Below are 72,089 nucleotides of genomic sequence, written 5' to 3'. Positions count from 1 at the left end.
AAAAGTGTTTCAATGTTTGTAAGAACTGTAGGGTGATTTTGCGGCATAACGTAAATTTTGAAAAGGATTGGTTAATGGAGCTATGGGTAAAATAATTGATCACATTTTGTATCCAAACACAAATGAGGTTTGAAATCTAGCTATTCAATGTGATGATCTTGAAAGAGCAAAACAGATAGCAAAATCTGTTTCGTGTTTCTTACTTATAAAAGACTTCGCAGAATTCAGTTTCCAAAATCTCTAGCATATGCTCTCACAATACATAAGTCTCAAGGTTTAAGTATCTATGGAGCATTTATTAATATTGGCAGCACTGTATTCAAGGAAGGTATGTCATATGTAGCATTGTCTCTGGTTATAACTTTGTCTGGTTTGCATCTGATGGAGTTTGAGGAGAGCAAAGCAAATGTTGATTCCACTTGTGTACTGGAGTACCACCGTTTGAGAAGCCTGTATGCTCCTCACCTAGGACAGTACACAGTTTACAAAAAGCCTACAATCTTAACAAAATGAAAGATTTCAAAGGAGTGATGATCCTGAGAATAAAGAGGAAAAAAGAGAAGAAATAAGTATTGGAGAAAAAGAATACTAGAAAATGCTGTTGAAATTGTAGGTTACCATCAAACATCTCTGGTCAACTGCTATGCCAATGTAGTTATCAATGTACTATTCTCTTTACTTACTCTGGTTAATTAAATTAGACAGAAAAAGGATAAAAGATTGTGTTCTGCACTCTTTACCTCGTTAGTTCGCTTGTGCAGTGATGGAACAAAAATATTCTGCATCTTCTATCAGAGAGCTTGCAGATCGGTGCACTTGATCAGTACACTTCACTCAAAACACTCAAGAAGATACACACAAATTTTTTATGGTCTTACTGGGTATTTTAGAAGAGAAAATAGTACATATTGAGAGACTATTTGTACTAAGATACTCATGGCAGCTTCTTCAAAACCAGAAGTAGATTCAGAATGATTTATCTACCTAACTCTCCCAAACTGTTTGAAGATGCATCACTGAATAATAGTTACACAAAATGTAAGTCTAACCTTCTATCAACTTTGAACATCAGAAAAACTGGCAAGTATATCACCTTAATGCTATAACAATGCAAAGCACATGAAACTAAATTGGAAACTCAAATTACAAATTTTAAAGCTGGACAAATCTCTGTTTCTGGAAAAACTTATACTTATACAGCCATTATTTTCCATGAAGGAGTAAGTATTACATCTGGACATTACACCATCTACATAAAAAAATACAACTGAAGGACAGAGTGTAATGATAGCAAACTTACATTTAAGAAGAGATTGCCCTGTAAATTACCAAATTCGTACCTTCTGTTCCCTAAAGCAGAGTTCTAAGAAGGATTAATGCTAGAGAAATGGAATAGTACACTTCTAGGACTTCAAAATAAAACAAATTAAGATATCATAGGCCTATCAAGGGTGATGTCTTCATAAGGGATTCCAAATCTTGAAATCTATTTACTCTTGCAAGGAAACAAGCGAGATAGCACTAAATTGCAAAGACAGATCACAATGTATAAACTAGGACAGAGATCTACTACAAAAAGGACTACTGTCTGGGATTTTCAATAAAGCAAAATAAGACATCATACGGCCTAACAGGGGTGATGTCTTTCAAAGGAATTTTAAATCTTCAAATCTTCTTACTCTTGGAAAGAAACCACATGCATACTACTTAACAGGAAATAGAGATCAGAAAGTTTGAACTAGAACAAACATCTTCAGAAGATAAAAAGAAAAACGTCTGCTTCAAGAAGAGCTGGAAAACTATCACATTAATATAACACTACTGATATACTGCACTTTTGTTGAATGGATTACCAAACTTTATGACATTATGCGGCCTATCAAGGGTGATGTCTTTATACATATTATTAACTTCTACAGTGATTCATACACATTAACTATATCGCGAAGCTATAGTATGCCATCCAGATACACACTGATTCATACACTGACACACCCAGGCACACTCTCATACATACACTGACATACCAAGGCATACACTGATACATTAACTGCCACACCTACTCTAACACTGATACATTCACTGATACATCCACGCACACCTTGATGCATACACTAACACACCCATGTACACACTGAAGTGTACACTGACACACCCATGTACACACTGATGCACACACTCTCACACCCAAGTGCAAACTCATGCATACACTGATACACCCATGCACATACTAATACATACATTGATATATACACTGACATACCCATGTACACACTGATGCATACACTGACACACCAAGGCATACACTGATACATACACTGACACACCCACTCTCACACTGGCACAAACACTGACATACCCATGCACACACTGATGCTCAGAGTAACATACCCAGGTACACACTGATGCATACACTGACACATCAAGGCACACTCTCATATATACACTGACATACCCAGGCATACACTGATACATACACTGACACACCCACTCTCGCACTGGCACAAACACTGACATACCCATGCACACACTGATGCTCACAGTAACATACCCAGGTACACACTGATGCATACACTGACACATCAAGGCACACAGTGATGCATTCAGTGACACGCCCAGGCACACACTGATGCATATAACTAACATACCCAGGTATACACCTATACATACACTGACACAACCAGGCTTACAGTGATGCACACAATAACACACCCAGGCACACTCTCATGCATACACTGACACACCCAGGCACAAACTGATGCACACAGTAAGACACCCAGGCACACACTGGTACATACAGTAACATACCTGGGCAAATAGCCATGCATACACTGACACACCCAGGCATGCTCTCATGCATACACTGAGATATCCAGGCACACACTGATACACACGCTGACACACCCAGGCACACACTGATACACATGCTGACACACCTAGTCACACACTGATGCATACACTGACACACCTAGGCATACACTGATACGTACACTGACACACCCAGGCGCACACTAATGCTTACACTGACACACCCAGACACAATGATATATACACTCACACACCTAGGCTCACTCTGATGTATACATCCTCACACCTAGGCACACACTGATGCATACACTGATACATCCAAGCGCACACTAATGCATACACTAACACACCCATGCACATACTGATGCATACACTGATATATACACTGACATACCCAGGGTCACACTGATGCATTCACTGACATATCCAAGCACACACTGATGCATACACTAACCCACCCATGTACACACTGATGTATACACTGACACACCCAGGTACACTCTAATGCATACACTGACACAAACAGACACACACTGATGCGTTCACTTACTTACTCACACAGTCACTCAAATATACACTAACACACCCTGGTACAAATTAATACATACACTAACACACATACAGACAGAGGTCTTTATATAACAAACACCATATACACAAAACAATAAAAGAATATTAAAGACTCAAACACAGCTCTTTGTTAAATTCAATAGTGGTTCTAACAAGAACCATTTGTTAAGATTTTTTCGACAAACATTTACACTTTTTAGAAAACATATTGGGGGTTATTCCAACTTTGGAGGAGGTGGTAATCCGTCCCAAAAGTGACGGTAAAGTGACGGATTTACCACCAGCCGTATTACGAGTCCATTATATCCTATGGAACTTGTAATACGCTGGTGGTATAACCGTCACTTTACCGTCACTTTTGGGACGAATTACCACCTCCTCCAAAGTTGGAATAACCCCCCATTATTTTCAAAAAACGTATCAAAAACTTTGGAAAAACCTAAATGCAAAAGTTTAGCTTTTTCAAAGCACAATGGTGTTGTAACAGGGAGTTCAAGCAATAAAATTGTGAATTTTTTTTTAGCAATGGTGTTTCTTTACCTGTGAAAAATATTACTCACATTTTTTACTTTTGCGACAACAAGATTATGGCAGATGGCACAGTTCGACCTAATTCAGTGCATGTGGCTTCAGTGATGGTTGCAGGAGGGACATGGCCAGATGAAGATGAGCCAGACTCAGCAGTCAAATTTCTTCCTTCTCTCTCTCTCTCTCATCATTCAGAGATTTGCAAGTTCTTGCATTGTGTACACATGCTTCCACATACTAGATGTCCCGTGATTGTACTTTTTTGATGTGCAACAAGACCATTCTTAGCCACACAAGTTGCACTTTACAATTTTAGCTGTAACTTTTTTTTCTCCACTAGGTATTGTGAAGAACTGCCCTACCTCGCTCTCTTTTCATTAAGAAGAAGGCAGGTCTGCATTTTCTTCTTCAAGAGGAACAGCTTCTACTCTGCAGGTGGTGATGAAGCACTCCCTTCACTCATACTGAAAAGCACTTCAGCAGGATCTCAAAAAAGATGCTTCTCCCACAACAGCTAGAGAAATAACTGCTTTAGGGAGTGGTTCTACTCAAAATTAGGTGTGGGTCAAAACTAACCAATGAAATAGCAGAATAATCTTTTGACATCAATCCGATCCGCGGATCCTGAGTCGCAGATTTGTCGCTCTACAAAAATAATAAAATGATAGGCCTGATTATGAGTTCGACAGACGGTTAACATCGTCCGCCGAAGTTCCAACAGGGAGGTTGCCGCCATACTGGCCCATTATGAGTTTCCCGCAAGGTCAGCAGGTGGAAAACTGAGTTTGTAATCAAGCCAGCGCCAATGCTGTAGGCTGGCGGGTGCACCAGGCTCTCTTAATGTTCACTGTCTGCAATGCAGACAGTGAACATTGTGAGGGTGCTGGCCAGGGGGGCTCCTGCACTGCCCATTGCCCTGGGAGATTAGGGCCATCACCTACTGCCAGACTGCTGGGATCCCTGATCCTGGCGGAGCTGGCGGTCCCCTCGCGGCCTGACCGCCAGGGTTGAAATATGGCACTCAGACCACCACATTGACAGCCCTAAACATACAGCATGTGTTTGCACCTTGGAAATAGGTGCATGATTATAGCAATTTCATAAACAATGGGTCCTATATACATAATTTTTTTTTTGTTTTTTTACAACAATCACGTGATAGGGACAGAAACCATAGAGCTTCGCCCGTCTATGTTTGCGTTACTGTGGAGGCTTGGCGGATCTAAAAAATGATTATAAAAAAATTGCTCTCCCCACTGCACAAGTATTTCAGTACTGGATATACTATGGAGCAGCATCACCACTAACATCTCAAAAAGCAGGGTCCTGCCCCATCCAACTTAGAACTATGCAAAGTATTAAAGTCTTCCTGCCTTTTCATAATGGTAAACAGCTTACCAAAGGGACCTGTGGTGCTTTTCTTGCAGGTTTTGGTGGTGCATTGTTTAATGGTCAGGAATATGAGATCACTACCTAAGAAAGAAACACTTACAACATATAGCTAAGGAGAACAACCCTAGTTTAGTTCTTATTTATATATTTGTATTGTTGTTGGCCTCTCTATAGGATAATTTATATAAACACAGGACACTGCAAAAAGAGACATGAGGCGCAATCACATTGCTATACGCAGACAAGGTTGCTGAACACATTTCCTCGTGGTCCATTAAACAGCTGTAGTGTAGAAAATTCACTGGACATTTATTCAAAGAAGTAGCTGTTACTTACTAACCAGTAGAAAGTATTTCAGTTGCACAGAGATGTTGTGCAAAACAGTGGACTCTTGTTGAATAATTGGGCAGGTGTAGTTTTTTTATGGCCAAGTCTCTCATGCACCTACCGATACACCCACACTGACAATCACACGAACACTCTCAGATGCACTCAGACACTCACTCAGACACTCATACAGCTAGTCACAGACTCTTTTACTCAAACTCAGACCCACTTACACAATCACGCTCCCACTCATACACCCACTGAGACACTCATTTAAGCACTCAGAGACCCACTCAGACATTCACACATCTATTCACAAAACCTCTCGGACATTCATACGCCCACTGACAAACCCACACAAGCTCACACAACCACTGGCAGACCCACTCAGAGAGTGAGGCACTCACTCACAGACCCACGGAGAAACTCATGCACTCACTCATAGACCTACTCCGACACTCATGCACTCACTCATAGACCCACTCAGACACGCATGCACTCACTCACAAGCTCAATATGGCATTCATGCACCCACTCACAGACCCTCTGAGGTACTGATCCACCAACTCACACACCCACTCACACACCCACTCACAGACCCACTCACACACCCACACAGCCACTCATACACCTTCTCGCCTACCTATACGACCACTCACACATCTAATCTGAAAGGTTACATTTAGGAAATAACTTTGTAAAAAACGTTGACAATAACTGAAAAAAACAAATGTTACAGGGACATTATAGTTAGGAAATAGAATTTAAAAAACGAAATTTACAGGGACGTAATAGTTAGAAAATAGATTTTAAAAAACCTTACAAATTCACTGGAAAAAACAAAGGTTACAGCGATGTTATATTTAGGCTCAGATTTCACTCGTACAAAATCATTAAAATTCAGAAGTTATACTTATCTGAGCTAATTATAACTTATGCCCCGGCAATGCACTGGTTATGACTTCACATATTACAACATTCATGACATGGTCAGTGACATCACTGATGACATCTCAAATGACATCACTGAAGACATCATCCAGTGAGTGTAAGTGATTCGTAAAATATTCTGAGAGTTAAAGATATATACTAAGCTACTGCATGAGTTAAATACTATTCTTTTTTTACTACTGAGTGATACTGTTTCTAGTACATGTTATCTGAGTGGCTCTGTGACTGTATCAGTGTGGGAGTGGGTGTGTGAGTAGCTATATGGGTGAGTGAGTGACTGTGTGAGTGGCTGTATTAGTGGGTTAGAGTGTGTGAGAGTGGCTGTATCGGTGACTGTGGTGTATTGTGGAATATTTACAATTATAATGTATATTTATTTAACATGTGCAAAAAGGTAATGAGTGGGGAACTGTATTACTACTCAGGAGTTCTTTTTAACAAACGTGCAAATGTATTTATTTAATGAATTAAAATTATAAATCTATTGAAAATTCATTGAAAAAAACAAAGGTTTAAATGACATAATAAATAGGTGAAAATGTCAGTTAAAACATATCATTTTGAAAAAATAAAACAGCATGCGGCCGATGGCAATAATATATTATATTAATTTTAAAAAAAACTCAAAACTTAAAGGAAAAACAAAGGTTAAAGTGACAGTATGGTTAGGTATGGTAATAATATCTTCGCATACAAAAAAAAACTTAGAAATATTAATTGAAAATTCTAAAATTTAAAGGAATGGTGTAGTTAGGTAAAAATGTCAATTAAAACCTACAAACAAAACCACCACAATTCACCAGCTATAATTATCTCAAATAGCTGTAACTTGTGCCCTAAAGTAATTATAACTTTTGCCCCCACCATGCACAGTGTTGTCATCAATGATATTGTTTCAAATGTTGCTGTGATGTTACCAATTATGTAATAGAACATATTATGAGTGATGTATGGGAGGTAATTAGCAGTGCATGGCAAGATGTGTGAGTAATAATTACTTCAGCCACATGTCCTCCTCCTCTTGAAAATCACAGCACTTTTCCCCGGGCCTTGAGTCCTGAGATGGCTGCCGCCACAGCATTGTTGATATGGTGGCAGCCAATCAGATCTCGTCTCAGGATATGTCGGGTTTGCAGACCCCCTGTACACAAGTTGCTTGAGGCCTAATGTTCCAAAAACCTCTAAATGGATTTACACAGAATCATAAAAAGCATGCTTTCTGGGCCCAGATTAGTTTTTTTGCCAAATTTTGTGTAATTCTATTCAGCAGTTCTTGTAGTATCACTGTTCAGTTTTCCTATGGAACAATAATTAATGTAGAAAAGACATTTTGGGGACCCTCCTTTTTCTTAGGCCCAGCTTAAAGGATCACTTTGAAACTTTTCAGGAAGGAGCTGAGGTGGATGACACTTTTCTTGGAAAGTTTTGTGAAGATTTGTCAAATGATGCAAAAGTTACAAGCAAACCAAACCAAGATTTTCCTATGGGAACACAATCCTAACTATAACTGCCCACTGGGTAATTCTCTAGATAAAAGGAGCCAGATTGAAGGAATCTTGTGGTATGAGTGGGGAAGTGTTTTAAAACTCAGGTATTTTTAAAATACGTGTGTATTAATATATCAAATAATTTAAAGTATTTTAATTGCCACAAATCTTAATTACAAATATAAAAGGAAACACTCACCGGAGGCACACACAACACGCCGAAGCAGACATGGAGAGAGTGGAAATCATGCAAGCCCTGCTCCTTGCCATATACCTCCACGACCGTGACCGCCGACCAAGACGACGACAGTAAGTACCGCAACTTACTAAACAAGGGAAGAAAGGGCACAGTTACATATCTACCCACTCCACCCACCCCGCAACGCACCCCCAACTCCTCACAACATCACAAGCCATACACACCTGAGCAAGAGGTACTTACCCAAAACAAGGCCTGGAAAACCTGCCCAAAATACACAAATGTGCACAAACCCCACCCCCCACAATGAAATGATGAACCACGTATCCAGAGTCTGCCGACACCAACACTGGGCACACAAACTTTATTGAAAATGTAACATCTGAGTGTCCAAATAAAGCCATTGGCCAGTCCAACACAAAGGCTGTAGGGCGCAAATTACCTGAACTTGACTCCCACGTGTACACGTGGTACTCCACCATAAAGGGGCATCAATTTGGCAGGCAGGGACCTCAGGGAACAGGGGCAGGGGGTGGCGGGGTGGATACTTATGACTGAGGGTGGTGGTTTGGGTTTACTTTTGGGAGGTGGAGGGGGTTTGAGTTTAGCCTTGGAAGGTGAGGGAACGGGCGTGGACCATGGGGTGGCAGATGGACCAGGGCCAGCACGTGGCTTCTTGCTCACTGGTGAAGGGGCACGGGAATGGGAAGAGCGGACAGGGGCGGACTTAGACGTGGAAGGAGTGGACAGGGCAAGGAGGTGGGCACGTTTAGGTATGAGACAGGGTGGGCCAGTGGGTTCAAAAAGGTCAACACAGGACAGTAAAAGTTTTTTAGGGGCAGTCGGGGTGAATATGGAGGAAGGTGTGGGAGTGGAGGTAGAGGGAGTGCTTGTAAAGGGTGTTGTCTGCATGACGTGGATGCAGGTGCCTGTACAGTATGCTGAGGTGTGGTGGATGTGTGTTGGGTGAGTGTCTGGGAACGTTTGAATGTCCTGGGAAGATGGGGGGTGAACACAGTGGGACAAGACAGGCTGCCAGTGTAAATGGATGTTGTCTGGGTGTCTGGAAGTCTGGTGAGTGTGCTGCAAGTATCACTCAAAGTCGTTGTGGTGAGTGCAGGGGTGGCGTCTGGGGTGCATGACTGGATATCTGATGTTGTGGTGACTGCAAGAATGGGACCAGCAACAGTGACTGATGGTGCAGTGCTTGTGGGTGTGCATGTAGAGGTGACAGACAGGGAGGCGGGAGAGGTGGACACACTGGGGGAAGTGGATGTTGTCATGGGTGCCTTTGTATGTTGGCTGTGTGTATGCCTGTGGTGGGAAGTGTGATGCTTGTGTTTCTGTGTATGTTTTTTGTGTTGAGGTGTGTGCATGGCTGTCTGAACGTGTGCTTGGGTTGGGTGAAGGGAGTGGGGTGCTGGAAGGGGTAGGGGTGCTGGGAGGGGAGACGGAAAGGCCAGGGACACTGGCTGCCATCAAAGAGGAGGCCAGAGCCTGAAAAGATCTCTGAAGGCCAGACATGGCACCGTGAAGGCCTTCCAGATATGCAAACAATATAGGGGTAGTAAGGGTGAGAGCAGCCGCACTTCCGTGAATAACAATACAGGTAAGTAAGATAGTCAGTGAAAATTGAACATTGGTGCTCGATGGGTCGGGTGCCTAACTCCCCTAATAGGCACAGATATGCGTAACAGGTACACAATGATAATAACAGCAGAATGACCCCGGCACACAGAGCAATACAGTCACAGTTCAAAATAGAGGACAAGTGTCCCTGGTATTCAGCTTGTAGACGTGAATAATAGATCTGAAGAATCCTCAGTTGGTGATATGAGTGTCTTTATTTGTAGGCCCGATTCGCCACAAGTTGCCGTAGTCATCCACAAAACAGCCAACACGTGTTTCGTCACAAAAGTGACTTTTTCAAGGCTGTAAAACAGTAAAATGGTGTACACAATATGTGGGAGTAAACACGGGTAAGTAGGCTTGGTCTAAGTCCAAAGGGACAGATGCCCGTGTGCTAGTTTACCCATGTGATTTTATACACGTATTCATATTCGTGACATCAGATTGGGTAGGCATGGCAAACCATAGTGATAATTGTGAGCAAGCTTCCCATGTGTAGATGAAAGGACACCTAGAAAAAGGAAGAGGTGAAGAAGAAGAAAGCAACTTGTTCTTCGAAGCCGTGCGTAGAGATGTGATAATAAACACCCAGTATTCTCCACAAGAGAAGTGATATCTAAGTGAAGCCCAAATGGTGGAGTAGTAGGAGAAAGAAGGTAAGTATATAAAGAAGTTGGGTACGGAGGTAAACAGTCATACCTGGGCCAGTTGGCCAGGAAGGTAAATAATGGGTGGGGCCGATGTAAGGAGTCGGATGGTTGGCAGTAGGTGAAAGCCGATCCAGTAAATGGCGATTAGCACGAAAGGCCCTGATAAGCCTCCGTTAGGGACCCTACGTAAGTAACAAGATAAGGAGAAAAGGTAAATGTAATGATTCACTGTATTCATTAAGTGAAACCATGAGAAACCCAGAAAGAAGACAGGAAATGCTGGTAAATTAATAATAAGCGATGTATGTAGTACAGTAAGCAATCCAGTTGGTGTTAAAGGAAATCCAACAATGAGTTCAACCTTACATTTACACATAAGGTTGACTGTGCCCAGATCGAATTCCTGGATCTTCTGCTATATATCACTGACAATAAAATTACGTCCAGACTGTACAGAAAACCGACAGCCTGCAACTCCATTTTACATGCACGGAGTGCTCATCCCTTTACACAAATCAGAGCAATACCATATGGTGAAATGGTAAGGGTTCGACGTAATTGTACCAATACTGACATTTTCAACCAGGAACTCGAGAACCTGAAACAACGATTTCGGGCACGAGGCTACACTAACAAAATCATCTCGACAGCCATGAATCGCATCTCCTCTAAGGACCAACACTCTCTACTCATCAGAAGGGCCAGAAAGTCTCCTACAACCGACTCTACTAAACGTCCTGTCTCCTTTATCACACAGTACAGTCCTGCCAGCAACAAGGTACATCGCATTCTTAAGAAACATTGGCACCTATTAATGTTAGACTCATGTCTCAAGGACTATATCAACGATTCACCCACAATGACACATAGCAGAGGACGTGCACTTAGGAATATTCTGTGTCCCAGTTTTCTCGCCTCCCACACGCAAACATTCCCCCCTACCTGGATTCCAGACAAGCCCAAAGGCTTTTACAAATGTGGGTGCTGCATATCGTGCCCCCCGGCTCTTAATAAGATCACATCCTTTTCCTACAACACTAGGACCACCTATCACATCAATGACTTCATCAACTGCAATACGAGATTCATTGTGTACTGTATAGTCTGTGTATGTGGGCTCATTTACATAGGCAGTACGATACGCCCACTCAAGGAACGCATACAGGAACATGTGAGAGCCATTAGAAACCTCAACGCCACTTACCCACTGGCTGTACACTTCAATACTCTACACGGTGAGAGGGATCTCACCAAGATCAGATTTCATGGAGTGGCTCATGTTGCCAACTCACTCAGAGGCGGTGACAGGAACAAGGATTTACGTAAATGCGAGGCTAAATGGATTTTAAAACTCCGCGCAGTGGAACAAGGGCTCAACACTGATCGCGAACTGCACTTTTTCCTGTCTTGAAATGTGATTGGGTCGGGGGGCTCCCGGGTCATCACTTACTAATGTACATTTGTTCCTGTGTATGTAAACGTATCAAATGTAGAACGATGCATTAATACACACTGGCTCTAACCAAGGATGTATATAACCATATCTTACCTGAATTGTGATCACATGATAGGAGCCTTGTGGCTTCTGCACCACTAACCTTGTGTTGTTACCATTGTATCTTCTTGTTTATGTAAGATCATACCTACAATCTCATTCAATATATTAATTCTGTAGTACTACTTACTTTTCTGAGATTGTTTAATACTTGTTTACTTCTTTTTTTTCCCCCCAATGGACAGCATTGAGAATGATTATGCCAACAACAGTTTGTACACATTCATATTGTCGTACTGAATATCCGCCATAATTAGCTTTGGCACCGGCATGCCCACCACTATAGGTGCCTTTCCTTTCTCTTTTCTCTTTATATACACAATTTAATACCTACTACCTATTCACATTCCACCAATACTCACCAGACTTCTTTATATCCTTAAACCATCTTAAGATGGCCGCCATATTCCACCTTTATTCTTCTGCTGTGACTCGGGTAGTCCGTTTTCAATTTCACTGCCCATCAAACCTACGTAAATTGCACGAGCGCGACTACATCGGTTACACCGAAACGCGCTTCTAGGACAGACTTCGACCAGCTCAACACCCCACCAGGTTAGCTTTAACTCGCTTCAACGCGTTTGTCACGCTTACTCGCGCATCTTCTTCTTTTTTGTGTATACGAAGTACAATACGCCTTTATACCATCTCGACTACTCAACACACGCTTATGACCGGCTTTCTTCAGCCGTGTTATACGCTACCGAACCTTTTAATTCCCGCTCCCAGCAGCCTATACTTACCACTTTCTCCGGTCACAGAGTAGGGGCAGCCTTCCACTACACGCCCTCATTAATCATTTTAACTCACTTTCCAGGATATTTCAACCGTTTAATTTAACACCCCACCAGGTTAGCTTTGACTCGCTTCAACGCGTTTTTTTACGCTTTCTCGCGCATCTTCTTTTTTGTGTATACGAAGTACAATACGCCTTTATACCATCTCGACTACTCAACATACTCTTATGACCGGCTTTCTTCAGCCGTGTTATACGCTACCGAACCTCTTAAATTCCCGTTCCCAGCAGCCTATACTTACCACTCTCTCCGGTCACAGAGTAGGGGCAGCCTTCCACTGCGCGCCCTCATTAATCTTTTTAATTCACTTTCCAGGATAGTTCAACCGGTTAATTTAACTGGCCACTTTTGCTTTTAACCTCTGGCCTTCCCATGCACCCGTTACTTACGGGTTTACCATCCAATCCCCCAGCCTAGACGTCCATTGCTCAAAATACTATTTTGTACTACTTTATCTTACCTCCCACGTTTTCATGTTTCTTTATTATCTAACCCACTTTTATGCCCTGTTTGATACTCCCTCTCACCAATATCGACTTACTCATTTTGGTGTGCTCACCTTACCTTATTGTTGGATTTCCTTTAACACCAACTGGATTGCTTACTGTACTACGTACATCGCTTATTATTAATTTACCAGCATTTCCTGTCTTTTCTTTCTGGGTTTCTCGTGGTTTCACTTAATGAATACAGTGAATCATTACATTTACCTTTTCTCCTTATCTTTATCTTGTTACTTATGTAGGGTCCCTAACGGAGGCTTATCAGGGCCTTTCGTGCTAATCGCCATTTACTGGATCGGCTTTCACCTACTGCCAACCATCCGACTCCTTACATCGGCCCCACCCATTATTTACCTTCCTGGCCAACTTGCCCAGGTATGACTGTTTACCTCCGTACCCAACTTCTTTATATACTTACCTTCTTTCTCCTACTACTCCACCATTTGGGCTTCACTTAGATATCACTTCTCTTGTGGAGAATACTGGGTGTTTATTATCACATCTCTACGCACGGCTTCGAAGAACAAGTTGCTTTCTTCTTCTTCACCTCTTCCTTTTTCTAGGTGTCCTTTCATCTACACATGGGAAGCTTGCTCACAATTATCACTATGGTTTGCCATGCCTACCCAATCTGACGTCACGAATATGAATACGTGTATAAAATCACATGGGTAAACTATCACACGGGCATCTGTCCCTTTGGACTTAGACCAAGCCTACTTACCCGTGTTTACTCCCACATATTGTGTACACCATTTTACTGTTTTACAGCCTTGAAAAAGTCACTTGTGTGACGAAACACGTGTTGGCTGTTTTGTGGATGACTACGGCAACTTGTGGCGAATCGGGCCTACAAATAAAGACACTCATATCACCAACTGAGGATTCTTCAGATCTATTATTCACGTCTACAAACTGAATACCAGGGACACTTGTCCTCTATTTTGAACTGTGACTGTATTGCTCTGTGTGCCGGGGTCATTCTGCTGTTATTATCATTGTGTACCTGTTACGCATATCTGTGCCTATTAGGGGAGTTAGGCACCCGACCCATCGAGCACCAATGTTCAATTTTCACTGACTATCTTACTTACCTGTATTGTTATTCAACTGAAGTGCGGCTGCTCTCACCCTTACTACCCCTATATTGTTTGCCTTTGGTTGCTTTCTGACCATATGCGGTGAGCTGCACACCGTCCACACAGACATCTAGCCATACTTTCTCATTTGTACTCTATTGTTTCTGGCCTATTTCAAGATACTTAGGCATGGCTTCCTTCAACGATAATCGAGATCTCTTAGCTGCGGAACTCTTTTCCAAAAAACCCCGTGCTACACACACAACTAACTCCAAACCGCCCAAGGAAGGACTTAGGCAGAAATTTATTAAGTTGGAAAGATTAAGGAAACAAGAACTTGCAAGATGGTGGGACATCACCACCCTTAAACGCTACTTAGAATTGAAACAAATTCCCAGGGGATTACGGGTCATCATTTTTCCCTCATTTGAAGATCTCGACCCCGACTTACTTGGGGAATGGGAACACCTTATTTCCTCCACCTCCTTCGGTATGATCGATCTACTAATCAAACACGCAGACAGAAAACATAGCAAATTGCTTCTTGACATTGCTTCACTAGAAGAGGAGATCAAGGGTCTCAACTTAACCGAGGAAACTGACAAAAACTATGCTATTATGAAAGAGATTCTTAATGGTTACCAACTCTATATAAAAGACAAAAAGATGAGAAAACTCATAAGGGATGAGAATGACTACAGCAAAGGGAGAATTTATACCTTTGCGCGCAAATTTGATCAGGTCAATAGGGACACGCACAACACACAGACTAGTCTTGGAAACCCAACTGGGTCAGCCTCAGGCAGCTTGTCCGATATATCTAACCTGTCTAGTGATTGTGCAGATGTACCCATGGCAAGGCCCTCTGACAATGCAACCATCTCCAATACCACTCCTCACTCGAGTTCTTTTTTAGAGGAGCTAGGTCGTTACAGAAAGGGTATTCGACAAAATTACAACAGAGCAGGCCCAAACCTAAACCAATCCGGCGTGGGGGGAGGAAACGCAACAACGATCACAAGAGAGGGCGTGGCTACTCGCTCCATTACGAAAACTCAAAGACCTTGATGGGTACCTCCCACCAAGACCAACTCACTGTATCAGAGGATTCTGTACAGGTCATGAACCTTTCTGATGTTGACTTGTCCATTCATGAAATAAACATCCTTAAAAGAGGTTTGGGTTTCTGTCCTACTTCTACACCAAATTACACCAACCTACATATTGATCTCTTCAAGTTTGTACGTAATTTGAAACAAAAAAAGTTCTTTCACAATAGACCCTTGCCCTACAGTGGCACCCGCAGTCCCACACCGGCATGTAATCAATCCATCAGGGATCTCCAGGACATCCACACGATCCTTTCACTTGACAATAGTTCCATATTACCCCCCGACTTGGACACCTTACAGATCCAGCTAGACATTCTATCCAATTTAGATCTCAATAGTGGACTCAAACCCAAATCCACTTTTGTCCCGGTACTACCTCCTGACAACTACATAGATGTTTTTCATAAAGCAGTAAGTACTGAACTTTTCCACCTCGAGGACAAACCCACTGCTCACATACGCAGACAGAACAACAACCTTAGCCACAATGAGATTCTAGCCCTACAGAAACTTTCCAAGCAGACTGACTTAGTAATTAAGGAGGCTGACAAAGGGGGCAACGTTGTGGTCATGAATAGATCTGACTATTTGAGGGAAATCGATAGACAATTGGCTGACACACAAGCCTATACTCCCATGCGATCCAACCCCCTCTCTGCCATTTCAAATCTCATTTCAGACAGATTAACTTACTGGAAAAATCTCTGTCTTCTCTCTGACTTAGAACACAGATATCTTTTTGTCTCGGCACCCCGGGCTCCGTGCATATACATTCTCCCTAAGGTACATAAAACGACCAGCTTCCCACCGGGTAGACCCATCATTTCTGGCATCGGCTCTCCAACAGAACCAATCTCGGAATACATTGATTCCTTTCTCCAGCCCTTGGTACGCAACCTTCCCTCCTACATTCAAGACACTAGGGACCTACTATGCCAACTTGAAGATGTTGAATGGACGGAGGAGTGTCTGTTTGTTAGCCTTGACGTTAGCTCACTATACACGTCCATCCCCCTTGAAATGGGTCTCAGGATGCTCTCAGATACTCTTAGTGTGCGAGATGCCACACTATATTAGCACACACTTATGCTCCTCGATCTCACATGCATGGTACTTGAAAACAATGTCTTCATACATAATGGGAACTGGTACCGACAATGCCAGGGAGTTGCCATGGGAGCCAAATTTTCACCCTCCTATGCGAACCTATACATGGGCCAATTTGAGAAGGTACATCTTTGGACCAAATGCCCGACACACATTACTCAACATATCTTGTACTGGGGAAGATACATCGACGACATTCTGGCAATCTGGACAGGCAGTATTTCCGACCTCAACTCACTTATATGCCACCTTAACAACAATGAGTTCAACCTTACATTTACACATAAGGTTGACTGTGCCCAGATCGAATTCCTGGATCTTCTGCTATATATCACTGACAATAAAATTACGTCCAGACTGTACAGAAAACCGACAGCCTGCAACTCCATTTTACATGCACGGAGTGCTCATCCCTTTACACAAATCAGAGCAATACCATATGGTGAAATGGTAAGGGTTCGACGTAACTGTAACAATACTGACATTTTCAACCAGGAACTCGAGAACCTGAAACAACGATTTCGGGCACGAGGCTACACTAACAAACTCATCTCGACAGCCATGAATCGCATCTCCTCTAAGGACCAACACTCTCTACTCATCAGAAGGGCCAGAAAGTCTCCTACAACTGACTTTACTAAACGTCTTGTCTCCTTTATCACACAGTACAGTCCTGCCAGCAACAAGGTACATCGCATTCTTAAGAAACATTGGCACCTATTAATGTTAGACTCATGTCTCAAGGACTATATCAACGATTCACCCACAATGACACATAGCAGAGGACGTACACTTAGGAATATTCTGTGTCCCAGTTTTCTCGCCTCCCACACGCAAACATTCCCCCCTACCTGGATTCCAGACAAGCCCAAAGGCTTTTACAAATGTGGGTGCTGCATATCGTGCCCCCTGGCTCTTAATAAGATCACATCCTTTTCCTACAACACTAGGACCACCTATCACATCAATGACTTCATCAACTGCAATACGAGATTCATTGTGTACAGTATAGTCTGTGTATGTGGGCTCATTTACATAGGCAGTACGATACGCCCACTCAAGGAACGCATACAGGAACATGTGAGAGCCATTAGAAACCTCAACACCACTTACCCACTGGCTGTACACTTCAATACTCTACACGGTGAGAGGGATCTCACCAAGACCAGATTTCATGGAGTGGCTCATGTTGCCAAATCACTCAGAGGCGGTGACAGGACCAAGGATTTACGTAAATGCGAGGCTAAATGGATTTTAAAACTCCGCGCAGTGGAACAAGGGCTCAACACTGATCGCGAACTGCACTTTTTCCTGTCTTGAAATGTGATTGGGTCGGGGGGCTCCCGGGTCATCACTTACTAATGTACATTTGTTCCTGTGTATGTAAACGTATCAAATGTAGAACAATGCATTAATACAAACTGGCTCTAACCAAGGATGTATATGACCATATCTTACCTGAATTGTGATCACATGATAGGAGCCTTGTGGCTTCTGCACCACTAACCTTGTGTTGTTACCATTGTATCTTCTTGTTTATGTAAGATCATACCTACAATCTCATTCAATATATTAATTCTGTAGTACTACTTACTTTTCTGAGATTGTTTAATACTTGTTTACTTCTTTTTTTTTTCCCCCAATGGACAGCATTGAGAATGATTATGCCAACAACAGTTTTTACACATTCATATTGTCGTACTGAATATCCGCCATAATTAGCTTTGGCACCGGCATGCCCACCACTATAGGTGCCTTTCCTTTCTCTTTTCTCTTTATATACACAATTTAATACCTACTACCTATTCACATTCCACCAATACTCACCAGACTTCATTATATCCTTACACCATCTTAAGATGGCCGCCATATTCCACCTTTATTCTTCTGCTGTGACTCGGGTAGTCCGTTTTCAATTTCACTGCCCATCAAACCTACGTAAATTGCACGAGCGCGACTACATCGGTTACACCGAAACGCGCTTCTAGGACAGACTTCGACCAGCTCAACACCCCACCAGGTTAGCTTTAACTCGCTTCAACGCATTTGTCACGCTTACTCGCACATCTTCTTCTTTTTTGTGTATACGAAGTACAATACGCCTTTATACCATCTCGACTACTCAACACACGCTTATGACCGGCTTTCTTCAGCCGTGTTATACGCTACCGAACCTTTTAATTCCCGCTCCCAGCAGCCTATACTTACCACTTTCTCCGGTCACAGAGTAGGGGCAGCCTTCCACTACGCGCCCTCATTAATCATTTTAACTCACTTTCCAGGATATTTCAACCGTTTAATTTAACACCCCACCAGGTTAGCTTTGACTCGCTTCAACACGTTTTTTTACGCTTTCTCGCGCATCTTCTTTTTTGTGTATACGAAGTACAATACGCCTTTATACCATCTCGACTACTCAACATACTCTTATGACCGGCTTTCTTCAGCCGTGTTATACGCTACCGAACCTCTTAAATTCCCGTTCCCAGCAGCCTATACTTACCACTCTCTCCGGTCACAGAGTAGGGGCAGCCTTCCACTGCGCGCCCTCATTAATCTTTTTAATTCACTTTCCAGGATAGTTCAACCGGTTAATTTAACTGGCCACTTTTGCTTTTAACCTCTGGCCTTCCCATGCACCCGTTACTTACGGGTTTACCATCCAATCCCCCAGCCTAGACGTCCATTGCTCATAATACTATTTTGTACTACTTTATCTTACCTCCCACGTTTTCATGTTTCTTTATTATCTAACCCACTTTTATGCCCTGTTTGATACTCCCTCTCACCAATATCGACTTACTCATTTTGGTGTGCTCACCTTACCTTATTGTTGGATTTCCTTTAACACCAACTGGATTGCTTACTGTACTACATACATCGCTTATTATTAATTTACCAGCATTTCCTGTCTTTTCTTTCTGGGTTTTTCGTGGTTTCACTTAATGAATACAGTGAATCATTACATTTACCTTTTCTCCTTATCTTTATCTTGTTACTTACGTAGGGTCCCTAACGGAGGCTTATCAGGGCCTTTCGTGCTAATCGCCATTTACTGGATTGGCTTTCACCTACTGCCAACCATCCGACTCCTTACATCGGCCCCACCCATTATTTACCTTCCTGGCCAACTGGCCCAGGTATGACTGTTTACCTCCGTACCCAACTTCTTTATATACTTACCTTCTTTCTCCTACTACTCCACCATTTGGGCTTCACTTAGATATCACTTCTCTTGTGGAGAATACTGGGTGTTTATTATCACATCTCTACGCACGGCTTCGAAGAACAAGTTGCTTTCTTCTTCTTCCCCTCTTCCTTTTTCTAGGTGTCCTTTCATCTACACATGGGAAGCTTGCTCACAATTATCACTATGGTTTGCCATGCCTACCCAATCTGACGTCACGAATATGAATACGTGTATAAAATCACATGGGTAAACTATCACACGGGCATCTGTCCCTTTGGACTTAGACCAAGCCTACTTACCCGTGTTTACTCCCACATATTGTGTACACCATTTTACTGTTTTACAGCCTTGAAAAAGTCACTTGTGTGACGAAACACGTGTTGGCTGTTTTGTGGATGACTACGGCAACTTGTGGCGAATCGGGCCTACAAATAAAGACACTCATATCACCAACTGAGGATTCTTCAGATCTATTATTCACGTCTACAAACTGAATACCAGGGACACTTGTCCTCTATTTTGAACTGTGACTGTATTGCTCTGTGTGCCGGGGTCATTCTGCTGTTATTATCATTGTGTACCTGTTACGCATATCTGTGCCTATTAGGGGAGTTAGGCACCCGACCCATCGAGCACCAATGTTCAATTTTCACTGACTATCTTACTTACCTGTATTGTTATTCAACGGAAGTGCGGCTGCTCTCACCCTTACTACCCCTATATTGTTTGCCTTTGGTTTCTTTCTGACCATATGCGGTGAGCTGCACACCGTCCACACAGACATCTAGCCATACTTTCTCATTTGTACTCTATTGTTTCTGGCCTATTTCAAGATACTTAGGCATGGCTTCCTTCAACGATAATCGAGATCTCTTAACTGCGGAACTCTTTTCCAAAAAACCCCATGCTACACACACAACTAACTCCAAACCGCCCAAGGAAGGACTTAGGCAGAAATTTATTAAGTTGGAAAGATTAAGGAAACAAGAACTTGCAAGATGGTGGGACATCACCACCCTTAAACGCTACTTAGAATTGAAACAAATTCCCAGGGGATTACGGGTCATCATTTTTCTCTCATTTGAAGATCTCGACCCCGACTTACTTGGGGAATGGGAACACCTTATTTCCTCCACCTCCTTCGGTATGATCGATCTACTAATCAAACACGCAGACAGAAAACATAGCAAATTGCTTCTTGACATTGCTTCACTAGAAGAGGAGATCAAGGGTCTCAACTTAACCGAGGCAACTGACAAAAACTATGCTATTATGAAAGAGATTCTTAATGGTTACCAACTCTATATAAAAGACAAAAAGATGAGAAAACTCATAAGGGATGAGAATGACTACAGCAAAGGGAGAATTTATACTTTCGCGCGCAAATTTGATCAGGTCAATAGGGACACGCACAACACACAGACTAGTCTTGGAAACCCAACTGGGTCAGCCTCAGGCAGCTTGTCCGATATATCTAACCTGTCTAGTGATTGTGCAGATGTACCCATGGCAAGGCCCTCTGACAATGCAACCATCTCCAATACCACTCCTCACTCAAGTTCTTTTTTAGAGGAGCTAGGTCGTTACAGAAAGGGTATTCGACAAAATTACAACAGAGCAGGCCCAAACCTAAACCCATCCGGCGGGGGGGGAGGAAACGCAACAACGATCACAAGAGAGGGCGTGGCAACTCGCTCCATTACGAAAACTCAAAGACCTTGATGGGTACCTCCCACCAAGACCAACTCACTGTATCAGAGGATTCTGTACAGGTCATGAACCTTTCTGATGTTGACTTGTCCATTCATGAAATAAACATCCTTAAAAGAGGTTTGGGTTTCTGTCCTACTTCTACACCAAATTACACCAACCTACATATTGATCTCTTCAAGTTTGTACGTAATTTGAAACTAAAAAAGTTCTTTCACAATAGACCCTTGCCCTACAGTGGGATCCGCAGTCCCACACCGGCATGTAATCAATCCATCAGGGATCTCCAGGACATCCACACGATCCTTTCACTTGACAATAGTTCCATATTACCCCCCGACTTGGACACCTTACAGATCCAGCTAGACATTCCATCCAATTTAGATCTCAATAGTGGACTCAAACCCAAATCCACTTTTGTCCCGGTACTACCTCCTGACAACTACATAGATGTTTTTCATAAAGCAGTAAGTACTGAACTTTTCCACCTCGAGGACAAACCCACTGCTCACATACGCAGACAGAACAACAACCTTAGCCACAATGAGATTCTAGCCCTACAGAAACTTTCCAAGCAGACTGACTTAGTAATTAAGGAGGCTGACAAAGGGGGCAACGTTGTGGTCATGAATAGATCTGACTATTTGAGGGAAATCGATAGACAATTGGCTGACACACAAGCCTATACTCCCATGCGATCCAACCCCCTCTCTGCCATTTCAAATCTCATTTCAGACAGATTAACTTACTGGAAAAATCTCTGTCTTCTCTCTGACTTAGAACACAGATATCTTTTTGTCTCGGCACCCCGGGCTCCGTGCATATACATTCTCCCTAAGGTACATAAAACGACCAGCTTCCCACCGGGTAGACCCATCATTTCTGGCATCGGCTCTCCAACAGAACCAATCTCGGAATACATTGATTCCTTTCTCCAGCCCTTGGTACGCAACCTTCCCTCCTACATTCAAGACACTAGGGACCTACTATGCCAACTTGAAGATGTTGAATGGACGGAGGAGTGTCTGTTTGTTAGCCTTGACGTTAGCTCACTATACACGTCCATCCCCCTTGAAATGGGTCTCAGGATGCTATCAGATACTCTTAGTGTGCGAGATGCCACACTATATGAGCACACACTTATGCTCCTCGATCTCACACGCATGGTACTTGAAAACAATGTCTTCATACATAATGGGAACTGGTACCGACAATGCCAGGGAGTTGCCATGGGAGCCAAATTTTCACCCTCCTATGCGAACCTATACATGGGCCAATTTGAGAAGGTACATCTTTGGACCAAATGCCCGACAGACATTACTCAACATATCTTGTACTGGGGAAGATACATCGACGACATTCTGGCAATCTGGACAGGCAGTATTTCCGACCTCAACTCACTTATATGCCACCTTAACAACAATGAGTTCAACCTTACATTTACACATAAGGTTGACTGTGCCCAGATCGAATTTCTGGATCTTCTGCTATATATCACTGACAATAAAATTACGTCCAGACTGTACAGAAAACCGACAGCCTGCAACTCCATTTTACATGCACGGAGTGCTCATCCCTTTACACAAATCAGAGCAATACCATATGGTGAAATGGTAAGGGTTCGACGTAACTGTGACAATACTGACATTTTCAACCAGGAACTCGAGAACCTGAAACAACGATTTCGGGCACGAGGCTACACTAACAAACTCATCTCGACAGCCATGAATCGCATCTCCTCTAAGGACTAACACTCTCTACTCATCAGAAGGGCCAGAAAGTCTCCTACAACTGACTTTACTAAACGTCCTGTCTCCTTTATCACACAGTACAGTCCTGCCAGCAACAAGGTACATCGCATTCTTAAGAAACATTGGCACCTATTAATGTTAGACTCATGTCTCAAGGACTATATTAACGATTCACCCACAATGACACATAGCAGAGGACGTACACTTAGGAATATTCTGTGTCCCAGTTTTCTCGCCTCCCACACGCAAACATTCCCCCCTACCTGGATTCCAGACAAGCCCAAAGGCTTTTACAAATGTGGGTGCTGCATATCGTGCCCCCTGGCTCTTAATAAGATCACATCCTTTTCCTACAACACTAGGACCACCTATCACATCAATGACTTCATCAACTGCAATACGAGATTCATTGTTTACTGTATAGTCTGTGTATGTGGGCTCATTTACATAGGCAGTACGATACGCCCACTCAAGGAACGCATACAGGAACATGTGAGAGCCATTAGAAACCTCAACACCACTTACCCACTGGCTGTACACTTCAATACTCTACACGGTGAGAGGGATCTCACCAAGACCAGATTTCATGGAGTGGCTCAAGTTGCCAAATCACTCAGAGGCGGTGACAGGACCAAGGATTTACGTAAATGCGAGGCTAAATGGATTTTAAAACTCCGCGCAGTGGAACAAGGGCTCAACACTGATCGCGAACTGCACTTTTTCCTGTCTTGAAATGTGATTGGGTCGGGGGGCTCCCGGGTCATCCCTTACTAATGTACATTTGTTCCTGTGTATGTAAACGTATCAAATGTAGAACGATGCATTAATACAAACTGGCTCTAACCAAGGATGTATATGACCATATCTTACCTGAATTGTGATCACATGATAGGAGCCTTGTGGCTTCTGCACCACTAACCTTGTGTTGTTACCATTGTATCTTCTTGTTTATGTAAGATCATACCTACAATCTCATTCAATATATTAATTCTGTAGTACTACTTACTTTTCTGAGATTGTTTAATACCTGTTTACTTCTTTTTTTTTTCCCCAATGGACAGCATTGAGAATGATTATGCCAACAACAGTTTGTACACATTCATATTGTCGTACTGAATATCCGCCATAATTAGCTTTGGCACCGGCATGCCCACCACTATAGGTGCCTTTCCTTTCTCTTTTCTCTTTATATACACAATTTAATACCTACTACCTATTCACATTCCACCAATACTCACCAGACTTCATTATATCCTTACACCATCTTAAGATGGCCGCCATATTCCACCTTTATTCTTCTGCTGTGACTCGGGTAGTCCGTTTTCAATTTCACTGCCCATCAAACCTACGTAAATTGCACGAGCGCGACTACATCGGTTACACCGAAACGCGCTTCTAGGACAGACTTCGACCATCTCAACACCCCACCAGGTTAGCTTTAACTCGCTTCAACGCGTTTGTCACGCTTACTCGCGCATCTTCTTCTTTTTTGTGTATACGAAGTACAATACGCCTTTATACCATCTCGACTACTCAACACACGCTTATGACCGGCTTTCTTCAGCCGTGTTATACGCTACCGAACCTTTTAATTCCCGCTCCCAGCAGCCTATACTTACCACTTTCTCCGGTCACAGAGTAGGGGCAGCCTTCCACTGCACGCCCTCATTAATCTTTTTAATTCACTTTCCAGGATAGTTCAACCGGTTAATTTAACTGGCCACTTTTTCTTTTAACCTCTGGCCTTCCCATGCACCCGTTACTTACGGGTTTACCATCCAATCCCCCAGCCTAGACGTCCATTGCTCATAATACTATTTTGTACTACTTTATCTTACCTCCCACGTTTTCACGTTTCTTTATTATCTAACCCACTTTTACGCCCTGTTTGATACTCCCTCTCACCAATATCGACTTACTCATTTTGGTGTGCTCACCTTACCTTATTGTTGGATTTCCTTTAACACCAACTGGATTGCTTACTGTACTACGTACATCGCTTATTATTAATTTACCAGCATTTCCTGTCTTTTCTTTCTGGGTTTCTCGTGGTTTCACTTAATGAATACAGTGAATCATTACATTTACCTTTTCTCCTTATCTTTATCTTGTTACTTACGTAGGGTCCCTAACGGAGGCTTATCAGGGCCTTTCGTGCTAATCGCCATTTACTGGATCGGCTTTCACCTACTGCCAACCATCCGACTCCTTACATCGGCCCCACCCATTATTTACCTTCCTGGCCAACTGGCCCAGGTATGACTGTTTACCTCCGTACCCAACTTCTTTATATACTTACCTTCTTTCTCCTACTACTCCACCATTTGGGCTTCACTTAGATATCACTTCTCTTGTGGAGAATACTGGGTGTTTATTATCACATCTCTACGCACGGCTTCGAAGAACAAGTTGCTTTCTTCTTCTTCACCTCTTCCTTTTTCTAGGTGTCCTTTCATCTACACATGGGAAGCTTGCTCACAATTATCACTATGGTTTGCCATGCCTACCCAATCTGACGTCACGAATATGAATACATGTATAAAATCACATGGGTAAACTATCACACGGGCATCTGTCCCTTTGGACTTAGACCAAGCCTACTTACCCGTGTTTACTCCCACATATTGTGTACACCACTTTACTGTTTTACAGCCTTGAAAAAGTCACTTGTGTGACGAAACACGTGTTGGCTGTTTTGTGGATGACTACGTCAACTTGTGGCGAATCGGGCCTACAAATAAAGACACTCATATCACCAACTGAGGATTCTTCAGATCTACTATTCACGTCTACAAACTGAATACCAGGGACACTTGTCCTCTATTTTGAACTGTGACTGTATTGCTCTGTGTGCCGGGGTCATTCTGCTGTTTTCCTTCCAGATATGCATTGCACTGCTGCATCTGGGATGCTAGCCCCTGGATGGCATTCACAATGGTTGTCTGCCCTACAGGGATGGTCCTCTGGAGGTCAATAGCCTCCTCAGTGAGGGCAGCAGGGCTGACTGGGGTAGGGGATGAGGTGCCTGGGGCAAAGGAGACTCCCACCCTTCTGTGTGAGCGGGCCCGGGCAACTGGGTGGGAACAACTGGGAGGGCGATGATGGTATGGGGGGTGGCGGAAGATGACACAGAAAGGGTGGGCCCATTAGGGTCCGCCACCACCAGGGAGCTCCCATCGGAGGAGGTATCAGAGTCACTAACTCCAGTAGTAATAGCCTCCCCCCGTGGTACTTTCCTTGCCCTCCAACCCACTGGTCCTCTTGGCGTTGCTCGACTCTGCCTCCTTGGAACCGTGGGCCCCTGCATCCCCACTCGCCGGTGCCACTGCTCCCTCGCCAGATGATGCTGATGTACACAGACAACACAGGAGTACAGGGGTGGGGTGACAAAACAGGAGAGATATATGTTAACACCTGAATGGATGTCCATATTTGATTCACTCATACTCCCATCCAGCTAATACATCAACACGCAGCACCTACAGCTACAGTCATGCACAAGCCCCTGATTAGTGACCACAACCCTAGCATACAACCATCTCCCACATGACAAAAGTACCTGAGGAACTGCAGACTTGCCCCTAATCATCTCAGTGCCAATGGGGCCCCTATTGCTGTAAGACACCAGTCAGAGTGACTGCCACTAGACAGCATACATACTACAGCACCCGTAGACATCCATCAAGGAGGCATGAAATGGTCTTGGTACTCACCCCCTTGTGTCTGCTGTGCAGCCTTCAAGCACCCATCCAAGTCTGGACATGCAACCACCAGAATGTGGCGCATTATGGGGGTCAGGGCCCGACAGACACCCTTTCCTCGTTGGGAGGACTTCCCTAGCTGGGCCACGCAGGTCCTCCTGGCCCAGCGCCGCAGGTCCTCCCACCACTTCCTGCAGTGGGTGCTCCGCCGGTTGTAGACCGCCAGGGTCCGCACCTCCCTGGCGATGGCCTGCCAGAGTCCCCTCTTCTGATGGGCACTGACCTGTATGGGACACACAGAAAAGTAACACAGAGGTCAGACAATGCCCATTTGATACCTCTGGCTATACGTCCCCTATGGGGCGGACACTTCACAACATCATTTCACCACCTCACTCACAGAACTTGCCAAACATTCAAAACCTGTGCAGTTGCAAATTGTGCACACATGCATACAGGCATCCACCTCCATCACATACATCCATGCACATCATCCGCCTACTCACCTGCAGCTCTGGTAGCCCATATAACATATACAGGGGTAGGACCCCATCCACCAGCTTCTCCAGCTCCTTAGGTATGCATTGATGCGCATTACAGTGATAGAGAGTGGGCTAATGGTGGATGTCCATACTGGGTACATGGGCTCAGCGATTGGTGGCAATGGGTTAAGGTCAATCTGTACCATGCAAGTTGTTGAGTCGCTATTAGCTGGTGAGGATGGTAGCTCAGTGGCTCACTTGGGAGACAGTTCATGTGAAAGTCACTTATTTGAGAGTGCCTTGGTCTTGGCAGGTGTTCCTGTGCCATATGTGGGTCTGGGGGACTGCTTGAGTGTCTGGTGCTGGGCTGCACCGGTAGAGGTGGTGGTCTCCTGTGTGTCTTTTGCCAGTAACACCAGTCCAGTTGCTGCTGCTGAGGTTGATGGATGGTCTGTGTCCTGGGCAGTGGCAGGGGCTTCCTGGTTTGTGGGGGTCTCAGGCTGGGTTGGGTGATGATGTTGCAGCACCCCTGCAATAGTGGCCATGGTGGCATTGAGTTGTTTCCACTGCTCAATGGTCTCCTGATGTTGGGCTATCTGCTGCCTTTGACTCTGCTTCAGGGTAGCCAGGATATGGCCCATCCTGTCTTGTGTATGGTGGTATGCTCTCAGGACCTCTGAGATCACCTCCTGGGCTGCACCATCTATCCTTTGGCCTCCCCCTGGGCAACTGATACCCTCCCACTGGGCATAGCCCCATATGCCTGAGTCTCCTGCACTGGTCTGGCGGTACCACTTGTACTGGGGCCATCGTCACCCTGCCTGTTGGTAGGTGAAGACTCTGGCCTCTGTACTTGTGTTCCACCACTCTGTGTCCTGGACACACTGGTGTGGGGTCGTTTGGCATGTGCTGATGTTGGTGTCTGGGAGGTAGGGGTGTCAGTTGTGTCCTGGGTGGGGCTGCTGGAGGGTGACATTCCAGCATTGTGTGAGGGGCTAGGGTATTCCTCACTGTCCACACTTCCCTCTCCAGTGTCCTGAGTGGTGCCTTTATCTCCATGTGGGGCGCTGGCACTCCTTGGCCTTTCCATCAGGGTGGCATGGGTGGTGGTGCCTGTGGTGGGAACGGACATGTGTGTTACATTTACCAATTCGGATGAGGATGCACAGCTCTGGGCCTATTTTGTGCAGTTTTTCCCCCTGCTGGGCCATGCCGGGACCTTTTGTGGGGTTGACATTGCATTTTGCATGGGATGCGGTGGTGCATTGTGGGCGGTGTAGTGCCATTGTGATACCTTGCAGGGATGGGTGGCTGTGCACAGGGGGAGGAATGTGAGCCTGTTGGTGGTTTTGTGGGCATGCAAGGTGCCTGGATGTTGTGATTGAGGCCAGGCTGGGGTGTGGTCCTGGTGGTAGTTGGAGGGGTGGGTGGTGCATGCATTACAGGTGTGGTGGATATGGGGTAATTGTAGATGACTTACCAGAGTCCATTCCTCCAGTGAGTACAGTGAGGCCCTCAGGGTGCAGGATGGCCAGTACCTTTTCTTCCCAGTCAGTGTATTCAGGGGTGGAGGTGGGGGTGTTCCCCCAGTCTTCTGGACTGCAATGTGGTGCCTCGATGCCATGGACCTCACCTTCCCACGCAGGTCGTTCCATCTCTTGCGGTTGTCGTCCCTCGCACGTGGATGGTTTCCAACTGCATTGACTTTGCTCACTAAGGTCTGCCATAATTCCATCTTCCTGGCGATGGGTGTGTGCTGGACCTGTGCCCCGAAGATTTGTGGTTCGACCTTGAGTATCTCAACCTCTCTGTGAAGCGTTGGTGCTTAGTGGGTGCCATGGTGTGTGTTGTGGGTGGTGTGTTGTGTTGTGTGGAAATTGGTGTGGGTGCCATTGTGTGGTTGGGTGTGTGAGTCGTGTGATATTGCCTTCAGTGTCTGCATGCTGTGTTGATCAGTCTGAGTTTTCCTATTGGCAATGCAAAGGATTGTGGGGTGTGAATGTGTGTCAGGTGTGTGGGTTTCAAACTTGCCAATGTGTGCATTTCTTGCTTTTGGGTCCCATTGCTGGCCGTGGTAGTCTGTACCTCCAATGGTCGTTCGACATCCACTAACCTCTGTGGTGATTTGTGCATCATTATTTGGAGGGTGGGGGATTTGTGTGCTTGGCGGTGACGGGGTGGAATGTGCAGCCTTTCCACCGACAATGCCCTGGCGTTGGCTGGTGGTACCCGAAATTTTGGTGGTTTATGTTTTTGCCATCTTTGTATGACGGGTTTCTGTTCACCGCCAATGGTGGTCTTCTGTTCACCACCATGTTCATAATGACCCCCCTCGTTTAGAATATTATAATAATGAAATAGATTGAAAAAGTAAAATACCACATTTATACATTTTATTTATAAAACCAAAAGGCACTTTATTTATATAAAATAAACAGGAAATATCAAACAAAAACATTGAATACTGAATAAACATACAACTTTAAATTATTGTACTTTTTTGTTTAAGAATTATAATTTTTTTAAAGAAATATATGAATTTTAAAGATTAAAATATTGTTATAAAAATATGCTCACTACACAATGTATTAATAATAAAATAACAATTCTTTGCCATTTTTCAACTTCACGTTCTTGGCTGTGTGTCTGTTTCTACAGAGCATTGTTGTCAAGATCGGAAGCAGGGAGGAGCTGCAGTCAGTTAAGAACAATCTAATTTTCCTAAAGAAACATGATATTAAGGTAATTTATTGTAGGGAGCACAGTAGCGAAGTAGTTAGATGTTGAGTACGTGTCTATTATATGCGTAGTATGTTGTAACAGTTTTACATCCTCAAACAGGGTGGTTTCGTACGAGCACATTATGCCGAATGTTAAGTTCTTTTTAAAATATTTTCTAATTGGATTTTATTTTTATTTTTTAAAAGTTAGATATAACAACCTTATTTTTTCTGTCTGGTTTTTAACAGGTTTTAAATTCTAAAGAAGGCAACAATCTTGAAGATGAAAGAGGAAAGAGTCATTGGATAATATTACTCTTATTTTAGATAAGTCCATTTTATAAAACATATTACCTTTTCAGGTTGTTGAGAACTTGGAAGTCATTTTGTGTAGCAAAATGTCAGATGAAGAAGATAGCATCATGGATTTATTTATTTATTTAAAAGAGAGCAGTTTTTGGGTTGAATGGATTGAAGAATGGAGATGATCAGAAGGCCAAGCATAGAGTGTATACATTTCTAATCAATTGAAGAAGCCCATTTTTTTTGTCTTTTAAATGGTGATAGTTTGTGATTTAGATTTATGGATTACCTGTGACACCTGGTGAGTAAATGATTAATTAATCATCAAGATTTGAAGAAAGAAGACAGGTGGAGCAATCAAAATGCCTAAACCTTTTGAAAACGGACAATTGCATTTAGTAGAGAACGCAAAACAGGTGAGCAATGTTTGTGATTTCTCCTACTAGCAAAGTTGGATTTTATGGGGATTCTATTATTGTAGGAGGCTGGCTTGGTGTATGGTACTTACACCTTATACCCGGTCCAGTTATCCCTTATTAGTGTAGTGTAGTCAGTGTCTAGAAGCCAGGCTCTCTAGAAGTAGCTGTTGGCTGAGCAGCCAAGGCTTATCTAGGAGACAGGAAAACAGGAGTAAATCACAGTAAGTTTCCCAGAACACACACAAAGAAGAACAGAAGAATATTGCAAAACACAGAAGAGATTGCAAGACACCATCAGTGTATTCCTGGAACAGTGCAATTAGTGAAAATCACAATAGTTAGAAATGGGCCTAGGCAGAGCACAAACCATATACTAAGAAAGTGGAATGCAAAAGTCAGTCCCCCACCTAGGCAAGTGTAGTGTGTAAAGGGGAGCTGGGAGTACAAAGAAAGCCCAAAGGTAAGTATCACAACCCACCCCAGCGACCAGGAAAACAGGAGTAAATCACAGTAAATTTCCCTGAACACACACAGAGAAGTAAAGAAGAATATTCCAGAAGTGACTGCAAGACAACAACAGTGGATTCCTGGACAAGAAGACCAGTGGAAGAAAGGGACCAAGTCCAAGAAGCACAGAAGAGTCCAAAAAGGGCAGGAGCCCGAAACCACCAGGAAGAAGGTGCAAGAAGTGAACCACTGGTGCGGAAGAAGAGGCAGCACTGCACTCAAGAAGACAGTTGGGTTCCTGGAGAGTGCAGGTGATGTCCCACGCCGGATGGAGAATTGCAGTTGGGTTTGTGTCATCAGAGTCCGCCCACAAGCCTTGGCACATGCAAAGCTTGCGGTTAGCCAAAAAATGTCGCTGCCGGGACCAGGAAGGACCAAGTGGACTCTACCTAGGAGGGGGAGGCAGAGGGGGCTCTGAGCGACACAGAGAGCCCACAGAAGACCAGGCAGTGCACACAGGAGTCCCACAGGAGGGGGACACAAAGGTTGCAGAAGAGGCCCATGCAGCACTCTACGAGAAAGGCTCCCATGCTGCCGGAGAACCACTTGTGCATCACAGGATGGAGAGCTAGGGGCTGGAGCTTCAAGATGCATGACGATCTTGAAGGAAGGATGCCAACAAGCCTTGGCAACTGCAAAAAATGTGGTTCACAGTGGTAATGTCTTGCGTGGGGACGCAAGGTCTTACCTCCACCAAACTTGGACAGCTGGAAAAGAGGACCATCCAGACCGCTACAGTCTGCCACCCATGATGCAGGATCCGCGCAGCTCAGGAGGAGAGGGGATCAACACAGCTGGTCGTCGTTGCAGTTGGTGCCTGCAGAAGCAGGGGAGTGACTCCTTCACTCAAAGGGAGATTCCTTCTTTCTTCTGATGCAGGCTGGAGACGGGCTGTCCTCAGAGGATGCATGACCGGGAAATATTGCAGTTGCTGGAAGGAGCCCGAGCTACAATGTTGCAGAGGCATCTTGCTTCTTTGTTGCAGCTAGTAGGGTCCTGAAGAGTCCAGATGCAGTTTTTTCGATCAGAAGCAGAGGGTGCAGATGATTCCTGCTGGAGTCTTGCAATCCGAATCTGACGAACCACCAAAAAGAGAGACCCTAAATAGCCCTGAAAGGGGGACTGCTCACCTAGCTGGGGGACCACCTATCAGAAGGGGGCTCTGACCTCACCTGCTGGCACTGGCCACTCAGATGCTCCCAGAGTTCCCTGCCAACCTGGAATCTAAGATGGTGACCTATGTCTAGCACACACATAATATGGCATCCCCGCACTCACGTAGTCCGGGAAAATGGTCCTGGAGTTTGTGGGGGCACCTCTGTTAGTGCAGGGGTGCCCTCAAACACAGGTACTTTGCACCCTGCCCTCTGGGCTAGAAGGCCTATCATAGGGGTGACTTATAAGTGACCTGGTGTAGTGAAAAATGGCAGTAAAAGGGTGCTTGTACCTTTTCATGCAGGCTGCAATGGCAGTCCTGCAGAAGCGTTTGCATGGGCTCCCTATGGGTGGCAAAATATATGCTGCAGCCCATAGGGATCCCCTGGAGCCCCAATGCCCTTGGTACCTAGGTACCATGTACTACAGACTTATAATGGGGCACCAGTGTGCCAATTGTGGGTGAAATACAGAGTTTCAGGCGAGACAGCATAATCACTGGGGTCCTGGTTAGCAGGATCCCAGTGAACACAGTCAAGCACACTGACATCATGCAGAAAAAGGGGGTAACCATGCCAAGAAAGAGGGTACTTTCCACAGTTATCGAATGTGATTCATTAATAACTTGCAAACACAAATACATCACAACAATTGTATTCATAAAATTGTTCACAATACAAGACCTGGTATCAGTTGGTGCCATTACAATACCTGCAATACGAAGAGGTTAGGCAACAATGGATATGAATATGGTATTGCTTTATTGGATGATGATGTAAAATGTGTCAGGGAGAGATTTTGTATAGGTGATTCAGAAGTTAGAAAATATTTTTGCAATTAAATATTTGTATTTACAGACAAATTATTTTGCTGACAGGACAAGGGTTTATAGATCCATGTTTGGAATGCGTTAATTTGATATATGAAGGTTCATGCATGCTTCAGACTGCTATAAGACTATGGCGATTCAAATTTATGTTCTACAATAATATCCGATAAGGTACAGGGCAATTAATATTGTGTTTATCTCTGATTTTGTATAACATTGGCTTTATATGTGATGGGCAAGATTAGGTCAAATTATGCAAAGCGTGTTATTCACTGTTTTACGAGTTGTGGAAACTTGAATTTTATATGTGTAATTCTTTATATGTACTTTTAATACATTCACAACAGATCAGAAGAAGTACAAGGAGCGTGAAACGTGTGTGGACTATTGCTGTTTGAAAGATAATGTTTAAAAATAAAGGAGGTTGTGACAAGAATTTATCTTGGGGTCATTATCTTTTCTTCATCTAAGAAAATAACTTTTTAGTTTTAATATTTATCAACACTGGGTGGATACTAGTGGACTGAGATACGCTTTGGGCATCATTCCTGATAACCAAATCCATGTATTTTGTGGATATTTGTAATTTCTTTACATTGTTAGTACTGTAAGATGTATGCAATATTGACACGGTAGTCTGCAGCGCCAAACATTGAAAATTGTTGGATTTGAGCAAATAATCTGACTGACATTTCTTCACTTTTTTTGGAAATTTCAGGGTGCAGACCACCTGTCAATGAATGATTACACTTGTCTCATTTTCTGAAAACGTTGTTCCTTTTTTAAAAGTTTCAGGAAATTATCCAGGTTAGGGTGACATTTACCATTTGAACTGTTTAAAGAGTTATGCCAACCCTCAACAGCATTATTTGCTTTTCACCTCTTAAGCAGCTCCACCACTCATTTAGAAAGTGTGGTTTCCTCCTGCAACCCGACCTGTTTAAATGGCCAATCCAAGTTTATTCAAAGCAATTTAAGAGTAGTGCCAATTTTTCTTCCTTTCCTGGAAAAAAATCATATTGTATAATTGATGTATAGAATTAATCTACACATTCCAGAAGAACAAAACACAAAGCAGTTAGTTTTTTGAGTTCATGTTGTAATTTGCTTCTTGTAAGTAATCTGCAGCTAGGTGTGTTTTTCTGTACTTTTTCCAATATCTCTGGGGAAAATGGAAAAGCAAGTTTAAATTTGGGTGTTTGGATAAATATTAATAATGGCATTTATCAGAGATAGAAATTGAGTATCTGTTGATGGTTATGAGGCAGCAGACAATCAATTAAAGGTTTAGTAGTGCTACTTATGTTAGCATGAATGGTATGAATTTGGGAAAATCTGTGAGACTCATTTGATTTAAACGTAGAATCCATCATCCAAATATTACCAGGGTTACTGTGGTTTGTAGAGTTCCAAATGTTAGTATACTTTTCTGAGAGTGTGTGTTATCATGTATTAGGACTTGGAATGCTGAGAGCGCATTGAAGACAATGGAGTGCTCTGGGCTTTTACTGGCCGGTATACGTCCTGTGTTCTAACTTTCCAATATTCGTCTTTCTGCTTTGCCATTTTTAATTCAGAACATTCAACCCGCAGTGGGTGTAATGTTCTGATAGCCTTATAGCCCTTCTGCCTCAGGCTATACCTCTTGTTAAAGGCCCTCCCCTCATTACAGGCCCTCACCTGTGGCTTGGGTCTAAATCTCAGGTTCAAGGTCTTTAACAACTGACATAGCCCTTGGCAGGGTAGGCTATATTAGGAAAGGTTTGTGGTTAAAGTATTCTGTTACTTCAGGGAGAGATTTAATTTCAGAATAGTTTTGAGTTTTTTTCCTAGTTGTGGATTCCTCTCTTGTATTCGTTGATGCACAGTTCTCCTAAAAGTTGGAATAGTGGGCCTACTTCTTGCAATATATATGAGGATCTTCTGGGCTACCCCCCTTAATACTAGGGTTTCATTGGAGATAGCACCAAGTGAGTTAATGTGCTGAACTTTTTCTCTGACTTCTATCTCGGTTGCAGAAGCAGAGTGGTTAAGCTTAGTAGTCCTTTCAACAACATCGCCAAGAGTATCCACTCTGCCTTTGCAACGGGTCGAGAAATAATCAGCGCACCTCCAATGGCATGTGGACTCGGTAAGTCTCCTCTTAAAAAAATTTGCTCATTACATTTCAGCGGACTTGTTGTCCCTCTTGGCATAGGGTCAGCCTGCTGGGAATTCTCAGTGTTTTGGTATTCTAAAAAGAAAAAAAGAAGTTCAGTATTTAATGTTTATGTAATAATGTTTATAAAATGTTTTGATCTAATATTTAATCCTGTTGAAAGTCACGAAATGTTGCTAATTCTTTAAACCTGTTCTTTAAAAAATGTAAAACTGCTATTGCGTCAAATTCTGTTGCGAGAAAGGGAAAATAGAAGTTATTTTCCTTTCAGGGAGTTTGAGGAATAAGTAACAATTTGTTTCGTAGGATTTGTTTAAAAACGTGTATTTTTGGTGTTTGGTGTGATTTCTGTTCTCTGTAGGGCAGATTTCACTTTGGTTTCCTTGATGTCAAGTTGATTGCTTTAAAAATTAGAAAATCAATTGAAATATAGCTTCATAATTTTGATGGTTGACCTGTATTTCTTTGAAGAGAAATTCCATTGCTACTTGTTTATTCTTTCAATATCTTTCTTTTTAAAAAGAAAATGAAGTTGCCTCTAAATAAGTCTCAACAAGGGACTCAGCAAAATTGTAGTTTGTCTGGACAGCTGTTTCTCTACCTAATGATAGTTTAAAGAAATATTGGTTCTAATTTACCTTTGTGATTGTCCATAGCTGATTTACTTCTCTGATTTTAGACTGTTCCACTGGATTATCGTTGTCTGATGGTTGTAAGAAATTATCCCAGTGTAGCGAAAAAATTAAAAGAAAAAAACATTTAAAAGTTTTACCTAATTAAAGATTAATATACCTGCTGAGATATAAAATGTTACTATATGTGGGATTAAGACAAAACAAAATGTTCAGGGTTACAAATTGATTAAAGTGTTCATCCTTATGAATTTATGGCTTAGACTGTAGAGGAAATAGTAAAATTCACCCTTTTTATTGTCCATAATCTTCCTCGACATGACTTAGGGCCTCATTATGAGTTTGGCAGTCCCTGGACTGCCGTGGTGGCATTGGCAGTCCGACCGCCGTGGAGTTGGCGGCCAGACCGCCGCATTACGAGTCATGCAGGCCTATAGAGCAAAGACCACCGTGGTCCCAGTGGCACCGCCAAGCAGCACAGACCGCCACGGTCATGAGTCAACAAAAGCAGGCCGGCGGAGCCTGTGTTTTCACCGGACACAATATGAGGTTGCACAACGCCAATGTGACAATGGTGTTCCAACCATCACATCTCAGCAGGCAGAAATAGGGGTATAAAGGGAGACCCTCACCTGCAGGCAGCATTACACGTCCGGTGCCACCATGAAGCCCATCACACATGTCCTGCTGCTGCTGGTCATCAAAGGATCCCAAAATCCACTCGCCGTGGATGCAACCGACCATAAGAACACACACACCCCTGTGGCATTAACCTTAACAACAGATCATCGCGCTTTCAGCCATATTATATTGGGGTCACACTACGGCACCAAGTACACTTGTCAAATACACAAAGAAGGACACATTCACAGTCACCAAATGTCCCCTTTGGGCAGGTCACTCACCCTACACTGCAACACTACACTAAAACACATTTGCTCATCTCAGGCACAGGGACAGTGAAGTGTATACAACATTGTGTCACACAACACCGACAACACAGCAACATCACATCTACAAATACAACTCACACACTAAAATTGCACACATGCCAAGGACTGTCGTCTTATTCAACACACATATGTATGGATGTACCAAAGAGCTCAAACACCACTCCCATTAAACAGCTCCGCAATGTACCCACACATCACCCACATTGCAACACAGTGGAAGGACAATGGGATGCACAATAGAAAAAGAGACAAATATACAAAGCTCACTATGCAAACAATAGCTGCACAATAGGGATGGGGTCATCAGGAGCACTTAGGGAAGGAGGGATGGGGTCATCAGGAGCACACATAGAAGTATTCTGAGTGCTCCTGGAGACTGCACTGGAACACAAATCACTTTGCACATGCCTCCTAAACAACATTTGCACAGGAACTGGTCCTTCAAGTATCTCAGGGACAAACAATACTAGACTCAAGGGAGATGTCATTTAAAGCAAATACAACTCGAACTGCATGGGACATACCTCTACTTGAAGCAGCTGCAAGGTACACACTGCTAAATGGACACATGCACAGTCAAATGCAAACCAAGGTAGCACAACTGAACACACTCCGTGTCTGCAAAACGTACCATACCAAACAGAACACAATTGAATGATAACACATTGCATTAACCCCCACATACCCATAAAGTCAGCATATACCTTTGTCTTGGGGGACACCAGCACTGCCCACAAAATCAGATACTGCAAACAATAGCAAGAGGATCAGCAAGCAGGCTGAAACACACACACAGCTGTAAACAGACAACACAAAGTACTCAGGAGCAATATAAAGGTAGAAAAGGAATTGCAGGACAAAGGTGTTTCCATAAAAACAACTGTTTGGGTTAATTTATAACCAAGCGTAAACATTTCAAGACCATTGACCAGTCCATGTAGAAATATCCAGGCACATCATTGTGCTGTTACTTGACTCCTAACTGCCTGAGAACCTCGACAGGAAAGAGCATCAAGTGGGCAGGCAGGCACCTCGGGGATCATCCTTGGGAGGTGGGGAGTGGATTTGCCATGGGTGGGTTTTGGGTGTAGGGGGTGGACTGTTTCTTAGAAGGGGCTTCTTCTTGGTGGGGGAGGGGTATGGGTGCTTGCAGGGGGGACAGGTCTGACAGGGGAGGACTTGGAGGTGGAAGGGATGGGTTGGGAGGCGGGTGGGGGTCTCTTGGGTTTGGGACAGGGTGAAGGGAACAGGGGAAAGGGTAAGGTCAAACAAAAAAACGTTCTTAGGAACACAGGGACGATAAGCAGAAGGGGTGGGGATTTGGAGGTACAGGGAGTGCTTGTATGCCTTGTCGGCATGGATGTCTTGGGTGTGTGTATGTGTGAGGTATGCTTATGTGTGGATGGTGTCTGTGGGCGTTTGCATGTCTTGGGGGATGGGAGGTGGAGATGCTGGGTGATGTGGGAGTCATGGATGTGTGTGTGTCTGTTGGGTTGGTGCTTGCAGGTATGCTTGTAGTGATGGATGTCTGTGTTGCTGTTGGTGTGGTGTCTCAGGTATGCTGGATGTGGTGGATGTCTGTATGTTTGTTGGGGTGGTGTCTGTGGGTATGGTGGGTGTGGTGGGCATGTGGAGGTCAGAGCTTGAAAAGATCTCTGTAAACCAGGCATTGCACTATGAATGCCTTCTAGGAATGCATTTGTCTGCTGCAGCTGGGTGGATAACCCCTGGAAGGCATTCGCAATGGCTGTCTGACCCACAGAGATACTCCTCATGAGGTCAATAGCCTCCTCACTGAGGGCAGCAGGAGTAACAGGGGCTAGGGCAGAGGTGCCTTCAGCAAAGGAGATGCCCACCCTCTTGGGTGAGGAGACATGGCCAACTGGATGGGGAGCACAGGGAGGGTGGTGATAGAACCGAGAGTGGGTGACAAAGATGGTACAGGGCTACGTTGCAATGGGTCTGCCACCTCTTTGGAGTGGCCACTGGAGGAAGAATCCAATGATGATGAGGATGAAGAACCAGTCTCTCCTGTAGCTTTCCTCTCACTCTCCAGGCCACTGGGTCCCCCTTTGTCAGTGGTGTCTTGACCCGAGGTCCCAGGGGCAGATGCTTCCCCACTCGGTTATGACCCGTCTCCTTCACTTCCTTGGGCTGATGCTGCAAAGACAAAGAGTGATAGGGTAATTACATGTCCATGATCACACTTGAATAACAGTTGTGATTAGCAAATATTACCATGATGTCAAGTAGGCCCTAGCAACAAAATCCACCTAAGTGTCTCATACATGTGCCATACTATATGCATGCATTATATTTGAACTGTCAACAATTGCCCACAAGAAATTCAGGATCTCACACAACTACAATTGCATGGTTGAGGTTGTGCAATCACAGCAAACATTGAACAAGTAGGAAACCTCATCACCTTCAATGCTTTGACTCATAGTGCATACATCACTTACCTGTCATCATAGAATAGTAGGCCAATGCCAACTCCATTCCCACAGATCCCACACAAGGTCATGCACACATCTATTTGTCACATACACACTGACCCAACAATGCAAACTGATGCTCCTAGAACATGCCATGTTGCTGACACAGGACAATAGTCTGGAGAAGGTGGCATGGAAATACTCATGTCCCACTGGAAGCAGTTCCACACTGCACACTTCACCAAGTAATATTTGTCCCAGTGGAGTCATGGAGGTAGTACTAATGTTGCTCAGATATGCAACACATTTGGCATGGAAATGTACACTGTAGACAATATTACCAAAAATGGCAGGGAGCTATGTCTCTAAAATCCACAACACAATGAATCAGTAAGTCCCAGGGAAATCACGACTAATGTCTGGCACCCCTTACAATGGCATACTCTGAGTGCATCAGTAGATGCCATTATTCACTTGGATGTTAGAGAGGCTCAGAGATTTGCAAGTACTTGTTGAAGGCCCTCAACACGTTGCCCAATTGAAAGCTACATCATTGTCTGCATTTTGGTCATGCAAACCCAGATGTCTGTGGATGAATGGCTGTACCCAATCACATGCGATTCCAATATAACTGGAAGTCTCTCCATGATGCGTGCCAATAGTCAGGTTACAAACCTTCCCTATTTCACATGTGCAAAGCACTTTGATACATGATTCTACATCAATGGAATGGAAATGCACATAGGTGGTCATTCTGACCTCGGCGGTAAAAGGTGCTTACCGCCAGTCAGAAATCCGCCATAATCCCGCCGCGGTCGCGGTAATCCGCCACGGTCATTCTGACCCGCAGCAGCCAAACCGCCGAAAATCCGACATCCACAACAGACCGCCAGACCAGCGGTCGGCGGAAAAGTGGAGATGACCAAACCTCCACCGTCACGCCAACAGAAATACGCCCATGCCATTCCGACCCACGAATCCACGCGGCGGTCTTTCAAACGCGGTAATCCATTGGCGGTACACACCGCCGCGGTCAGAATACCCACAAACGAACAACACACAGCAACATTGGACGATTTGAATTTCACACACCTGATACACATACACACACCACTCCCACACACACAATACAATATAAAACACACACCTACATCACCCACAAACCCCTACGACCACAATTCAAAAAGAAGCACAGAGAGAGACACCACCGATTAGAGAACACCATCACACAGAGGCACACTACACCATCACCCACACAATCACCAAGCACAAAACAACACACACCACCACACTCAACACACTTAACTACACATACTCCACCCCACACATCATACACACCACTCCATGGCACCCCAAAGACACCCCCGCTTCTCTGACGAAGAACTCAGGGTCATGGTGGAGGAAATCGTTCGGGTAGAGCCCCAGCTCTTCGGCACACAGGTCCAACACACCAGCATTGCCCGGAGGACGGAGCTATGGCAAAGGATTGTCGACAGGGTCAACGCTGTGGGACAGCACCCCAGAAATCGGGAAGACATCAGGAAGCGATGGAACGACCTACGGGGGAAGGTGCGTTCCATGGTATCCAGGCACAACATCGCCGTGCAGAAGACTGGCGGCGGACCCCCACCTCCTCCCCCACAATTTACAACATGGGAGGAGGAAGTCTTGAACATCCTGCATCCTGACGGCCTCGGAGGAGTCGGCGGAGGAATGGACTCTGGTAAGTTGAATCTTCAATACTGCTTCCCCCCCACCTGCATGCCAATTCATACCCCAACCCTCACCCCCATCCCCATCCTCACCCCCACCCCCATCCTCACCCGCACCCTCACCCCCACCACCATCCTCACCCCCACCCTCACCCCCACCACCATCCTCACCCCCACCACCATCCTCACCCCCACCCCCAGCACACCTATTACCTGCCAATGTCTCACCATCACAACCCACACATCCCAAAACCTAGGCCTGCATGCGTCCACTAAGCATGGACACCCATCACCAAAGCATGCCCAATGCATATACACATCCCCCCCACAAGCCACCCTCACCAAAGCCCCCACACACGAATGCCAGCACTTGGGGACACGGGAACCCACACATTCACCCATATGGCACACATTGAAACTATAACCATACCTCTATACCCCTGCAGGACCCGACCGCCGCCACACCGCCACGGAGGGCCCAGATTTCTCCACAACCCCCACCCAAGAGGCCGTCAGCGATGACAGCAGCTCTGTCGACCTGGAGCCTGATGTCCAGCCCGGCCCGTCGGGGACCTCGGGACAGTCGGTTCCCCTCAGACAGCCACAGGCCACTCCAGACCCAACCCCCTCTGGGAACACCAGCACAGCTCCCACCCAGCGGGCCCATGCCTCTGTCTCCAGGACGCGTCAATCAGCGGTGTGTCTACCACTACAGGGCACCCAGGATAACCCACCACCCCAACAACAACAGGGACCTGGGGGCAGTGGTAGTGGGCACACCGTCCAGGGGACAGAGGCCCAGGGAAACACGGGAACTGGGAGGGCAGCTGTGCGACAGGGAGGGGAAGGGGCCCAGGGAACCCACTCTCCATGAGGCCCTCACCACCATCATGGGAGCATACAACCGCTCCCAGGAGACGATGGCGACGGTACTGGCCAGGTTCCAGGAGATCCAGGTACTGCAGGAGGAACACTATCGGGGGTACAGGGAGGACATCAGAGCCCTCAACTCCACCCTGGTCACCATGGTAGGGCTGCTGCAGGAACTCATCACCACCAGGACGGACACTCACCAACAACAAAGGTCCCCTGCCACTAGCCTCGAACAAGAACTGCCAACCACCTCCGCCGGCGCTAGTGGACAGGAGGCCCCCGCACAACAGCAGCCCACCAGACCCCCACCTCCTGCAGGAGAAGAACCACCCCGCAAGAGGGCCCTGAGATCACGCAAGAAGACAGAGTAGGATGTCAAGACCCCCGCCAGCAAAGGATACCACCTGATGTCATCCCACTGTCCCACATTGTCACCCTGTCCATCCTTGAACTGCCCCTGCTCCATCTCTCCACAGGCCTATGAACAATGCACCTGTGTGACTGTTACTCTGGACTCTGCCATGGACATTCCTTCACCATAGCCCCCACCCACTTGAAACTACCCATCCCATTTTGAGCACTTCAATAAACACCAGTTTTGCACAAAACTATCAGGAGTCTGGCTGTGATTTCAAAATATTGTATTTGACATGACAGTGCAAATATGTCCTTGTACATAGTGAAGTCAACAAACCGCTGCCACACAGCTGTAGTCCATGGGCAAACGAAGCACAGGACACGTAGTGGGGACCACAGATCTGAAATAGGGCGGGAAAAGCCACAACTCAGTCATCATACACTGGGGCAAATAGACAGGCAGCAGAGATGCAGTAGAGTAGTTTACATATACTAAATAATGTTTGATTTGTTACCTGTGTCCTATTGGAAGTACTGTGCAATGACTCTGTCCCTGTTGTCTGTTTCAGCCCCGTCGTCTTCCTCCTCGTCACTCTCCACAGGTTCCACAGCTGCCACTACACCACCATCTCGACCATCCTCCTGCAGGAAAGGCACCTGGCGTCGCAAAGCCAGGTTGTGAAGCATGCAGCAGGCCACGATGATGTGACACACCTTCTTTGGTGAGTACATTAGGGATCCACCTGTCATATGCAGGCACCTAAACCTGGCCTTTAGGAGGCCAAAGGTGCGTTCGATCACCCTCCTAGTACGCCCATGGGCCTCATTGTACCGTTCCTCTGCCCTGGTCCGGGGATTCCTTACTGGGGTCAGTAGCCACGACAGGTTGGGGTAACCAGAGTCCCCCAAGAGCCATACACGGTGTCTCTCTAGCTGTTCCATCATGTAAGGGATGCTGCTATTTCTTAGGATGTAGGCGTCATGCACTGACCCAGGGAACTTGGCATTTACATGCGAGATGTACTGGTCAGCCAAACACACCACCTGGATGTTCATTGAATGGTAACTTTTCCTGTTCCTGTACACCTGCTCACTTTCTCGGGGGGGAACCAAAGCCACATGGGTCCCATCAATGGCACCAATGATGTTGGGAATATGTCCAAGGGCATAGAAATCACCCTTCACTGTAGCCAATTCGCCCACCTCTGGGAAAAGGATGTAGCTCCTCATGTATTTCATCAGGGCAGACAACACTCTGGATAACACCTTGGAAAACATAGGCTGAGACATCCCAGAAGCAATTCCCACTGTTGTCTGAAATGACCCACTTGCCAAGAAATGGAGTACTGACAGGACCTGCACCAGAGGGGGAATCCCTGTGGGTTGGCGGATGGGGGACATCAGGTCTGGCTCCAGTTGGGCACACAGTTCATGTATAGTGGCACGGTCAAGCCGGTAGGTCAGGATAATGTGGCGTTCTTCCATTGTCGACAGGTCCACCAGCGGTCTGTACACGGGAGGATTCCTCCTTCTCCTCGCCAAACCCAGCGGATGGTGCCTAAGAAGGACAACATGGAGCACACAGTCAAGCAACCCACAGGTACGTACTCACAGCTTGCACAGTAAACGATTGTGTATGCAGTGAATGGCGTGTATGAGTGGCTATGCAAGGCCTAGGCCTGTGTGACGCACTAGAAATTGAGCCATGTGGGCCCTCGAAATGGCGGCTGCCTGACCTGTGAAGTGTGACAATGGGATGTGAGGTCAATGCGCTGGCGTGGCACACCGCGGCGGTCGGCGGTCGAAGACCACAGCGCGAAGCCGCATTGGTTACCATTGAAGCCTATGGGTTTCAGGAGCCAATGGCGAAGGGCGCCGGCGGTACGCACCGCCGCGGTACGTCCCGCCGCGGGCGTGACCGCCATTTTCTATCTACTTAATCACTCGAGACTTGAACTTTCACAGGAGAGGACCTATACTGCAAGTGCTGCTGTGACCTCGGTCTGGAAGGGACAATGGCTGCTGCGACTGGGGAAAGGGCCCCTGCCTTCACTGGAGAAGAGTTGGAGAAACTTGTGGATGGGGTCCTCCCCCAGTATGCGCTACTCTACGGTCCTCCAGACCAACAAGTGAGTTTAATTCAATATGGATTTGTGGCCACTGGCTGGCTTGGGGGGCACATCTTGGGCCTGGCGGGGGGCATGTTGGGCCTGGCGGGGGGCATCTTGGGCCTGGCGGGGGGCATGTTGGGCCTGGCGGGGGGCATGTTGGGCCTGGCGGGGGGCATCTTGGGCCTGGCGGGGGGCATCTTGGGCCTGGCGGGGCACATGTTGGGCCTGGCGGGGGCATGTTGGGCCTGGCGGGGGGCCTGGCGGGCCTGGCGGGGGGCATGGCGGGGATGGGGGGCGGTGGGCCACTGGCAACGAAAATGCAGACAAACTTGAACGTGGTATTTCTCCCTCCCTGTACGTGTCACATAGGTCTGCGCCCAAGAGAAGATCGGGATTTGGCGTGCCATCGCTAAGGACGTCCGGACCCTGGGGGTCCACCATCGACGGGGCACCAACTGCCGCAAGAGGTGGGAGGACATCCGCCGCGGGACGAAGAAGACCGCCGAGTCTCTGCTGGGGATGGCCTCCCAACGTAGGCGGGGTGCCTGCCGTCAACTGACCCCCCTGATGTTCCGGATCCTGGCGGTGGCCTACTCTGATTTGGTTGGGCGCGTGAGGGCAGCACAGCAGACACAAGGGGGTGAGTACATGCACAATCTACTCTGTTGTCGTGCAGTGGAGGTGTCTGGGTGGGGGAGGAGGGCTGTGGGTCCCCCTAGGCCAGGGCGAAATCTGTAGGCTAGGCACCCCCGTAAGCCCTTGTGTCCCCATCCACCACCCTCAGTAGTGTGCCAGTACAGCCATCCCTGGGCCTGTGTCATCCATGGGTGCAGTTGTCAACTCGAGGCGTGTAGGGCATGTTCCACGGAATGCGTAGCGGACCCCAAGTGCGCGACTTAGTGCAGGGGGCATCTGTGTCTGTCATGTCCGCTAACTGTACCGGTGATCCATGTACTCAAAATCTCTTTATTTCTCTCTCCCCCCCCCCTTTTATTTGTCTTTCTGTGCTTGTGTGCATCAGCATCATCTGGCGGAGGAGATCTGGCATCGGGGCAGGAGGGAGCTGCATCTCACATGGCCCAGGAGGGCCATGCCACAGAGTCAGACTGGACCAGTGAGACGGAGGGCGAGGGGAGCTCCACAACGGGGACGACTGGAGCCTGCAGCGACACGGACACGTCCTCGGAAGGGAGCTCCCTTGCGGTGGCGGCAACATCCGTGCCCCCCGCAATTACAGGTACAGCCGCCACCCAGCGCACCATCTCTGCCCTCCCAGCAGCCCCTCAGCGTAAGCCCCGTGCCCGCTCGCACACCAAGGCGGGCATCTCCTTCGCCCCAGGCACCTCAGGCCCTGCCCCTGTTACCCCTGCTGCCCTCAGTGAGGAGGTCATTGACCTCCTCCGAACACTCATTGTTGGGCAGTCTACCCTTTTGAATGCCATCCAGGGGGTGGAGAGGGAGGTTCAACGCAGCAATGCGTACCTGGAGGGCATTCATTCGGGTCAGGCTGCCCATCAGCGATCGTTCCAGGCTCTGGCCTCTGCACTGACGGCAGCCATTGTCCCTGTCTCCTGCCTCCCTCTACTAACTCCCTCCTCCCAGTCTCCTGTTTCTCTGCCTGTCCCACCCACACCATCAGACCAGCCTGCACACACCTCAACACCCAAGAGCAGCTCATCCAAACATAAGCACCACAGATCACGCAGACATTCACACAAGCAACATCCAGATGCAGACATGCCAACAGTCACTACCACCTCTGTGACCACCACCTCCTCGTCTCCCTCCTCCCTCCCTGTGACGTCTACACTCACACCTTCACGCACCTCACCATCAGCCAGTGTTTCCATCACCAGCACACCCTCCAGTACAGGCCGCACAAATGCAGTCACCACCCCCACTGCCATATACACGTCCCCTTTGTCCTCTCCCAATGTGTCTGTCACCCCCTCTTCCACACCACACAAACGCAGCCACCCACCCACCCAACAGCCATCCACCTCACGACAGCCTACCGCTCCTGCACCTGCACCCAAAGACAGCAAACTTGACTCACCTACAACCACATCCTCTCCCTCCACTCCCATTCCCACTGTACCTACCACTATCCATTGTCCCAAGAAACTCTTTCTCTCTACTGCTAACTTCTTTCCTGACCCTGAGCCCCCCCCCTCCATCTCGTCGGGGTAAAAAGAGCACCTCAGCCACCACCAGCCCTGCAGCACCCTTGACAAAGGTGCAGGGGTATTGGAGTCCACCAGCCCGCATGTCTGGATCTTCGCCCAGCAGCAAGGGGACAGGAAGCCCACCCCCTGGGAAGAGGAGCAGGAGGCGGAAGGGCCGGCGCAGGAGCCCTGGTTCTACATCCCCCAAGGACACTACCCAGCCACCGTCACCAGCCACAGCTCCAAAGGGAGGAAAGGGCTACAGACTCTCATGCAAGGAGGGCAAGGGCAGCAAGGCGGAGAAGTCAGGCAGCAGGCCCGCTGCCCAGGAGGAGCCCACCACCCCCATAGCCGCTGCCCAGGGAGGACCCGTCACAGCTGCCCAGGAGGAGCCCACCACCCCCATAGCCGCTGCCCAGGGAGGACACAGCCCAGCTGGCCAGGAGGGCCCCACCACCCACAGCCCAGGTGGGCATTGAAGGAGCCCCATCCCCGCTGCCCAGGAGGGCACCACCAGGCAATGGGCAGTTGGCCATACAACGGCCGCCGTCTCAGGCACCGCTGAACTGGGCCCGCCGTCTCATGCACCGCTGAACTGGGCCCCGCCGTCTCAATCACCGCTGAACTGGGCCCCGCCGTCTCAAGCACCGCTGAACTGGGCCCTTCAAATCAAGCACCGCTGAACTGGGCCCCGCCGTCTCAAGCACCGCTGAACTGGGCCCGCCGTCTCAAGCACCGCTGAACTGGGCCCCGCCGTCTCAAGCACCGCTGAACTGGGCCCTTCAAATCAAGCACCGCTGAACTGGGCCCCGCCGTCTCAAGCACCGCTGAACTGGGCCCTTCAAATCAAGCACCGCTGAACTGGGCCCCGCCGTCTCATGCACCGCTGAACTGGGCCCCGCCGTCTCAAGCACCGCTGAACTGGGCCCCGCCGTCTCAAGCACCGCTGAACTGGGCCCTTCAAATCAAGCACCGCTGAACTGGGCCCGCCGTCTCAAGCACCGCTGAACTGGGCCCCGCCGTCTCAAGCACCGCTGAACTGGGCCCCGCCGTCTCAAGCACCGCTGAACTGGGCCCCGCCGTCTCAAGCACCGCTGAACTGGGCCCTTCAAATCAAGCACCGCTGAACTGGGCCCCGCCGTCTCAAGCACCGCTGAACTGGGCCCCGCCGTCTCAAGCACCGCTGAACTGGGCCCTTCAAATCAAGCACCGCTGAACTGGGCCCCGCCGTCTCATGCACCGCTGAACTGGGCCCCGCCGTCTCAAGCACCACTGAACTGGGCCCCGCCGTCTCAAGCACCGCTGAACTGGGCCCTTCAAATCAAGCACCGCTGAACTGGGCCTCGCCGTCTCAAGCACCGCTGAACTGGGCCCCGCCGTCTCAAGCACCGCTGAACTGGGCCCCGCCGTCTCAAGCACCGCTGAACTGGGCCCTTCAAATCAAGCACCGCTGAACTGGGCCCCGCCGTCTCAAGCACCGCTGAACTGGGCCCCGCCGTCTCAAGCACCGCTGAACTGGGCCCCGCTGTCTCAAGCACCGCTGAACTGGGCCCCGCCGTCTCAAGCACCGCTGAACTGGGCCCCGCCGTCTCAAGCACCGCTGAACTGGGCCCCGCCGTCTCAAGCACCGCTGAACTGGGCCCTTCAAATCAAGCACCGCTGAACTGGGCCCGCCGTCTCAAGCACCGCTGAACTGGGCCCCGCCGTCTCAAGCACCGCTGAACTGGGCCCCGCCGTCTCAAGCACCGCTGAACTGGGCCCCGCCGTCTCAAGCACCGCTGAACTGGGCCCCGCCGTCACAAGCACTGCTGAACTGGGCCCCGCCGTCTCAAGCACCGCTGAACTGGGCCCTTCAAGTCAAGCACTGCTGATCTGGGCCCTTCAAATCAAGCACCGCTGAACTGGGCCCCGCCGTCTAAAGCACCGCTGAACTGGGCCCCGCCGTCTCAAGCACCGCTGAACTGGGCCCCGCCGTCTCAAGCACCGCTGAACTGGGCCCTTCAAATCAAGCACCGCTGAACTGGGCCCCGCCGTCTCATGCACCGCTGAACTGGGCCCCGCCGTCTCAAGCACCGCTGAACTGGGCCCCGCCGTCTCAAGCACCGCTGAACTGGGCCCCGCCGTCTCAAGCACCGCTGAACTGGGCCCTTCAAATCAAGCACCGCTGAACTGGGCCCTTCAAATCAAGCACCGCTGAACTGGGCCCTTCAAATCAAGCACCGCTGAACTGGGCCCTTCCGTCTCAAGCACCGCTGGCCCTTTCGCAGACGTGGCAGGGCAGGATCTGTCTTGGGCAGGGCTGCAGGATGTCCTCTGGGCAACATGCCTCCTCCAGTGGCAGTGGAGTCTGTTATGGACTGTATGGACTGTGGCTTTGCTCTCCCCAGGATGGCCCAGTGGGCAGGCCACCCACTGTATGGACTGTATGGACTGTGGCTTTGCTCTCCCCAGGATGGCCCAGTGGGCAGGCCACCCACTGTATGGACTGTTGAGACTGTGGCTTTGCTCTTCCCAGGATGGCCCAGTGGGCAGGCCACCCACTGTATGGACTGTATGGACTGTGGCTTTGCTCTCCCCAGGATGGCCCAGTGGGCAGGCCACCCACTGTATGGACTGTATGGACTGTGGCTTTGCTCTCCCCAGGATGGCCCAGTGGGCAGGCCACCCACTGTATGGACTGTTGAGACTGTGGCTTTGCACTCCCCAGGATGGGCCAGTGGTCGTGGAGTCCCCTCGTGGATCTGGCGTCGTGTACTCAAGTGGCTGAGGTGCCCCCCCTTCCCTTCCCCCTGAGGTGCCTGTCCTTTTTTCTATCTGATGCCCCTGCAGTGTTCTCTCCGTGGAGTTCTTGTATTCGGACTGGGCCTTGCCCATTTGCTCAGGACCCCTGTGGTCCACGGACAGTCGTTGTACTACAGATAGTAGCTGTATATATTTTGTACATAGTTTATTTATTCATTTAGATTTTTGCTGTCCATTTTTCAATATATCTGCCTGTTTAAGATCTCTTCCTTTGGTCTTTGCATTATTTCGGAGGGGGGGGTTTGTGGGTTGTGACAGTGATCTGTGGGAATGCATTGATGTGTGTGTTGTAGTGGGTGTGGGTGGGTGGGTGTGTGCCGGTAATTTTTTCCCTCCCCTGTGTCGTAGGTGCTGTACTCACCGATGTCTTCCGCGCCGCCGGGCATGCTCCTGGTACAGGAGCAGGTATAGGAGTGCGGGGATGACCTGTAACTCGGGTTCCATTCTGTCGGGATCACACGTGGAGTATGTGGAGGTGAGCGTTTTCCCGTTTGAAGTCTGTTTCCGCCGTGTTTTTATCGGCGGTGCTCCCGCCCCGGAAAAGGTGGCGGATTGGTGGGTCGTTATCGGATAGGTGGTACATTATCTCCCGCCGGGCTGTTGGCGGTGACCGCCAGACTGTTTGTTTGTACCTCCGTGGCGGTCGGAGTGTTGCAGCGGCGGTCTCTGTTGGCGGTAACCGCCAGGGTCAGAATTCCGTTTTTTGGACCGCCAGCCTGTCGGCGGTATGGCCGCGGCTTTAACACCGACCGCCAAGGTTGTAATGAGGGCCATAGTTTGTAAAAATCTCTAGGCCTATTTATCATTTCCCTCATTGCTACTGCAGTTGTACATGCCAAATGACATGCTATGAGGGGTGAGGGTATGTGTCAGCCAAGAATAAATGGTGATATACTGCTGTCTGTGGCATAACATGAAATATACCCCCATTGTAAATGTCCTATTCGACACACAGGTTGGCGTGGACATATATGTGAGGAAATATAGAAATTATCCCCTCAACACAGGTAGACATTACCCACTTACCAAGGGAAAGTAGTGATCTATAGCTGCACACCAGAAATGTATGCACTGTCACATGTATGATGGCCATCTTCACATTATAGGCAGTAGTGAGATACCAACACCCGTCATACGCTGAAGACAAGCAGTCTCTGGGTGGCAGTGGCCAATATACTCATTTTACCAGACATATGGCTGAGGACAGTGATCCATCACTTACTGTCTTTTGGCCTGTAACACTGAGGAGTAGTGGTCTGTTTCATAGATTTTACACCCACTACAACAAGCATTACGTAATTGATCACTGTACACAGCTATATGTTATCCAATGAGAGAGCAACATGTTTGTGGATTGAACACAGTTGTGTCTTAGGTCCCTGGGCCAATGGGCAAGGCACATCAGTATGCACCAGATGACATGTCTACTCAAACAATCACTCATCTACTGTGTTACACAGGGTTTATCCCTAATCCTCAGGGGGAGCTGTTAGAACCTATCACATTAGCTTGGCAATGTGACAGGCAGGGATAAGCCATGTACTCACCCTCTTGTGACTGCTGTGCTGTTCTCAAACACCCATCAAGGTCTGGGCAGGCCAACCCCAGAATGCGGGCCTTTAGGGGGGGTCATGGTCTGACGAGCACCCTGCCCACACTGGGAGGACATCCCCAGCTGGACATCAGTGATCTTGCAGGCCCAGCGTCTCAGGTCCTTCTACCTCTTGTGACAGTGGGCACTCCGCTGGCTGTGGACCACCAGGGTCCACACCTTCTTGGCGATGGCTCTCCATAGCTGCTTTTTTGATGGACTTTGACCTGCATGGATGAAAAAGACAAATCAAAAGATTACAGTCACAATGTTTTGTCACAAATGGTTGAGTCACATACATGTCAGAAACACCAAGCTAGAACTTTTGAATTTGTTGACACGTCACAAGTGTGAAACACACAAGCCCATAAGTACAGGGACAAGACTACAGATATATGTATTTGCATCTGCAGACTAACCCACTACCCTGCTCATGCCCTACAATAACTAAGCAAGCTTACTTACATGAGGAGGTCCCTTCTGCAGCAACCTGTACCTTGATGTGAGCTACAATGAAACATGTGAGAAATTTGATCTTGGATTGACAGTCAGTTTGCACTCTGTCCAAGCAGGGACCCTCACTGCAGTCATGGTAATGGAGATGCACTTAGGATAACCCCTGCTCACCCCCTTGGTGGCTTGCCACAAGCAATCAGGCTTATTTCAAAGGCACGTGTAAAGTATTTGTACCCTCACACACAGTAATACAGTGAAAATGCTACAAGATGGACACATCACCAGTTTAGAAAAATAGCCAATATTTATCTAAATCAAACAAGACCAAAGCGACAAAAGTCCAACATACACAAGTAAAGTTATGAATTGTTAAATTAAAAAGAGTCTTACTCCATGGAAAACAATGCATGCGTTGATGGTAGACAAAGTATGTGGTTTGCATTAAAAATAAAGCCACACAGGTGAGTTTGTGTCAGAAAAGTCAGTGATGCGTTGATTCCTTACTGGCAAGTGAGGCCATGCGTTGTTTCTTCTCCAGTCGTGTAGGCAAAACATTTTTTTCTTTACCGCAAGAGAGCGATCTGTTGATTTCCAGATGGGCAAAATCTGGTCTGCGCAGGTTCACTGTGGTTTTGACACCCAGTGATGATGCGTGCAAAATCTTGCCGTAGAGTGATGAAGAGTCGCACTGTGTGGGAAATGCATTGATTTTAGCAGCCGCGAGCAGGTGTTGCATTGTTTCTCCAGCCGCGATGCAGGTGGTGCATTCATTTCCCAGCTGAGATGTAGGTGGTGTGTTGATTTTCCAGCCACGATGCAGGTGGTGCATCATTTTTACAGCCGTGTTGCAGGTGGTATTTTTCTCCCGCACAGCTCCTGTGCATGGATTTCAGCCTTGGTTCCACCAGCTTCACCTTTCAAGAGCCCAGTACTGGAGTGGGAACCACTTGGCAGGCTAGGAGCCTCAGCAAGAGAGTATAGGTGCTGGCAGAGGAAGTCCTTGATGACCCTGAGGCTTCAAAACAGGGGGCAAGCTCAGTCCAAGCCCTTGGAGACACTTCACAAGTCGGGAAATAACACAAAGTCCAGTCTTTGTCCTCTGTCAGACAGAAGCAGCTACTGCATGCCAACCCAGCAAAGCACACTCTCAGGCAAAGGGGCAGTACTCCTCCTCCAGCTATTCAGCTCTTCTCCTTGGCAGAGGTTCCTCTTGATTCCAGAAGTAATCTAAAAATCTGGAGTTTTGGGTCCATTACTTAAACCCCTTTCTGCCTTTGAAGTCTGCAAACTTCAAAGGAAAGTCTATGTTTTTCACAAGATCCTGCCTTGCCCAGGCCTGGCCCCAGACACACACCAGGGGGTTGGGACTGCATTGTGTGTGGACAGACACAGCATTTTCAGGAGTGTCAGCTCCTCCCTCCCCACTCTAGCCCAGAAGACTCATTGATATGAAGGCTACACCCCAGCTCCCTTTGTGTCACTGTCTAGAGGAAATTCACAAACAGCCCAACTGTCAGTCTGACCCGGACACAAGCAGGCAGAGGCACAACATGGTTGAGCAAGACAATGCCCACTTTTTAAAAGTGGCATTTTCAAACTGACAATCTAAAAACTAACTTTACCAAAATATGTATTTTTAAATTGTGAGTTCCGAGACTCCCAAACTCTAGATCTCTATCTGCTCCTAATCAGAAACTGCTCTTAAAAGATATTTAAAGACTGTTCCCATGTTAACCTATGAGAGGAATAAGCCTTGCAGCAGTGAAAATCGCATTTAGCAGTATTTCACTGTCAGGACATGTAAAACACATCAGTACATGTCCCACTTTGTACATACACTGCACCCTGCCTATGGGGCTACCTAGGGCCTACCTTAGGGGTGCCTTACATGTATAAAAATGGAAGGTTTGGGCCTGGCAAGTGGGTACACACTGCAGTGGCAGGTCTGAGCCATGTTTACAGGGCTACTCATGTGGGTGGTACAATTAGTGCTGCAGGCCCACTTGTAGCATTTGATTTACAGGCCCTGGGAACCTCTTGTGCACTGTAGTAGGGACCTACTAGTAAATCAAATATGCCAATCATGGAAAAGCCAATTACCCATACAGTTTACACAAAGCACGCTTGCACTTTAGCACTGTTCAGCAGTAGTAAAGTGCCCAGAGTACCAGCAAAAACAAAGTCCAGCGCACAACCAAAAACACAGGAAGAAGAGGCAAAAAGACAGGGGAAACTACGCCAAGGATGCCAGGCCTAACAAAACACTACACACCTATGTGGCTCCTGAAGGGTGAAGTACTTAGGCATGAATGGACCAACACGTTCACATTCTGTAAAAATGACTCAGTACATACAGTCCCTACAGGCAACAGCCATATTACAAACTTCACCATTACACTGGAGGGACAATCAAGGGGCTGGCATGGTGAGTACAGAAAGTGTATTCCTTATGCATGTGTGGACATGTGGCCTACCAAATGACACTTCGGGGGGTGGGTTCTGTGGTATGTACCTGTACCACAAAACAGTCCTTTGGACATATGTGTCTATACCATCTAATATACAAAGACATGCATTGTTCAGTTTCTGCTATGTGACTAAGCTACTGAGTCACATGTCATTGCCTCCCAGGAATCAATACAGGGCCTGCACAGTGGGACTGCCATTTATACGCCTGTACAGGACAAATATGACCTGTGTGATAGTTGGGAGTAAGGTGCCTGTCTTGAGTCCAAGATACACATTGACAATGAGGCAAAATGCACATATAGACTAGCTTAGTGATTTACCTCTGCAACCATTCCTAATCTAGTCAAAGGGCAGAGGAATTCAGGGCAAGTTTTACCACTATATCATCATATTGGCCACATGCCAGGATCTGCTGGGGTACAGGGAGTGGGCACAGTGCCACAGCTGCATAGCCATAGTGACTCTCTCACAGGCTGGACTAGGTCCCATACTGGGTGATACTTCTGACAGGCGCTGGTCTCTGTAGGATGAGCAGACAGAACCTACATGACACTCCATTCACATTACTTCCATGCATGACAGTAAATCATGTGCCCCTCAGCAATTTGACATGTGGTGTGTGTGGCAACCTGACGGGCACAGTGAGTCATGATATGCCTTCCACAAAACAGTTTAGCAAGGCCAGATATGGTTTGATAGATCAGTGGCACTATACACATTGTTCACATGATTCTCAAATGACTCAGACAAGATGCATACACCGCTCATGCTGTCAGGCACATACATATTGTCCTACATGTACAACAATCATGGAGAAAGAGCTGTCATTGGATTGCAGTAATGTCTCCTCACCTGGTTATGTGCATCCAACACAAGGAGGATCTAGAACCTCAAAAACCACACAAAACAGAATGTGACTGAGCTTAACATATGGTACTGACCACCAATACCTGCACCTTCTACATCCCATTGATGTCACACAGACTACAACAATAGGTACACAACAAGTCTAACTGGCACACAGGGGCACATTGTAGCCTGTGAGAAGGAAAAGGATGGTGAAGTACAGAGAAAATTGTGCACATGACGTACAGGACTGCTCCTCTAGTGAGCCAAAAAGCTGTTCATACAGGGGTAGGACCTCATCAACCAGCCTCTCGAGTTACTCTGAAGAGAAGCCAGGGGCCCTATCACCTGCTGTATGTGGCATGGTTGCTCCTAGAGGTGGCACACAGCAGCTCAGGGCATGGAGGTGTTGCTGGTAGCAGTGTCAGGAGTCAAGTGAGTGAATCTGCAGAACATGGCAGTCACGTCTGCCATGTAAGCGCTCGTCACCGCCGACGGACACAGCCATTGGTCCGCGACTGCCACTGGCAACAATGATAGCCTATTGCTGGGTCCACCGAGGTTGCAACCGCCTACCAACGGCAGTTGCAGGCACTTCATAATGTCCACTGGAGTACGGTAGTGACTTGGTTGGGGTAGCCATCCTAGGGTAGATGACCCATTGGTCACTACCAGATTCCCCCTAAAATGCCCACTAAATACAGTATTTAGTGGGCATTCCTAAACCAAGAACCCAGATTCGATGGACAGAAGAAGTCCAGCAACAAGGTGCCAAACCCTGCCTGCTGCACCAGGACCCGATGATCGCCGTTGAGGAGCTGCTGGGCAACTGGACAACTCTAAAGAAACGCAGAGGACCTTCAGGGTTTTGAAAATTGCCAGAGAACTCCCTTCGGGGTGGAGGTACGACTCTAAAACCAACAAGGACCAACAAGCTAGTGAGGTCCACCTCACTGACTGCATGCTAACTCCAGAACCAGATGCTGCAGCTAGACCAAACTTCACACCAATGACTGTGAAGACAAACCCTGCCAGTGTACCAGGTTTGGTGACACTGCACCCTTTAGCGGCTGAACCATACCAATACCCTGGGTAGTGATCACCTAGCTTCGGGCATCCTGAAAAACAGTCCACCTGTTACTGAAAAAGGGCCGGGGGAAGCCCCAGTTGAGGGACTTTAGAAACAACCTGAACCTGCTGCCAGAGTGCCCCCATTGTCCTGCAAACAACCCTTGAACCAACTTACCACCTGCTTCTGAGGGCATCCTTGTGCACAGCTACTGGATAGCCGATTCGCTCTGCACCTGGCCGCCCTGTGCCCTGCACCAAAGAACCTGCTGTGCTGTAAGGGTCTCCCACCCCTTGGACCTTCACACTCCAAGGGAAAACTCAGGATTCACCTTTAAACTTACCTGTGCAGTGCTTTTCCAAGTGGTCCCTCGCAGTGATCCTGCACCAGCTCCAGAGAAATTTTACTGCAGCTCCTGCCAGAACCAGGTGCCTCCCAAACTTCTCCAGCTGGCATGGTGTGCCCCCTAATGACCCCCACCAGCCTGAAAAAGAAGAAGTTGGTAAACCTACTGTGTGATTTTATATGTATTTTTAAAGGTTGTCCTCTATTGACTCCTATGTGCATAATTACTATTTTTATTAAACTCCAAAAATTCATATCTCAAAAGAGTACTTAACCAATTCTGATGATCTTAATCTTAAAATTTATGTAAAAATCTGAAGTATTTTTATAAATCAGTCTAGAATTATTCCTTTGAGTGTGTGAGTTGCAAGATTGATGCTGTGAGTACAACAAATACTTTGCACTTCTCTAAGACTGGCCTAACTGCTCAACCAAGCTACCATACAAATTAGAGCATTAGTTGGTCTAGTTTTTACCCCTGTAAACCTATATGTGGCTGCCTTGACTCCCTGCACAGTGTGACTAGCACACTACATAGAGGGCCAGCCTCCTACACAATGGACTTGTGCTGTGGTGGGCCAACTGTATCATGTGTGACATCATGTGGGCATGAAATGTATAGTCATAGATTGCAACCAAGTCATTTTCCCTTCACATTGGCTAAACGCTATTCTTGTGTGACTTGTATGTAGCTGTAGATGTGTTTCATCTTTGCAGGCCACAGTGCCTGTGCCACAACACGGACATATGTTTGTGCCATAGCACCAGATGCATGGTCATTGGATTAACATGGACCTGTGATCAGGGACTGTTGTACTGCCACCTGTCTGTACCTTAGTTTATGTGATATTGGATTACTTTGGCGTGGTATGCGATAAGGCTCAAGCTGCTGACATCACAATCACCACTTTCATTTTTGCCTATTCTACAAGACAATGTCCAATAAATCTCTTCCTCCCTTGGTCCGGGGACTGTTCCTTGAAATATGTACTTTGACTCAGTATGAGTCACACGTTTGTGTTTAAAGAAGTCCAGACATAGAGGAAGCCTATGTGCTGTGCACTGGAATAAAATGCTTGGTGTGACCAGACACGTGAACCAGTTGTAGGAGGCTGGCCTGGCTTGTAGTGGGTACCAAGGGGTACTTACACTCTGTACCAGGTCCAGTTATCCCTTATTAGTGTAGAAGAGGTGTTTCTAGCAGCTTAGGCTGATAGAAGGTAGCTATAGCAGAGCAGCTTAGGCTGAACTAGGAGACTTGCAAAGCTCCTACTATACCACTGGTGTCATATGCACAATATCATAAGAAAACACAATACACAGATATACTAAAAATAAAGGTACTTTATTTTTATGACAATATGCCAAAAGTATCTCAGTGAGTACCCTCAGTATGAGGATGCCAAATATACACAAGATATATGTACACAATACCAAAAATATGCAGTAATAGCAAAAGGAAGTAATGCAAGCAGTGTAAAGTTACAATAGATTGCAATAGGAGCACATAGGTATAGGGACAACACAAACCACATACTCCAAAAGTGGAATGTGAACTACGAATGGACCCCAAACCTATGTGAGCTTGTAGAGGGTCGCTGGGACTGTAAGAAAACAGTGAGGGTTATAAAATTAGCCCACCCCAAGACCCTGAAAAGTAGGTGTAAAGTGCACCATTAACCCCCAGAGAGCACAGAAGTCGTGATAGGGGGTTTCTGCAAGGCAGACCAACACCAGCAAAGCAACAACAGTGGATTTCCGGACCTGAGTACCTGTGAAACAAGGGGACCAAGTCCAAGAGTCGTGACAATGTCGAGAGTGGGCAGATGCCTAGGAAATGCCAGCTGAGGGTGCAAAGAAGCTGCCACCGGATAGAAGAAGCTTTGGTTTCTGCAAGAACGAAGAGGGCTAGAAACTTCCCCTTTGAAGGATGGATGTCCCACGTCGGGAAGAAGCTTGCAAAGGTGTTCCCACGCAGAAAGACCTCAAACAAGCCTTGGTAGCTGCAAGGGTTGCGGTTAGGGTTTTTGGATGCTGCTGTGGCCCAGGAGGGAAGAGGATGTCGCCACTTCGATGAGGAGACAGAGGGGGCGCCCAGCAAGTCAGGGAGCCCTCACAGAAGCAGGCAGCACCCACAGAAGTACCGGAACAGGCACATGGAAGAGGAGTGAATCGGAGTCCACCCGAAGAAACAAAAGGGAGTCCCACGACGCCGGAGGACAACTCAGAAGGTTGTGCACTGCAGGTTAGAGTGTTGGGGACCCAGGCTTGGCTGTGCACAAAGGAAATCCTGGAAGAGTGCACAGGAGCCGGAGCAGCTGCAAATCACGCAGTACCTAGCAATGCAGTCCAGCGTGGGGAGGCAAGGACTTACCTCCACCAAACTTGGACTGAAGAGTCACTGGACTGTGGGAGTCACTTGGACAGAGTTGCTGAGTTCCAGGGACCCCGCTCATCGTGCTGAGAGGGGACCCAGAGGACCGGTGATCCAGTCTTTTGTTGCCTGCGGTTGCAGGGGGAAGATTCCGTCGACCCACAGGAGATTTCTTCAGAGCTCCTGGTGCAAGAAGGAGGCAGGCTACCCCCAGAGCATGCACCACCACCAGGAAATAGGCGAGAAAGCCAGCAGGATGAAGCGATACAAGGTTGCAGTAGTTGTCTTTGCTACTTTGTTGAGGTTTTGCAGGCGTCCTGAGCAGTCAGCGGTCGATCCTTTGGCAGAAGGTGAAGAGGGAGATGCAGAGGAACTCTGATGAGCTCTTGCATTCGGTATCTGAAGAATTCCCCAAAGCAGAGACCCTAAATAGCCAGAAAAGGAGGTTTGCTACCTAGGAAGGAGGATAGGCTAGTAACACAGGTAAGAGACTATAAGAAGGAGTCTCTGACGTCACCTGCTGGCCCTGGCCACTCAGAGCAGTCCAGTGTGCCAGCACACCTCTGAATCCAAGATGGCAGTGGTCTGGGGCACGCTGGAGGAGCTCTGGGCACCTCCCCTGGGAGGTGCAGGTCAGGGGAGTGGTCAATCCCCTTTCCTTTGTCCAGTTTCGTGCTAGAGCAGAGCTGGGTGATCCCTGAACCGGTGTAGACTGGCTTATGCAGAGATGGCACCATCTGTGCCCATCAAAGCATTTCCAGAGGCTGGGGGAGGCTACTCCTCCCCAGCCCTGACACCTTTTTCCAAAGGGAGAGGGTGTAACACCCTCTCTCTGAGGAAGTCCTTTGTTCTGCCTTCCTGGGCCAGGCATGGCTGGACCCCAGGAGGGCAGAAACCTGTCTGAGGGGTTGGCAGCAGCAGCAGCTGCAGTGAAACCCCGGGAAAGGAAGTTTGGCAGTACCCGGGTCTATGCTAGAGACTCGGGGGATCATGGAATTCTGACAATTCCATGATCTTAGACATGTTACATGGCCAAGGTCGGAGTTACCATTGTGACGCTATACATAGGTAGTGACCTATGTATAGTTCACGTGTGAAATGGTGTCCCCGCACTCACAAAGTCCGGGGAATTTGCCCTGAACGATGTGGGGGCACCTTGGCTAGTGCCAGGGTTCCCCATACACTAAGTAACTTGGCACCCAACCTTCACCAGGTGAAGGTTAGACATATAGGTGACTTATAAGTTACTTAAGTGCAGTGGTAAATGGCTGTGAAATAACGTGGACGTTATTTCACTCAGGCTGCAGTGGTAGGCCTGTGTAAGAATTGTCAGATCTCCCTATGGGCGGCAAAAGAAATGCTGCAGCCCATAGGGATCTCCTGGAACCCCAATACCCTGGGTACCTCAGTACCATATACTAGGGAATTATATGGGTGTTCCAGTATGCCAATGTGAATTGGTGAAATTGGTCACTAGCCTGTTAGTGACAATTTGGAAAGAAATGAGAGAGCATAACCACTGAGGTTCTGGTTAGCAGAGCCTTAGTGAGCCAGTTAGGCATCACACAGGGAACACACACATATAGGCCACAAACTTATGAGCACTGGGGTCCTGGCTAGCAGGATCCCAGTGACACATAACAAACATACTGAAAACATAGGGTTTTCACTATGAGCACTGGGCCCTCGCTAGCAGGATCCCAGTGAGACAGTGAAAACACCCTGACATATACTCACAAACAGGCCAAAAGTGGGGGTAACAAGGCTAGAAAGAGGCTACTTTCTCACACTAGTGTGTTGGCGTGTAAAGTTTGTAATCCTGAGCAGGACACTGTGTACCTGTAAAATATCCCTTCTTGCACAAGTAGCTTATGTCGTCATCATATGGTTCACATGGTCGTATATCACTACATAGCAAAATGTGGAAATTAAGCAAGCAGACAATGAGTTTGTGATGGGTGAATTTATTAGAATGCTGATGCAGGAAATAAAATGTGAACAGAAAGGAACAAAAAAGTAAAGTGAAGATGTCAGTCATGGTGAGTAAAATCATTGGAGCAGATGCCACAGCACTGGGAGTCAAAAGTCCATAGTACTCCTCCCATTTGAAATTGAAGGTGGTTGAGGATCAGTCAACAGAGTGAATATGTGACAGACAAAGGATTTCCTTTAGGAAGCGGTCACTTGCAGTCAGTGGTGGGTGTCTTGCCATCCGCACCTCCTGAATTCTTTGCTGGACGTCCCCGCTGGCTTAGGGGTGGGAGATCTGCTGCTAGAGAGGCAGGGGTGTCTGGGGTGGATTCTTCCACTGGCAGGACCTCCCTTCTAGTGGCTAGCACCAATGTTGATGTGCCTGGTGTTGATGAGCCAAAGGAAGGAGAAGATTGGTTTTGAAAAGCCCTGCTCAGGGTGGTGTGCATGTCCCTCATCACCCCTGTTAGGAAGGCCATGCTGTTATTGTGGGCCTCCATCTGTTCCCGCATGTCCCACTGTAGCTGCTTGATTTCCCAAAGTTTGGTCAGGACCAGGTCCATCATGCCTTGGGACTCCTGATAGATCCCCAATACGTGGTTGATGGTGTCTTGGCCAGGGACAACCCCAGTAGCCTCACCCCTCTGGCCCACAGCATCACTCCCACGCACCTTACCACCACAGCCCTGTGCCCCAGCCACAGGGTGCCCTCTCCCACTGGCTCCTGGTCCCTCATTGTCTGAAGTATTGAGCTGCAATTCAGGATCCATGACTAGAGGGCACAAGATGGTAGACACTGTACTTGGTATACAAGTTGGGGGGTGAGTGGTTGCCTGTGATGTTAGGTAACCAGGCTGGGAGGTATTGATTTGGCCACACTTGGTCATTGTTGTCTGACCAAGTGTGAGAAAGTAGCCTCTTTCTAGTATGGTTACCCCCACTTTTGGCCTGTTTGTGAGTGTGTGTCAGTGTGTTTTTACTGTGTCACTGGGATCCTGCTAGCCAGGACCCCAGTGCTCATAGATAAAAACCTATATGTCAGTGTGTTTTGCCTGTCTCACTGGGATCCCGCTAGCCAGGACCCCAGTGCTCATGGTTTGTGGCCTAATGTGTGTGGTCAGTAGTGCTTGACTGTGTCACTGAGGCTCTGCTAACCAGAACCTCAGTGCTTATGCTCTCTCTGCGTTTAAATTTGTCACTGTAGGCTAGTGACTTCATATACCAATTTCAATTGGCACACTAAACCCCCATATAAGTCCCTAGTATATGGTACCTAGGTACCCAGGGCATTGGGGTTCCAGGAGATCCATATGGGCTGCAACATTTATTTTGCCGCCCATATGGAGCTCAGACAAACCCTTGCACAGGACTGCCATTGCAGCCTCCGTGAAATAGTGCACACACTATTTCACAGCCATTTTCACTGCATTTAAGTCACTTGTAAGTCACCTATATGTCTAACCTTCACTTGCTGAAGGTTAGGTGCAAGGTTACTAAGTGTGATGGCACCCTTGCACTAGCAAAGGTGCCCCCACATAGTTCAGGGCCATTTTCCGGGACTTTGTGAGTGCGGGGACGCCATTACATGCGTGCACTACAGATAGGTCAATACCTATATGTAGCTTCACAATAGTAACTCCGAACATGGCCATGTAACATGTCTAAGATCATTAACTTGTCCCCCCATTCCAAATATGGTACTGGGGAGCCAATTTCATGCATCCTGGGGGCTCCACCATGGACCCCCAGTACTGCCAAACCAGCTCTCTGAGGCTCGCACTGCAGCTACAGCTGCTGCCACCTCAAAGACAGGGTTCTGCCCTCCTGGGGTGTGAGCAGCTCAGTCCCAGGAAGGCAGAACAAAGCATTTCCTCTGAGAGCAGGGTGTTACACCCTCTCCCTTTGGAAATAGATGTTACAGGCTGGGGAGTGGTAGCCTCTCCCAGCCTCTGGAAATGCTTTGAAGGGCACAGATGGTGCCCTCCTTGCATAAACCAGTCTACACCAGTTCAGGGACCCTGCTCTGGCACGAACCTGGACAAAAGAAAGGGGATTGACCACGCCCATGTCCATCACCACCCCAGGGGTGGTGCCCAGAGCTCCTCCAGTGTGTCCCAGACTTCAGCCATCTTGCTTTGCAAGGTGGGGGGACAATCTGGAGGCCTCTGAGTGGCCAGTGTCAGCAGGTGACGTCAGAGACCCCTCCTGATAAGTCCTCACCTAATAAGGTAGCCAATCCCCCTCTCAGGGCTATTTAGGGTCTCTCCTGTGGGTTCTCTTGAGATTCTGCTTGCAAGTTTCCTTCAGGAATCCTCTGCAACAACTTCAGACTCCTCTGACCTCGGATCAACCGCAGCCTGCTCCAAGAAACGCTGTAACTCCAAGTCAGCAACTGCAACAGTTTCCACAGTGTGCACGCTCTGGGGACTCCCTGTCTTCATCCTGCAACAGAAGGGCCGAAGAAATCTCCTGTGGAGTGATGGATTCACTCCCCTGCTCCAAGCAGGCACCTTCCAAGACGATGACCGGTACCATTGGACTCCTCTCACGGTGACGAGCGTGCTCCTAAGGACACAGAGGGTGGACATCATTGACATAGACTGTCCTGAGGTCCTGCTGACGTAATTAGGAGGAGGTAAGTCCTTGCCTTCCCTGAAAGCGACAGTACTCCTGTGTACTGCATCTTCTTCATCTCCTGAGGCCTCTGTGCACTATTTGCAAAATTCCTTCATGCACAGCGTGGCCCAGATCTCCAGCACTCCATCCTACGAAGCTCAACAGGCTGAGTTGTTCTCCGGCGGCGTGGGACCTTCTTTTGTTGTGCTGCATCAACCGCGTTTTGCACCCCTTTTGTCATCCGATCCTGCGACTCCCAGGGGTTTTGGCTGGCATCCTGAGGGCTCTCGAAAGTGCTGAGAGACCCTCTTCATCCTCACAGAGTTGAGGCCCCCAGGTCCCTCCTGGGTCCATCCAGCGCCATTTTGTTGCAAAACTTACTTTTGTCGTAGCCAAGGCTTGTTGGCGACTTCCAACATGAAATCACATCTGCAACGATCTTCACGTCATGGGACATCCTTTGCATCATGCAGGAACCCGCTGGCATCTTCCTAGGGTGCATTCCTGCAGTCTTCCTCCAACCTGGGACTCTTCTTTTTCACCCTCTTCTGGGTTGGCAGGGGCTCCCGTCCTTTCTGGAACTTCTTTCGACTTCTGGACTTGGTCCCCTTCCTTTGCAGGTCTTCAGGTCCAGGAATCCAGCAGTTGTTCTTTGCAGATTTGGTTGGTTGCTGCAATATTCCAATTACAAGGTGGTGTAGTGTGTTCTAATGAAACTTTCAGTACTTTACTCCTGCTTTTCTGGGCTCTGGAGTGGCTTTACTGTATTCTTACTCTCCGAGCGATTCTGCAGACACTACACTTGTCAAGGGGGGAATTTGTGATTCGCATTCCACTTTCTTAGTATATGGTTTGTGTTGCCCTTAGACCTATTTTCTCCTATTGCATTCTATAGCATGTCCTATTGTTTGCATTGTTCTATGACTATTTACTTGTCTAATTTTGGTGTCTAGTGTATATATTGTGTATAATACTTACCTCCAGAAGGAGTATTGTCTCTAAGATATTTTTGGTACTGTGTCACCCAAATAAATACCTTTATTTTGGTAACACTGAGTATTGTCTTTACTTGTGTATAAGTACTGTGTAACTATAAGTGGTACAGTAGGAGCTTTTCATGTCTCCTAGTTCAGCCTAAGCTGCTCTGCTATAGCTACCACTATCAGCCTAAGCTGCTAGAACACTACTACATTTCACTAATAAGGGATAACTGGACCTGGTATAAGGTGTAAGTACCCAAGGTACCCAATACAAACCAGGCCAGCCTCCTACAACAAGTTGCCCAGATGGGCCAGAACCATCTTCCACATCCAGGTGTCCAAGAGTGTCTTCTTCACTGAGGGCTTAATCCAGGGGGTACTTGCAGTCTCTTCTGTGGCCTCTGTGTGCCTGGTGACATTTCAACCTGTTGTTGTGAAAGATACAATGTTACTGGATGTATTGCAACATCTACCGCCAATAGTTTAGTGTTACATTAAGAGAAGACCTTGTACAAAGTTAAGTTGTAGTTAGTCCCATTGTATCAAGTACCCATGGTATTGGTTGTATTGCCATGACATTTGTGGAGTATGCCAGGTCTTTGTGACTGAAGCAGCTGCTGAAATGTGCGGATCATTAGGCTTTGGGAGGATGGCCTGAGAATGCCATCTTGCCACCAGTGCAGGCAAAACAGCGGCTATGCAAGATATGTCCTCGGCCATTTTGATGCCTAGTCGATTGTGATGCAGGCAGACCCACGAGTTTGCTGTATATGTGACTGGAGTCATCATGAGGTCAGTGCAGTTTGAATGTATCTGCTGCCAATACCATTCTGGTTACGCAACATGAGGCCTTTGGGATAATTCTTTTGCACACTGGGTAAGCTGTCCTTCCTGTCCTCAATAATTGCATATTGGGTTATCAGGTCAAAATGGAGCTAGATAGCTAGACACATCTCGGAGTTGAGCATGATCTGTGTCTTGGTCACTTCCAGGGGAGTAAACTTCAATTGAGAGTCAGCAAGCAAGGGTATTTGGACAATTGACCACTGGTCTGGTGTTTGGACTTATAGAAAGAGTGCCTCCTGAGAGTTGCAGTAATGTCACTCTCCATACTACACACACTTGACAAATCTTATCCTCCAAGGTGAGTAAACGTCATTTGAGAGTTCAGAAATAGATGGATTTCGGCAAGTGAACACTGGTTTTGGGGTTGGAGTTAGAGAAACAGGGCCTATTGGGCTTTGCATTCCGGTCACTCCCTCTACTCCTCACCACTAAATAAATGGTATTCTCCCAAGTGAGTAAACTTGCACACACCCATACAACACACACACGCAGACACACACGCAGATGCACACACATGCACACACCCATACAACACACACACATGCCCATACAACACACACACGCAGACACACACGCAGATGCACACACATGCACACACCCATACAACACACACATACGCACCCATACAACACACACACGCAGGCACACACGCAGATGCACACACATGCACACACCCATACAACACATACACGCAGACACAGACACACAGATGCTCACACACATGGACACACCCATACAACACACACAAACGCACCCATCCAACACACACACATACCCATACAACACACACACACACTCACACTGATCTTTCTGTCTTGACTCCCACATCCTCTTCCGGGTGAGCAGCCCCTGTCATCCATCCCTCAGACATTTCCCCTCTGGTTCTGCGCTGCTCTGGTGTGAAATGTCACAGCAAAAACGTGGTGTGGCCGGGGTATTTCCAGTTCCTGGAGCATTTTACAAAGGGTAACCTCATGTATAGTTAACATTGGTACCTTTCCTTCTTCCAGGGTACCAGGCAGGGCTGGCTTTAGGGCGGTGCGACCGGTGCAGCAGCACCTGGCGCTGAGCTCAGGGGTTTGCAGCGGGGCTGTGTTTAGAAATACTTTATGGGTTTAAGAGCACCCTCTGTAGAGTTCTTTGTATGTCAAAACTGTTTTCAGGCAACTATAAAATGTCAAGATAACTCTGGTGTTTAATGTTCCTGATGTAGAGAGAGAAAGTTTTGTTTAGTGTCAATTTTGACTCATGAAAAAGTACCACAGAGGGTTAATGCTCCTAGTTCATGGAAAGTGTACCATGCAGATGACAGAAATGTATTTTATGTGGATAGCTCAGTGGGTACTGCCTTTGTCACAGAGATCCTTTTGTTACCTGCAGTTCACAAGTTTCAATCATTGTGACATATGAACAGTCATCCCAGAGTTGCATGCAAACTGCAGGGTATAGGATTGGACCCTTGTGTTTCCCCGAGTCCTGCATTATCCTAATATTGCTACAAAGGGTTAGATTGAGTAGAAATACTTTCTTTGTAGTAAAGTCAACCCCAACCACTGACGTACATTTTAAATCCTGAGTTTCTGCTTTTTCCTGGCCAAACACTCTTAACATATAGTGGATGAAGTGATTCTCACAGCCGTGTAATCCTCATTGCATTATGTAACATTTCCTATAGACAGATTTACACACGTGTGATGATTGTCTCTGCATAGTGTGTGATGTAAAGTGCTCTGACACCCTACACTGGCATGAGAAGCGCTAAAAAAGAAATAAAATACGTTGAGGGAGGAGCTATGGAGAGATCAGGGGCTCTGTTGGAGGAGGGAATCCATGAAGGTCATTGGGGGTTTGGGGACAGAAAATATTGTTGCACGGGGCGCCACCAGTGCCAAAGCCGGACCTGACACCAGGATAAGGGGGCGACTGACCATTTGTGGAGGGTGATTCCAAGTTCAGCGTACCACATGCAATCTCGCACAACTGGGGGCTGTCTGCCTCCCCCCGCACGGTGCGTGATGTGTAGCCCCCTGTGTGTGACACTGTTCTCAGTCTGTTGATGTGTCCTTGTGTAATTTACAGGGTGCACGCCCAAAGTCTCAAGGACCCTGCCCTGGGACTCTGCACCTGTCAGGTGGGCTGGGGCTAGAAACAGCTGCTCCCTGACAGACCAGCTTCTGCCAGCTGTGCTTTCTGTACCCCTCTCCCCTCCTGTGCTGTGGTTGTGGTCACATGGAAACTCTGAGACCTTGGCAGGGTCTGGTTGACATCTGTGAAAAGAATGTAGGTCTTGTTGCCATCGTGGCTCTGCAGTCCGGGATTCTGCACCTTTTTTTATAGTTCCAATAATGAATGTTAGGCTAACATTTACTATTGCTGCCATAAAAATACCAACCTTTTCTGCTAAGGTGGGATGAGTAACAGTCTCACATTTGATAGCTTGGGCAGGCGCATAAAGGTGCCATCCATCAAACTGATTATCCAGGGTTGGCAAAGTTCTGATCATGGCATCTAGCACTTAAGTGTAGCGCTTAAGGCTTCAGCCTTCTAATCCCAGGAGCCTCACTGAACCCACTGTTTCCTGTGATGAGATGGGAGAGGGCGAGGTGAAAAACCAAGAGACTGAAAGCCGCAGCCTCTGCAGTGCATGGAGTGTGCATTGTCCAGGGTCCAACTTTCCACTTCCTTCTTCAGTGCCTGAGCCTGAGTGAGATGCTCTCTACCTGCCGGGTCAGTTCAGCACCACCAGATGAGGAGGTGAAGGAGACCTCTACAAGCAGCTGAAGGTAAGTGAAAAACCTGTCGGATGTGTAGGTGCATGTGGGTGAGAATGTATGAGTGTGAGTGTGTGTGTACAAGTGTATGTGTCTGTGTGTGTGAGAGAGTGTGTGTGTGCTTGAGAGGGTGTGTGTTTGTGTGTCTATATGTGTGTGAATGTGTACAAGTGTGTGTGTGCACGGCCATGTGGTGTGTGTGAGTGTGTATAGGTGTGTGTGTGTATACAAACCTGTGCATGTGTGTCTTTGTGTGTGCCTGTGAGTGTGTGTGTATGTGTGTGTGTGTGTGTGTGAGAGAGAGAAAGCATGTATGTGTAAATATTTGAGGATATTTGTGTGTGAGTGTATGCAAGTGAAAGTGAGTAAGCGATAGTGAATGACATGGGAAGTGAAGGGGAATGAGTGAAAGTAAGTGAAACTATGGTGGAAAATGAGTGAGTAGAGAGAGTGAGAATATATGAAAGTGAGACTGTGAGATTGAGTGAGAGTAAAAGTGCAATTGAGAGTGAGTGAGTGAGTATGAATGAGTGTGATAGCGAGTGAGGGTGGGGAAGTGAGAGTGAGGGAGCATGAGTGTGCTTAAGGCCCTCATTACAATCATGGTGGTAAATGCCGCTTTCCGCCGTGCAGAAGACCGCCAACATACCGCTGCGCCCGCGGAATTCGGCTACAGCTATTACGACCCACAGCTCGGAATCCGCCATAATATAGACACCCACACAAGTCTGCCACACCAAAGGTCAGTGATAAACTGGCGATAACAAAACCTCCACCGTCACGCCAACAGGAATACGCCCACACTATCACGATCCACGCGGCGGTCTTTCAACCGCGGTATTCCATTGGCGGTACACACCGACACGCTCAAAATACACACACATTTACAAAACACAACTACATTGGGCAATTCAAAATACACACACCTGACACACATACACACACCACACCTAGACACCCAATCCAATATAAAACACACACCCACATCACCCACAAACCCTTACTACCAGAATTCTGATACCACGCCAGAGAGAGACACCACTATAAACAGCACCAGCATCCACAGACACACAATACCATCACTTACATAACATCCACACACCTCAAGCAACACACAACAACACATCCCCTCACACATCACAACACACACCACCTCACACATCAACCACACAACATCATGGCACCTCAACGACACCCCAGGTTCTCTGAAGAGGAGCTCAGGGTCATGGTGGAGGAAATCATCCGGGTAGAGCCACAGCTTTTCGGATCACAGGTGTAGAGGACATCCATTGCTAGGAAGATGGAGCTATGGCGGAGAATCGTCGACAGGGTCAACGCAGTGGGACAGCACCCCAGAACACGGGATGACATCAGGAAGAGGTGGAACGACCTACGGGGGAAGGTGCGTTCCGTGGTCTCCAGACATCAGATTGCTGTACAGAGGACTGGCGGTGGACCCCCACCTCCTCCCTCACAACTAACAACATGGGAGGGGCAGGTCTTGGCAATACTTTATCCTGAGGGCCTCGCAGGAATAGCAGGAGGACTGGACTCTGGTAAGTCCAAGCTTTACTATTATATCCGCCACCCTATCTGCATGCCATCACATATTCCCACCCTCATCCTTACCCCCATCGCTCCAACACCTCTCATATGCCCCACTATCACAACCCACCCATCCCAACACCAAGCCCTGCATGGACACCCATCACCAAAGCATGTCCACTACAGATACCCACACAGACCACAAACTAAATATCACACAAGGACCAAGACAAGAATGCAAGCACTGGAGTACAGGGTCACTCACTGATGCACTCAATGGCACACACAGATGCAATAATCATGCCTTTACACCCCTGCAGGACCCCAACCTAACGTCACCGGACAGGAGGTACCAGACATATCTAGTCCCCCCACAGAAGAGACCCACAGTGATGACAGCAGCTCTGCACAACTGGATCAAGATGACCAGCCCGGCCCATCAGGGACCTCGGAACCGTTGGTTCCCCTGACACTGGCACAAGCCACCACAGACCCTCCCCCCTCAGGAAACACCAGCACAGCACCCACCCAGCGGGCCCATCCCTCTTTCCCCAGGACACACCAATCAGCAGTGTGTCCACCACTACAGGGAACCCAGGCAAACCCACCAACCCAAGACAATCAGGGACCTGGGGGCAGTGGCAGTGGGCGCACGGTTCAGGGGACTGAGGCTCAGGAAAACAGGGAAACTGGGAGGACTGCTGTGCGACAGGGGGAGGACAGACCCAGGGAACCCACTCTCCACGAGGCCCTCTCTAACATCATGGGAGCTTACCATCATTCCCAGGAGACGATGGCAACAGTACTGGCCAAGTTTCAGGAGACCCAGCGGCTGCAGGAGGAACACTATCTGGGGATCAGGGAGGACCTGAGGTCCATAAACAACACCCTGGTCACCATTGCAGGGGTGCTGCAAGACCTTGTCAACGCCAGAAGGGACACTGTGGCACAACAAGTGGCCCCTGACACTAGCCTGGACGATGAACAGCCCTCCACCTCCGCCGGCGCTAGTGGACAGGAGGCACCGCCACAGGAACACAACACCAGTACCCCACCCCCTGCAGATGGAGAACCACCCCGCTAACGGTCCCTGAGTTCCAGGAACAAGACAGAGAACATTGCCAAGACCCCGCCAGGAAATGAGACCCCCCTGAATGTCACCCTTCTGTCCCACTTTGTCACCCTGGCCGTCCTCAAATTGCCATTGCTCCACTTCCTATGCCCCTTTGGACAATGCACCTGTGAAACAAATAGACTGGACTCTGCCATGGACATTCCTCCACCATCACCCCTGCCCATTTTACAACCCCCTCCACTTATTTGCACAGAAATAAACACACTTCAATCACAAAACAATTTGGAGTCAGTCTGTGCTTTCACAAACGTGTAATTGCAATAACCATGGAATATAGCAATGTCAATTTAATTGTTCACATACCGATATAACACGGCTGGAGGAAATATAGCAGAGGGCACAAAGTGGGACCCACATCTGTGAAATAGAAAGGCAAAGTGACAAGTCAGGGTCCATACACTGAGTGAAAATGACAGACTTATGCTAGCTCCAACAATAGTATGAGATGTGGGAAGCAGTGACATCTTCTTACCTGTGTCTCACTGGAAGTATTGCATGATTATGTTGTTTCTGTTGTCGATATCCTCTTCTTCTACCTCCTCTTCTTCACTGTCCACAGGCTCCACAGCTGCCACAAGACCACGAGCTGGACCATCCTCCTGCAGAAAAGGCACCTTCCATCGCAAAGCCAGGTTGTGCAGCATATAGCAGGCCACGATGATCTGGCACACCTTCTTTGGTGAGTAGTAGAGAGAGCCACCTGTCATATGGAGGCACCGGAACCTGGCCTTCAGGAGGCCAAAGGTCCTTTCAATCACCTTCCTAGTTCGCCCATGTGCCTCATTGTAGCGTTCCTCTGCCCTTGTCCTGGGATTTCTCACTGGGGTCAGTAGATAGGTTGGGGTAACCAGAGTCACATGCAAATGTCGAGGGACAAGTGTTAGACACATACTAACCCGTAGGGACAACCCCATACCCAGACAACTATTCACACTGTATTGAGTCCTTGTCCTCACCTATTAGCCACACACGGTGCCTCTGGAGTTGCCCATCACATAAGGGATGCTGCTATTCCTCAGAATGTAAGCATCATGCACTGAGCCAGGAAATTTGGCATTCACATGGGAGATGTACTAGTCGGCCAAACACACCATCTGCACATTCATTGAATGGTAGCTCTTCCGGTTTCTGTACACCTGTTCACTCCTGCGGGGGGTACCAAGGCCACATGTGTCCCATCAATGGCACCTATGATGTTATGGATATGTCCCAGGGCATAGAAGTCACCTGAGGGAACACAATGTAGCTGCACATGTGTTTCAGCAGGGCAGACAACACTCTGGACAACACATTAGAGAACATTGGCTGGGACATCCCTGATGCAATGGCCACTGTTGTTTGAAAGGAACCACTTGCCAGGAAAGGAGCACTGACAGGACCTGCACTAAAGGGTGTATTCCTGTGGGATGGAGG

This window comes from Pleurodeles waltl, chromosome 8 (genome assembly GCF_031143425.1).
Source record: "Pleurodeles waltl isolate 20211129_DDA chromosome 8, aPleWal1.hap1.20221129, whole genome shotgun sequence".
Classification (NCBI taxonomy): Eukaryota; Metazoa; Chordata; class Amphibia; order Caudata; family Salamandridae; genus Pleurodeles; species Pleurodeles waltl.
Note: the sequence above shows the minus strand (reverse complement) of the source record.